This window comes from Vigna unguiculata, chromosome 8 (genome assembly GCF_004118075.2).
Source record: "Vigna unguiculata cultivar IT97K-499-35 chromosome 8, ASM411807v1, whole genome shotgun sequence".
In the NCBI taxonomy this organism is placed as follows: Eukaryota; Viridiplantae; Streptophyta; class Magnoliopsida; order Fabales; family Fabaceae; genus Vigna; species Vigna unguiculata.
The window spans coordinates 29349096-29421184 of record NC_040286.1 but is presented as its reverse complement, the minus strand read 5'-3'; the positions used below and the strand labels follow the sequence as shown (position 1 = coordinate 29421184).

General features: G+C 30.4%; 9 protein-coding genes and 1 non-coding gene across 13 annotated transcripts; 2 read left to right on the top strand and 8 right to left on the bottom strand.

Annotated features, from left to right (window-relative positions):
- Positions 1–5179: 5179 nt before the first annotated feature.
- Positions 5180–6443, bottom strand: LOC114193804 (protein CHLOROPLAST IMPORT APPARATUS 2). Of its 2 annotated transcripts, XM_028083746.1 has the most exons (3): positions 5855–6443; positions 5433–5582; positions 5180–5322 (listed from the first exon to the last, which is right to left on the bottom strand). In XM_028083746.1, exons 1-3 carry the CDS (start codon positions 6332–6334, stop codon positions 5299–5301), a joined length of 654 nt encoding a protein of 217 aa, XP_027939547.1. In that variant the 5' UTR covers positions 6335–6443; the 3' UTR covers positions 5180–5298. The 2 variants fall into 2 exon arrangements, with proteins under 2 accessions (XP_027939547.1, XP_027939546.1); XM_028083745.1 differs by having other exon boundaries at positions 5180–5582.
- A 7710-nt stretch (positions 6444–14153) lies between these two features.
- Positions 14154–14227, top strand: TRNAI-AAU. The gene has a single exon. It is a non-coding gene; the product is annotated as a tRNA-Ile (tRNA).
- A 6855-nt stretch (positions 14228–21082) lies between these two features.
- LOC114193430 (protein FLC EXPRESSOR-like) lies at positions 21083–25661 on the bottom strand. 2 transcript variants are annotated; one of them, XM_028083229.1, is made up of 4 exons: positions 25003–25658; positions 23133–23299; positions 22728–22816; positions 21083–21445 (listed from the first exon to the last, which is right to left on the bottom strand). In XM_028083229.1, exons 1-4 carry the CDS (start codon positions 25503–25505, stop codon positions 21353–21355), a joined length of 852 nt encoding a protein of 283 aa, XP_027939030.1. In that variant the 5' UTR covers positions 25506–25658; the 3' UTR covers positions 21083–21352. The 2 variants fall into 2 exon arrangements, with proteins under 2 accessions (XP_027939030.1, XP_027939029.1); XM_028083228.1 differs by lacking the exon at positions 21083–21445 and adding an exon at positions 21460–21627 and having other exon boundaries at positions 25003–25661.
- A 4762-nt stretch (positions 25662–30423) lies between these two features.
- LOC114195227 (transcription initiation factor TFIID subunit 15b-like) lies at positions 30424–33013 on the bottom strand. Its single transcript, XM_028085623.1, has 6 exons — positions 32840–33013; positions 32669–32747; positions 31842–32508; positions 31365–31515; positions 31190–31271; positions 30424–30887 (listed from the first exon to the last, which is right to left on the bottom strand). Exons 1-6 carry the CDS (start codon positions 33003–33005, stop codon positions 30773–30775), a joined length of 1260 nt encoding a protein of 419 aa, XP_027941424.1. The 5' UTR covers positions 33006–33013; the 3' UTR covers positions 30424–30772.
- Positions 33014–38285: 5272 nt separating this feature from the next.
- On the bottom strand, positions 38286–40785 carry LOC114193789 (cinnamoyl-CoA reductase 1). 2 transcript variants are annotated; one of them, XM_028083724.1, is made up of 6 exons: positions 40534–40785; positions 40280–40452; positions 40018–40203; positions 39787–39949; positions 38981–39167; positions 38286–38564 (listed from the first exon to the last, which is right to left on the bottom strand). In XM_028083724.1, exons 1-6 carry the CDS (start codon positions 40640–40642, stop codon positions 38420–38422), a joined length of 963 nt encoding a protein of 320 aa, XP_027939525.1. In that variant the 5' UTR covers positions 40643–40785; the 3' UTR covers positions 38286–38419. The 2 variants fall into 2 exon arrangements, with proteins under 2 accessions (XP_027939525.1, XP_027939526.1); XM_028083725.1 differs by having other exon boundaries at positions 39787–39928.
- Positions 40786–43659: 2874 nt separating this feature from the next.
- LOC114195072 (acidic repeat-containing protein-like) lies at positions 43660–44559 on the bottom strand. Its single transcript, XM_028085467.1, has 2 exons — positions 44400–44559; positions 43660–44069 (listed from the first exon to the last, which is right to left on the bottom strand). Exons 1-2 carry the CDS (start codon positions 44557–44559, stop codon positions 43660–43662), a joined length of 570 nt encoding a protein of 189 aa, XP_027941268.1.
- Positions 44560–50488: 5929 nt separating this feature from the next.
- LOC114195071 (LOB domain-containing protein 12-like) lies at positions 50489–52326 on the bottom strand. The gene is made up of 2 exons (XM_028085466.1): positions 52158–52326; positions 50489–50707 (listed from the first exon to the last, which is right to left on the bottom strand). Exons 1-2 carry the CDS (start codon positions 52314–52316, stop codon positions 50489–50491), a joined length of 378 nt encoding a protein of 125 aa, XP_027941267.1. The 5' UTR covers positions 52317–52326.
- Positions 52327–60414: 8088 nt separating this feature from the next.
- On the bottom strand, positions 60415–61706 carry LOC114195440 (ferritin-3, chloroplastic-like; the record flags this gene model as incomplete). Its single annotated transcript, XM_028085913.1, has 5 exons — positions 60415–60718; positions 60805–60868; positions 61079–61144; positions 61296–61357; positions 61517–61706. Coding segments are annotated over 5 exons (432 nt in total), but the record flags the coding sequence as incomplete, so codon positions are not given.
- Positions 61707–61838: 132 nt separating this feature from the next.
- On the bottom strand, positions 61839–62343 carry LOC114195070 (ferritin-1, chloroplastic-like). The gene is made up of 2 exons (XM_028085465.1): positions 62026–62343; positions 61839–61926 (listed from the first exon to the last, which is right to left on the bottom strand). The coding sequence occupies exons 1-2, from the start codon at positions 62322–62324 to the stop codon at positions 61839–61841; spliced, it is 387 nt and encodes a 128-aa protein (XP_027941266.1). The 5' UTR covers positions 62325–62343.
- A 2886-nt stretch (positions 62344–65229) lies between these two features.
- Positions 65230–68379, top strand: LOC114193087 (APO protein 3, mitochondrial-like). The gene is made up of 2 exons (XM_028082782.1): positions 65230–65826; positions 66495–68379. Exons 1-2 carry the CDS (start codon positions 65438–65440, stop codon positions 67390–67392), a joined length of 1287 nt encoding a protein of 428 aa, XP_027938583.1. The 5' UTR covers positions 65230–65437; the 3' UTR covers positions 67393–68379.
- Positions 68380–72089: the final 3710 nt, after the last annotated feature.

Genomic DNA, 72089 nt, shown 5'->3' with positions numbered 1-72089 from the left:
AGTTTCTTTCATTTTTCTTCTCTACATGAAACAATGAAGAAAGAGTTGATGTTTGGTGTCACTTCGGGATCGATGCTTTTGTGCTTTTATACCTAATGGTGTTTTTTTCCACCCTTTTGAATCTCTGTAAGAACGCACCTCAGATCTACAATCCGCAAGGAAAAAAAATTATGGGTCGCTTTCATTTCCTTTAATCTACCAAGAAGAGATTTTTTTATTTGGTTATCGCTATGGTGAGAAGCTTCCGTAGATGGGTGTATGGGTGCGAAGGTTTCAATTTCAGAAAAACAACCCTTGCATTTGATGACTGACCTAACAAAAAATAAACAGGACAAACTAATTCTGCAACATAAGTGTGATACAATGAACAAATAAGTAAATAAGTGGGAAGTTAGGTTTTACTTTTTGTACAATTTTGTAAAACTTTTACCCATCAATATTTGTTGGTAGTCTAATGAGATATATTTCCTATGCACCACGAATTTCATTAAAAGTCACAAAAATCAACTCTCATCGCTTGCATTGGGTGACTGGCTTGAAAATAAAAATACGTCAAACCAAATATGCAACGTGAACAAATAAGTAGGGAGCTACATTTTACTTTTTGTATACTTTTTTAAAACTTTTACCAATTAATTTTTTTTTGTCTGTGGTAAAACACTCCCAATTGTGCCATACAACCACGACACAAATCCGCCTAAAGCAAACCAATCCACCATTAACCACGACAAGACCTCCATTTTCATGCACCTGGAGAACTCACCTCTATTACGCACACTATGAGCAAACCCTAACGCAGAACCATTGTCATCACTAGGGATGTTAACGGGGTGGGTAAGGTACGAGTAGTAGCTCCCCCGTACCCTATCTGCTGGATAAATATCCACCCCGTACCCGTACCCATATCCGTCGGGTATCCGTTATGCGGGTACCCGCCTATTTCTTTTATACCCGCCGGTATCCACGTTTAGTTACAAAATTATTTTTAAAAAAATATATTTAATCATAAATTCAAATAAAATAAAATAAAATACATCAATGTTATAAATTTTAAATAAAGTTCAAATAAACTCAAGTTCATACAAGTCCAAATAATTATAAAAGTAAATATAAAATGATGTTCAACACAATGGAAATTCTTTAATTAGTGTTTTAATCAACAAGCCCACTTTCTCCGATTGATTCCTGAAAAATAAACAAATTAACTAAATAATAAACCTCAACTGCCATGTACCAAGTATTCTTATTTTGATTCCATCATTTGACAACAAGCATACCATAAACACCATTGTCTATATAGGGCTTGATGTATATGCTCAATTTCAAAGAAAGGAAAGAGAAGAATGTCAATGGGTGTACCTGGAATAAGACAATGTACCAATACTTGAAGCTAGAAGAATGAAGATAAAAGACAAGACAAGATGTGCAGCTTAGAAAAAATTAGGTCAGAATGTTTTCTACTAATATATATATATATATATATATATATATATATATATAAGGGTATTTTTATGAATTAAAGTTTAGCGGGTACGGGTATCCACGGATATGGATACTATGATACTCGTACCCGCCCCGTTAACATGCGGGTATAAAAAATACTCGTACTTGCAGGTAGTGCATATCCATTTTTAATATTTGTTTCCTACTCGTTGCGGGTTTTATCCGCGGATACCGGCGAGTACAATTTTTTTTGACATCCCTAGTCATCACGAACACAAATCGCACTTGTATCGTTGTGCCACTGTCAACTATCACACAAAATGTATTAACCACCTGTAGTAGTTCGTTTTCCAACATAGCGACGAAGCCTGTGTCCAAGCCAAAACCATCGTGAGCCAACTTAGGACTTCGACACACCTTAGCAATAACCAAATAAAAAAATATCACTTTTTGGTTGATTAAAGAGTTCTTGCAGAGATTCAAAAGGGGATAAAAACACCATTCTGGAGAAAAACACAAAGGGGTTGATCTCAAAGTGAGACAAAACATCAATTACTTCATCGTTGTTTCATGTGGAAGACAAAATGAAGGAAACAAGCTCAGTCACAATTAACCCCATAGCGACGCCGACATACTCCTACCAATGCAAGAACAAACAACGAACCAATGGACCATAAAGGCCAACGAACCAATGCAACACGGAAATGGAAGGCACACACAAGCAAATGGAAGGCATAAATGGAAAGTCATAGCGACTCTATACCAAGTACCTTTGAAAGCCATTGTAGAAAAAATGGAACCATAGTCAATACTTTAAAAAATAAATTAAAAGTTACTTTAAAAAAAACATGTAAGCCCGTGTCAAAAGTGTGTCAAAATATCATTTCCAAAAAAATAATGCTTAAGTGTGTTCCAGGTGACATCAATTGTCCTGTTACAGAGGCCAAGTGGGCAAAGTCACAATCGAATCGTGACATTTAAGTCTTACTCTCTTAAGTAAAAAGAGTTCCCCCTGACTAATGACTATAACTTTTTGCCTAGTGCGCCTAGTAGGAAATGTTGGGCTAATAAAAATAACACGTTTTGAAAAGTCCCACATTGCCTAGGATAACCTAAGGGGTGGGTGTTAGTGACTATATAATGGGCTCTAAGTCTAAGTCTAGGATAACCTTGTGTTTATTTTATTTAGATATATCATGTCAACAGGGCGGGTAAGGTACGGGAAATAGCTTTTTCGTACCCTAGCCACAGAATAAATATCTGCCATGTACTTGTATCCATATCCGTGCAGATATCCATTATACGGGTACCCGCATATTTTTTTAATATCGGATATCCACGGGTACTCGCAGGTATTTACCATAAAAAAATTTAATATTTAACAACATATTTTAACTATAAAATCACATAAAAATACAATGCATAACATTCATAAATTTCATACAAAGTGCAAATAATCCATTTAAATATTATTGAATGACAGTTTACAAAGAAATGAAGATTCTTTAAAACCAATTGATAAAATATAACACATTCAAAATCAATGTGTTAATGTTTCAATCACGTTTTTTTAATTTACATGAGAGTATAGCGGGTACGGGTATCCATAGGTATAGATACTATGATACTCGTACCCGCCCCATTAACATGCAGGTATAAAAATACTCACAAATATTCATTTTTTATCTGTTGCGGACTTTATCTACGGATACCCGTGAGTATGAATTTTTTTTTACATCCCTAGATATATATGTGATTTCCTTTATTATTACTGTTATACTAAATTATGTATTCATTTTTATTATATTAATAATACTAATTAAATATATAAATTTTTTGTGTATTATTTTGACTCCTAAATAAATATTGGTCTAAGATCGGAGAGGTAGAGAAAGGTAAAGGAATGTGATGGAAAGTAAAGAAAGATAGAGAAGAAAAAAACCAAATAATTTCAAGATAAAAATAACTTAAATAACATGTTTATAAAGACATTCATCTCAATTCAACCTAATGAAATCGATTGAGTTTTTTTTTTCTCTAAAAGAAATAATGATTCAATCGAATAAAAATAATACAAAACTCAACTGAAAAAGAAATATAAAACTCAATTAAATTAAAAATTATAAAAGTAAAAAAATCTAAATATAAATACTAAATTACTAATTAAACTTAAACATATCCATTAGATAATTACTTAAAATATAATATTTATGCACGAGATAATTAATTATATTTGTCCCTTACCACTTTTTACTCCAAGCGTTGAGTCATTTACTAACGTTTCTCTCTTTTCAATACCAACCATGTCACTTCCCTTTTTCCTTCTTGCTTTTCATGTAAACCAGTAAAAGATCAAATTTAATATTTTATAATAATTTTTTCAACTTGGAATCATTGACTCTTTTCTTCCTTGATTTTGTATGTGGGTTTGAACAATTGGTTAAAGATATGGTAAAAACTTCCATTTTTTCCATGGTATGGATTTGAATTTATCGAAATCACTTGTACAATATTAAATGGTTCTATCTGGTACGTTGGTATGAAAAACAAAAAAAAAAAAACTTTAATAACTAATTTCTGACATCGAAAAATTAATAAATATTCTGTATCAATATCACACTTATTATAGAATGAGCTATTCTGTATATTTAAAATAAAAAGGAGAAAACATATATATTCCCAAAAAGAGGAAAATATAATTCACTAAAATGAGCTATTCACACATAGTGAAATCCCTACCAATTTCTTTGTCAGTCATAGTTTAACAGAGAAGGAATCTATATTCACTATCACAATTGTACTTTGAACAGGTCAACATTTGGAAAGTAACATGAAAATATCTCCAACTAACATATAATTCAGAAAAAATATACACTTTTTTTGTAGTTCACTTGCGAGATATGTCATGCTTACATGCTTAAGGTACAAACATAACCGAAAAGTTCATCACGCAACTAAATTGGCAAAGATAAAATGCTACTTTTAGTGCTGAACGTTTACTTAAGTAGTTAATTAGTACCCTAAAAGATAGATTTGTAAGGAAATTAATAAAAAAGAAGATTAATTTTAATTAGTAGTATGAAGTTCTTGTGGAATATTATATGATTTGAGAATCGAATCTTTAAACCACTTTTGTACGAAATCAAATCATACCAAATCATAAAACACTTTTCTACAAAAAAAAATGAAAAAGAGAAAGACGGTGGTAGATCCACCATAACTTTTTTTTCGTGGTGTTTTCTATTATTCTCGTTTTGAAAACCGATGGGTATATTCATTTGAAAGTTGGAATCAATATATCAGGATGATCAACGACCATAGACCACACACCTTGGAAATAGGCAAAGGAGAAAGACAAGAACAAGAGATGTTAAGGTTTAATCATTAACCTAATCCTGTTTTATTAATTTGACGGTAACAAAAAACTATAAACTTTAGCGGTTAAACTAGTAAATTTAGTGTAGTTTCATCTCTGTCTTTGTTATCTTCCGAATCTGTTTATAATTAAAATTTGCAGTTTTTTTACACATAACATCAAAATAGTAAAGTACAGATAAAAAAGAGCACCAAATTAAAACAACAAGCGTGGACCTGAAGACACATAAAACTCCAAAATTGTTTTTCTTTTTTATAAATTTGAAACATGGAATGAATTTTATATTGAAATTAGAAGCAGGGTACTTGATTATTATTTTTTTTTTTTTTTGTTTGCTTTGTTTTGAAGTTGTGTAGGATGTGAGAGAGATAATTTGAATGGATAAATACAAGAAACAACGTTTGAAGTTGAAAATAAATGTACAGTGGGCTTAGATATTTTGGGAGATATTTTGGGTTTGAGATCTTTCCGGAGCAACTTCAGTGTCTCTTCACAAAGCGACCCTACAACAAAAATATCGGAAAAAGCTGCTTTCATAACAAAACAAACAAAATGACCATACTGCAAAACCCAATGCCACCAAAAAGAAACACAAAAAATTCAAAAGTGAAACCTTGATTCTTGGTCTTTTATCAGCGTTTAGTTTCCGAACTTGGTATCTTATCTTCTTTGCGAACAATCTGTTCTGACGTTTCTCTTTGTATCTAAGAACACTTGCTTCTCTTCTCGCTCTCTCTTCTTCCAACACCGGCACTTCTCCATTCTAAACAACAATTATACCATTCATGGCTACTCTCTTAATATGTATGTATATTACCAAACACAAAGTGAACAAAAATATCTATTCTAGATAGCAAAACTAACGTTGGACTTATCCAAAAATAAATAGACATACCCTAAAACTTTGTATCTAAGAATTTCAATCACTGCATATCAACCAGTTCATATATATCAAACACTTAAAGAAAGAGTACCATATTTATATGACAGTAAAAGAATTGGAGATATGAATATGAGAGTGTTGTAAATACTAACATAGTAGCCATTGTTGGTTGCCAAGGAAAGAGAACAGTCATCAGCCCATAGAGAGCCTCGGTTAGACCATGCATCCAAAACCTCTTGATAGTTCAAGTTCAAGTTCAAAGCCACCATCTTTTCATCATCCATTTCCCAAAACCCAACAATGTTTTCTCTCTTTATCTGCTGCTCCTCAAAAGGGTACCGGTTCGTGCTCTCTGTTACCTGTTCTTTTCCTTCGTTTTCGTCTTCTCCTTCCTCTTCAATGGGAGCAAATTCCTCCCATTCCATGAAATCCCAATGGAGTTCGCCACTTGAAGAGTCTTGTTGCAGCAACTTTTGTTCCTCTTTGGAGTTGAAGACCCCTTCCAGTTCCTCCAAAATATTGAAATCTTCATAGCTGTAAGATTGGTCAGAATTTGGTAAAACGGAGGTGATGGCTTCTGGTACCTCTTGTTCTTCTTTCTTGGGACTTCTGAGTAGTGAAGTGCATCCCATCTTATCTCAACCAAGTTTCTCTCTCTCTTCCTCTCTCACGCTCTCTCTCTCTCACTTTCTCTCACCTTTGGACTTTGTAATTGCATAATAATAATGCATGTGCTCCTACCGTACGTTATGTAACTATCAATAGGATGAAGTAGGCATGTTATATAGTGGGAACAATCACTATGAAATAATTGACCTTCTATCCCTTCATTTGCTCCAAATTTGTTTAGTCTTTGATTACTTACTTGCATATTCTTTACGTTTAATCCTCTTAATAAACTGTTAATTGCTTAAACTTTTTCATACATTTTCTTAACTCAATTTAATTCATATATATATATATATATATATATTATTTTAATTTTATAGACTAAAGGTGTTTAAATGTGTTTATTATAAGACTAAAACATAAATTGCAAAATAATGTGAGTTATGTTGAGAGTGTGAGGAGTGTGTGTCACACCTCTTCTTTACCTGTAAGATGTGAAATATGTGTGATAGGTGGATCGGGTGTTTTTGGTACATCATAATCAACCTAATGTTAATTTTTAACATTTTTACCTACTTAACCTAAATAGTAACCAAAATTTAATATGAAAAGACATATGGATTGCAATTAATTTTTGAAACATAGGAATGAGGTTATTTTTAGACAAAGAAGAGTGAGCTTTTTGTTTAGCTCAGTTGAGCATGTGATCTTGGATAAAACACAAGATCTCAAAAGTTAATTTCTCTTATAGTGATTGGTGTTTATACCCTTACTTATGCTTAAAATTTCCATGAATTGCTAATTTCTGTGTGTTTATTGTTGTCTTATGTGTTAAAATAGCATTAGATATGTCAAAATAACAAAATGAAGGCTTGGAGCATGGTTACAAGGGGAGATACATAATGATAAATATGCAACCATTTTTTTTATGAAGTGAAGAAAAAACACCAAAAACACCAAGTTTGGCCACTATGAAAGGCATGCTAAAAACACAAGGATTTGTGGCATAGTTCGGTTATCTTTTTTGTTTGTTTTTGCACACTAGGCTCCTTATGTATTGATGTATCTTTGGTGGGTTTTGAATCATGAGCAGGGTTTATTTGTTGAATCATAACCAAACCTATATACTGAACTTCATGTGGGAAGTTTTTTTAAGCAGATGTTCTCTTTGGATCTTTACACATCTTATGTAGATGTCTAACATGTGTAATTTTTGTAAAAGAGTTAGAATACCCATAAATGCTATATATATATATATATATATATATATATATATATATATATATATATATATATATATATATTCATTTATGATAAGTGTGAAAAATAGTTATTATTCATGTTTGATTGAACATCTTAATTGTATTCATTCATGTGTTTTGTGGAAAGATTTAGGATGTTTTTAGGTTTTTTTAAGATAGATATACTTTGTCTTTTTCTGGAGATTATTGTATAGGAAAGTGAAGGATTGCAGAAGAAGGGAGAATTGCTTTGTTAGGACCTTGTCGCCCAACGAGCATGTCTTTTCGCCTAGTGAGATTGTTCGTTCGTCCAAGGAGAATGTCATCTCGCCCAACAAGAATGTTATCTCGCCCAGTGAGAATGTCATCTTGCCTAGTGAGAATATCATCTCGTCCAGCGAGAAGATAGTTTCTAAAGTGGTTAAAGTTTCAGAAGTTACACGAAATATGTGTGTTGGTGTGTGGAAACACAACAGAGCCAGAAAAACACGGGAAAGTTCTTTCTAGGGCAAGAAGAACTCAAATTCCTTCATTCATTCCATCAATTTCATCCAACTTTTGTGCTCTAGATGTTTAGGAGTGACTAAACTCCTCTTTCATTGAGATTGGATGTAATGAACTTGTACTCTTTGTAATTTTCCTATACAATTTAATCTTTATCTTTGTCTTTGTCTTTGATAGAACAACCATGAGATTGGGTTCTAGGAATAGATGTAACCTCTAGGTCATTCCAGACATTGTATCTTAATGTAAGTCTTGCGTTATAATAGTTAAGGAATTAATGTTTTGGCACATTAATTGACTTAGAACTAGCCTATAAGGAATTAGGGCTAGTATGTTTATGATATGGATGTTTGAGCAAGATAAAGATATTGTGTAGGAAATATTGCAATATTATGGTTCATAAAATTCGATCTTAGTGAAGTCTTTCCTAAATTATTTTATAACTTTATTGTTTAGTAATTTTGTATGTATATCTTGTGAATTAAATCAACAATTAATGTTGTCACCATTGCTAAGATTAGTAAATAATTATAATTAGACAAACAAATACAAATCTTTCAAGAAAACTATACTTGAACTTCTATTTTAGTACTTGTAACTAATTGGTACATTTATCAAAAAATTAATAATTTATTCTTTACTAATAAAAAAAAATCTATAGATGTGAAGAAATGATAAGCTATTTGAAAACGAAATAGAAAAATGGTCTACTTGACATCATGAATCATGCATAAATCTAAATCGACACCAAACAAAATGGAATGTGTTCAACCTAGCGTACATTTTATCGACTTTCTTGTTGTTTAATTATTGTCATTAATGTTCCTATTATTATTGCTAAGAAAATTATATCATAATGTATAAGACTGATTTGGCGGTGCAAGTGGAAAAGATGGAGATAAGTTGTGGGTCCGAGTGCTCTCTAGTCATAAAATGGCATATAAATAATTAATATTTTCTGATGAAAAAAAAAAATAACGCTATATTACCTTTAGAAGTTTGGGAAGTTAAAATTGCAATAAGGTTTATAATAATTAGAGAGGACAAATAAATCTGTTCCGTGAATATTGTTAGAATCCGTCTTTGTTTTGATGAAAAATCTCCATATTGATTTGAATATGAGAAATTTCTTACTTTTTCAGTTGGATTTGGGAATGAGTATAAGAATGTACATATCTCTACCATAATACTTGTTCTCACCATATCTCTGTCAACATTTAAATTATTAAATATTCACAATTAATTAAGTTAATATATATATATAGGGTATCCCCATTTAAATTTTTTACTTATTATTATTAATTTTTGTTTCATTTGATGAACTCTTTTCTTTCGCTAAAACAATGTGTTACTTCTCAACCATTGAGTATATATATTGATATTTGAAAAGTTTTCTTAAATCTCTAAAGTATTTTTCATCTTATCATACCCTTAATTATACATTTGTTTCTTTTTGTGCGATTTCTTTCAATAGTCTCTCTAATTGTTTATAAGACACACATTTGTTAATTTTTTAATATTTTTATTTGTTGTTTATATTTTCATCATGTAAAATACTATTTCAATATATTTTATCTAATTATTTTTTATTTTCTAAATCATTATCAATTATACTATAATTTTTTTACTATAATTGTATAAATAATTTTTATTTACTACAATATAAACATTTAATGTAATTGCCATAAATATTTTTTTATCACCATCCAACATATATTGGAGTTCAAAAGATATAAGATCTATGTTAAAATTTTATTATTTATTCTTTGCGTCATTTTAATCAAGTGATGTATTAGTGTATACAAAAGAGATTTATTAGAATTTAAAAAATTGAAGTAAACAAAAATTTAAAATATATTTTAATTTGAATATTTGTTTTCCTTTTATATTTTCTTTAAAAATATTTTTAAATTTTATCAACTAGGTTTCATTAATGTTTGAAAATTCAATAAATGTTTTGGTTTTCATGAAATTTTATTTTGTATTCTAATCTAAAATGTAAGCAATTATATATTTTTTTCAAATTATTTGATAAACATCCTCCTAATATTGAATATTTGATAATATTATGTTTTCTTTACTGTAATTTTTTATTATTTTATAAGAATTAATTAAAATTAACATTGAAGTAGTAAGAAAACAGATACAGGTATAGGTACAAGATTATACCCGTTATTTGGTGGGAATAGGGATGGGACAAAAATTTGATACCTGTTTTTGGGTATAAGAATGAATTTTTTTTTACAGAAATGGATATAGAATAGCGAAACCCGTCCCTGATCCATCTCGTTGTCATTTCTAATATTAACTATATTTGAATCTTTTTATTAAAAAATAAATAAAGAGCCATTTTTACCTTTTTGCGTTCTTAATTATCTTTAATTTAATATGGTTTTTTTTCTTATTTTCTTGTAAAATGAAGAATGGGATATAGCTTTTTCCTTTAAAATATTTTTAAATTTAGTTTTACTTCATGCAAAATCTTAATGCATTTTATTCCTTATATTTTAGCAAACACATATGAACATTAAGCATGCTATGTAGCATTTAGTACATATACATCTTAAAAGTATAACCTTAAATCCGACACCGCCACACTTCAAATCTACTCAACCCCTATCTATTTTAATTCGTCCTCGCCTATGTATTTGTGTATCTTGAATATGACGAATTTGATTTCTTTTTGGTTTGAATTGAATATCTGATATATGACTTGTTATTGATTATACAACTGCACATATATTGGTTAAATTAGTTAACAAATATTTGGAATTAAATTAACATTCAAGTTCCATAAAAATCGAACTGATTTGGAAAAACATTTACATTAAATTGTTATATTAATTTAATTTGTAAAAGTTAAATTACTTTGTATGAAGATTTAGAAAATAATTAAGAATAGATGTAGTATTTATAAATTGCAATTGAATATTTTATTATTAAAATATAAAATTTATAAATAGAAAAATATTTTACTCAAGTTTTATTTTATAAGACAATAATTTTTTTAAAACCATATGTTTTTCTTTTTTTACATTCTCTCGTGGGTTCTGACCAACCTACTCATCCTTTTTTAAAATTAGAGTCCACCATAGAAATTTTGGTGTAGAGTACAACAATTTTATTCGATCACAATTTTTATCAAGATAAGTTCATTTTTTTATCCTTATCCTTAAACCATTTTAATAAGTTTTTCATGTATGTTATATATGGTTCAAAGTGATTCAAGATGAATCTTTATTTGAAGAGGACTGTAAGAATGTGTTCACATTTTAATAAGTTTTTCATGTATGTGTTATATGCTATTAAAAGTAATTCAAGATGAATTTTTATTTGAAGAGGATTGCAAGATGAATCCTAAATTTCTATAACTATATTCCTAGCTAGTCTTGTCTCTCTCACTTTATCTTTTTGCCCCAATCGATGATAGGACACCACTTCAAACATTCGATCCCTGAAATGAAATAAAAAATACTTATAAATTATTCAATTTCAATGTTTATTTTAATAAACTAATTTAATTTCTTAAATAAACTGCTGAATTTTACTTCATTAATAGAGGGATGTTCCAAACCAGTAGTCATAATAGCAAAATGCTCAGGAACATCATCTCTAGAAGCAATGTAGGTAAGCATCATTTTCATTTGGTTTTTGACAACTGTGAGTTCATTTTCCATCTTCACAAACTTGTCCTCCATATTTGTTGATGTTGCACTACATGAAACAAAATTCATACCATTTAACCTTGAGTGGAACACTTAAAAGCAAGAGTAGCATAAGCTCCATGTGACAATCCTCGGACTCTGAATGCTCCTTACCAATTTGATACCAAAGATGTGTCCTAACTGATCAATGCTCACACAATCACACAAATGTCTCAAATATCAAATTTTTATCAACAATTTCAATCACAACTCAAGTATACTAATCCAATCAACATACTAGATTTCTCACAACAAAAACAATGATCATATAATTTCTACTACCATATCATTCAATTAAAGCATTATTAGAAAATAACTAGGCTTCCTTTCCTACTCTTGCTCTCACATATGCCACTTTTTTTCTTTTCCATATCTCTTTATTCATATCTAACACGCCTGAGAAGGCATATTCTATGTGGTTAACCGACATAATGAAGACGAAAGTGAATTAAGACCAAAATACGTGTGAAAAAGGAGCAAAATGAATATTAAGTCCATAAAGGCTTTATACAACGAAGATAAGACATAAAATGAGGAAAAAGTTCGTGGTTACAAGTATTGTCACAGAAGAGAGAAAAGAGCATTCTCATGGTTATGTACCACCATTGGTGAAGGTAAATTCTTGCTCCATTGTTATGCTGAGAATTTCTTCCTCAACTACTGCAAGTTGCATTTCTAACTCGGAAACTTGAGCTTCTAGGTTAGATATGATTCCAACACAACCATAAACAAGGTTTATAATTCTTGCATTTGCTTCATAAACTAAACTCTTCACTGCATCTCCTCTTAGCTCAACGGAACATTCTGCAAGCAAACACATACAAACAAGTTAATCAAAATCCATTGATTATTTCTTGATGAAGTTCTCTTACATTTATATAAAAGAAGAAATAAATGTCTTAAACCGATCAAACCTTTGGGATTTTTGTGATATTGCTGCAGCCAAAGACCTTCTCCCACTACAAGAAAATTTTTAAATATTAATTAATTTTAGTGATCAATAATTATTAGTAATTATAGTGACCAATTTAGATACTAATTTACAAACTAAAAATTATTGGTTACTCTATTATGAATAAAAAATTATAATTGATCAGTAAATTGATCTTTAAAATTAACCACTATAGTTTTACTTACTAAAGAAAATTAACCACCAAAATTAATTACTTAGATTTTGACTATCAAAATAAGTTATTTTCTAAATTATTCTCTAAGTAATTAGCGATTAATTATAATTTTTTATTTATAATAATAACTGTTTAATAATAATAATTTTTTATTTTGTAATTTAATATTTAAAATGGTCGTTACATTGATTAATTATTTTTAATTTTTAAAATTAATTTGTAATGGAAGATATTTTTTTAGTGTGTAGCATGACAAAGTCGTCGGATGGAAAATAAGGAGCAAAGATGCAATCCTGAGAGCAACTGCGCCTCAACAACTTGCAGGAAGCACGAGTTGAAGAATTATTCAAAATCCAAGAATCGATGTTGACCAACCTATAGGAAGCAAGTGCTCTTGGTTTCCTGAATTTGAATTTTATATGCAACCAAGGTAACATATGTAACATGTTTATAATGATGTTGTGATTACAATCTCTTGCCGAACAAAAACAGTTGTACATATTTGACGTGTATTGTGGAAAGTGTTCACTGTCTAGGTCGATGAAAGTACAATGAATCATGATACACATGTATCATACGTGTATCGGATACGACACATATATGATACGTTGATATGTTTATTTTTAAAATAATAAGATACGATACGTGATATATAAATATTAAAAAATGTACAATAATTCCTAAAAAAATATAATAGTTATATGATTGTTATTGTGTGAATTCAAATTTCCTAACTAGAGACCAATTATTTTTGTAGTCTAGTTAATTTAGTGACCAATTTAGAAACTAATTCATAATTGAAACTATTCTAAATATCAATTTAAAGACCAATTATAATTTTTTGAAACTATTTTAGTTGTCAATTTGGTCACTGTATAATGACTATTTTTTTTTGTCAACTAAATTTGGTCATTATTTCAAATATTTTCTTGTAATATACTATGACTTTATAAATTAGATACTTCATTGATAATTATTGATAAAATATCATAAAGTATCGGATACGATATGTGTCAGACACGGATACGTGACCCAAATTGAAATATCGGTGCATCATAGCTTGTCAATAAAAGATAATGGGTAATATAGTAATTTTGCTAATATCTTATTTTCTTAATATATAATAGATTAGTCAATATACAATTATTTGTTTTTTTTTTCCTTTTATAATTAGTCAGTATCCAATTATTTTTCCAATAAAAAAGTTTATCGGGTTATTTTTTTCAATAAACAAGTTTAACCGGTATTTAGAATAAAAATACGTATGGCCTATTAGCTCAGTTGGTTAGAGCATTGTGCTAATAATGCGAAGGTTACAGGTTCGAGACCTGTATAGGCCATTTAATTTTTTGTATCTTTTATTTTTCCAATAAAAACGTTTATGGTGTGATTATTTTTTGTCACTAAAATTGGTCATTATTCAAAGATTTTCTTATAGTGTACTACGACTTTATAAATTAGATACTTCATTTATAAGTATCCTAAAGTATCAAACACATATATGTGTCAAACACAGATATGTGATTCAAATTAAAGTATCGGTGCATCATAAGATAAATACAATCAACTAGTAGAACAATGCATTTTAGGAGATAGAATAAATGAACTAAATCCTATTAGGGTAAATTTTTCTATACCAAGAAGATATAGATAAAGATAAACAAACAAGTAAACTTCTTTAATATATTAAAATTAATTTGCCTGTCTCCTTTTTCTTTTTCTTGAAAATTTAGATAAGGGTTTTGAATTTATAAAAGTTGAAGAATATAGATTAATACATCTTATCATCTTTTTTAACAAAGGTTAATGAAAAACTTATATGAACAAATAAAACCTTAAATGTTATTTTTTAAAATATTTCTATCCTTATTTTGTCAGTTACAAGTGAAATTTTATCATCATAAATATTAATAAGTTACTTAGGTAAAATTTCAATTCTTATTAAAGAATCACATTACAATTTTATTAATTTGTAAACAAGTGAATATATCATTTGTGTCTAAAATATATAAGAATAATCTAATTGGTTCTTAAAAAAAAAAAATTAAGGCGTGCTTATGTTTATAAAGTTTTATTCTATATTTAAGTGATGAGATACCCCTAACCAAGGAATCAACCACCAAAACTATGGTTAGGAGGATAGAAGAATATTGGGTCTCCTTTGAGTAGAGGTGTCAATTTGGCCCAGTCCACAGGGTTTGGCCCTGACCCATGTGGGTTAGGGCTAAAAAAGCCCACATCGAAGAAGCCCATAGGGCCAAAACCCCCCACAAAAGCCTTGTGGGTCAACACCAACCTATGGGCTTTCATCTTCAACATGAAAAATATATTATTTTTAAAATATATTATTATCTATGGGACAGACTTAACGACCCTGACAAGCACGATGACTCAAATAGGCCTAACGACCAGGACCTACCCAACAACCTAGACGGGTCCAACGACCTTAACGGGTTCGACGACCCGAACGAGCCCAACAACTCGAACATGCCCGACGATCTGAACGGGCCCGAGGATCTGGTCAGATATGACTATTCGGTTGCGCCCGACGATCCGAACGAGCCAAACGACCCGAACCTACATGACGTCATGGACAGGCCTGACCTGGACGGGCCCGACGATTTGAACGGCCAAACAAACCAAAGCATGACAACCCGGACGATCCCGACCACTTGGACGGGCCCGACAAACCATAAGGGCCCAACGACCCAGACAAGCGTGATGACCCAAACGGACCTGACAAACCAGACATGCCTGATGACCAAGATGAGTCTGACGACCAGGACGAACCTAACGAATCGGACGGGCCAGAAGATCTGAACAGACCAAATTACCTAGATGGGCTCGAGACGGGCCCAACGAACTTGAAGGGCCAAATGACCTGGACGGGCCCATCCAACACATTGGGCCCATTCGAATAGTTGGGCTCGTTCGAGTTGTTGGGCCTGTCTGGATCATTGGGCCCATCTGAATCGTCGAGCTCGTTCAGGTCATTGGACCCATCTGGATCGGACCCGTTCGGATAGTCGGTCTCATTGGGGTCATTGAGGTCGTCTTGCTCGTCCAGATCGTCGTCATTGTTCGGGTCATCAGGCTCGTCCGGATCATCACGTCCATCCGGGTCGTCGTGCCCGTCCGGATTATCGGACTCGTTCGGGTCGTTAGGTTCGTTTTTGTTTTCGAGCTCATCCTTGTCATTGGGCCCGTCCGGATCGTTGGACTTGTCCGGGTCATCGTGCTTGTCCGGGTCGTCAGGTCCGTCTGGGTCATCAGGCACATCTAGGTCTTCAGATCCGTCTAGTTTGTTGGGTCGGTTTGGGTCTTTGGGCCCGTTCGGGTTTTATGGCATGTATGGGTCGTCGGGCCCGTCTTGGTCTTCAGATTTGTCTGGGGGATCAGACATGTTTGGCTCGTCAGGCTTGTTTGGATCTTCGAATCCGTCCAAGTCGCTCAACTTGATCTTTGACTCTAACTTAATGTAGTATTATTTGGGGGGCCTAACCCACCTCAACCCTAGTCTTAACCCACTAAAGAGAGGGCTTTGGGGGCTAGGGCTTTTTTTTGGCCCCCTCATTTGGGACTCCCCTAAAAAGGGACTTTATGAAGAGTGGATGAAGGCTGGCTCATGGGCTAGGGGCCAAATTGACACCTCTATAAATAGGTAGACACCCAAGATAAAAATGTTAGTTTTTATAGACTCATTATATCCTTCCGAAAATGAACTATTGATTGAAAATTATCTTGTGCATAGGAGTGTCTTTACATATATCTTATCGCCAAAACCTAGATTGAGATAAAATCTGACCTACAAGAACAAAAACAAAAAACGTTAATGATTTTAGGGTTAAATATGTTTTTAGTCCCTCAAGTTTCAGTGAATTTTGGAATTAGCCCCTCATCAAAACTTTATACCAATTTAGTCCTTCATCTTTCAAAATGCATGAATTTAGTCCTTTTAACCAAATTTTGTTAAGTTTATCTGACGTTTCAAGCACATTTCATGATAGTATTTAAGTTAACATTAAAGCAAAAATGTGTCAAACAGTGTAAATAATTTAAATACTATCATGAAATGCGCTTGAAACGTTAGATAAACTTAACAAAATTTGGTTAAAAGGACTAAATTCATGCATTTTGAAAGATGAAGGACTAAATTGGTCAAACATTTTGATGAGGGACTAATTCCAAAATTCACTGAAACTTGAGGGACCAAAAATATATTTAACCCATGATTTAATAAGGTGTATTCGACCTTGTAAACGAACATTTTTTTTTTCATTTTGGTTGATAAATTTTTTTTCTTAAGTAAAAATATCAGAAAATAAAATAACAGTAAAGTTAGTGTTTTTGGTATGTGAAAAATATAGGTGCTGGTACCTAGTTCCTTTAAAGAAATTTTTAAACAAGTGAGCTTTTATGTTTGTCCTTTTTATTCTCTATATATATATAAAAAAAAAAAAAAACTTAGTTAAGCGATAAACATTTTATATTGCTAGTCACGTGTAATTATTTTTTTTAACAAATAATATAAATGTTATTTGAGTTAAGTTATTCATTTATATACGCTGGATTTGTTAAATAGTATGTAAGCGTTTTATTGAAAGAGCATAAGTGAAATTAAACAATACATTCAAGTTGATAATTTTACAACATATTATGAATTATTAGAAAATGTGCTCGGTCAAAATAAATTGAGTAATTTTGACTAACATTTTTCACTAAAATGTGACATTATATTTCACATAATAACCAAAAGTGTTGAACTATAATAAATATAACCATATCAAAATAATTACTTGCATTCTTGTTTGCATGATAATTTATAACAATATATTAAGGAAATTTTTTTTGTCAACTTTTTATTTTTTTAATTTTATCCTTAATTATTATTATTGTGTCCACCGTAAAGGGATTCCAATTTTTGAAACTTACGATTCTCATTTTCATCTTCAAACATCGGCACACAAACTAAGTTTTATTTTTGTGTGTGAGAAATCTTACACCATACAATACTCAAACTATCCACTCATTCAATTCAACACGTTTAACTTAACCTCTTTTTTTTGTTAACATTGCTTTCATACGTGGGGTCTTTTGAAACTTTATTAGTTTCTGTTTCAAAAATTTTAAGAATTTGTTATAATTAAACTGATTTTTTGTAGAATGAAAATATAGAAGAATTTATTGTAAAAATTGTCTTTAAGCAATGAAGTAACTTTAGAAAATGATTCTAACATATTTTTTTCCCAGAGACTAGAAAGTTTTATTTCTTATTTTTCAATCTCTTTTATTAGTGGATGTTTATATATATATATATATATATATATATATATATAAATAAAATTTTTACTTTTGTATTTTTTCTTTTCTTTAATTAATTTTATGGTCCTCTACTTATGTCCACAAATACTCTACATTTATGTTTTAACTGCAATATTTATATAATATTGAAATATTATGTCGTGTTTGGATCCAACCACGGATTTACATCGAACGTGAATTTGTTAAGAAAATTCAAATATCAATGCGTTTATGCACGAAAAACGACATAACTATTTTTTTGAAAACTTTCTTCACAATGATAAGATTAGCGAAGAAATATATATATATATATATATATATATATATATATATATATATATATATATATATATATATATATATATATATATATATATATATAGTAAAAAAGATAAAATATAATAAAATATTTATCTTTTATTCTAATGAAAATAATTAATTTGAACTTAATAAAATATTTATTTTTTATTCTAATATAGTAAACATTTATAATACAACAAATATTTATAATAAATATAAATAATTGTAATTATAATAAATATAAATAATAATAATAATAATCTTTCAATTAAAACATTTTTTAATCTATTAAATATATCACATCATTTACTAACATATTTTCTTCTCAAATCCTTTAATCCAAACAACTTCATCTCCACCTCCCTTACCTCTCAAATCCATTCATTCCCACTCTCTTAAATCTACTATTCAATCCAAATACAACTTTAGTGTCTAGTATTCTATGTGTATGAAATGTAATTAGATGGTCAATATTTGCAATTTGTTGTCCTCTTAACTTATATTTTATTGAGATGTTTAACGGAATTTCCTATTAACATTTGAATTTTTTATATCTTTGACATAGTAGTTAGTATTCCAAAATCTCTCCATTTATTACAATAAAATATTTTTTAATGTCTCTCTATTTATTATTCAACCTTTTATCATCTAAGTATAATCACATTAATGATTATCAATCTTTTACTACCACATTTATTAGCATCGATCTTAAAGATCTAGTCGATTTTAAATCTACTAACCTAATTAGCATTGGGGGTCTATGATGTACCGATACTTCAACTTGAGTCACTTATCTGTATCTGACACGTATTGTGTCCGATATTTTAGGATACTTTAACAATACTTATCAATGAAATATCTAATTTATAAAATAGTAGTACACTACAATAAAATTACTTTTATATATATATATATATATATATATATATATATATATATATATATATATACACACACACACACACACAATTTCTATTTTTTATTTTTTTTAATGGTTTGGTTTGTCATAAAATTCATTTGCATCTCCAATATATTTTTCATCTTATCATAACATTTATGCAATTATGTTCAAATAATGCATGTCAATTAAATATTTTTTATGTCTCACATTTGAATTTTTTTAAAATATTTTTACTTATTGTATATTTTTCTTTCACAAGAGAATATTTAACACTATCAAGTGTTCAATAGCATAAACCTTCAATTTATTAGGTAATATAAAAAATTTATCTTTTTTGCTTTAGTATTATTTATTTTTGTTTCATTTGAAGAACTAATTTGGTTCGCTAAAACAATTTTCATTATTTCTCAATCATTGACTATATTGATATTTGAAAGTTTTCTTAGATCTCTAAAGTATTTTTTATTTTATCATATCCTTCATTATATATTTGTTTATTTTTGTGCGATTTCATTCAATGGTCTCTCAAATTGTTTCTAAGACACACATTAGATAAATTTTTAATATTTCTATTTGGTTTTTATTTTTATAATGTAAAATATTTTTTTGATATATTTTTTTAACTCATTATCATACTGTAATTTTGTCACTATAATTATATAAATAAATTTTATTTATTACAATATAAAATTTTAATGTAATTGTCATGAATTTCTTTTTATCCACATCTAACATATATTGAAGTTCAAAAGATACAATATATATGTTACAATTTTATTATTATTAGTTTAATATTTGTTCTTTACGCTTTTTATTAAGTGATGTATTATAATTTTCATTAATGTATAAAAAAGATATTCATTAAAATTTTAAAAATTGAAGTAAACAAAAATTTAACATATATTTTAATTTGAATATTTATTTTCCTTATATATATATATATATATATATATTTAAAAATAAAATTTTATCAACTAGAATTCATTAATGTTTGCAAATTTAATAGATGTTTTGATTCTCATAAAATTTTATTTGGTATTCTAATTTGAAACGAATACAATTATAATATAATTTTGTTATAAATATTTGATATCAAAAAAATAATCTTCCTCTTAATATTGAATATTTGATAATATTATGTTCTCTTTGCCGTAATTTTTTATTATTTTATGAAAATTATTTTGTTTAAAACAATAAGAAAGCGGGTACGAATTTATACCCGTTATCTGATGAGGATGGAATAAAAGTTTGATATTCGTTAAGTTTGGTTATGAATATGAAAATAAGGATAGATTTTTTGATAAAAATAAATATGTGATAACAAAACTCATCCGCCTCGTTATCATCCCTACTCTTGATTAAGTCTCCTGGTTGAGTAACTTTAACTCAATATCAATTCTATACTTAGTTTTCATGTTTTTTTTTATTCGCTCATTCACGAGCAGATTAAAGTGTCCTATTGGAAATCATATTTAATACTCGTTAGAATCAATGTCTCCATTCAGTTTTAAAGTCATCCAGACCATCATATTTAATACTCAATTCAGTTTCAATTAAAAACAAAACCAAAATTGATTTTGCAAAAGTAGAAACCCATTCAGACTTACAAAACGAAAACTATAATCCAATAATCTAAACAAACACGAAAACTTGCGTTTAAGCAGAGTAAAATCTCAGTGCGGCACTTTTAAGCTTATAAGAAAAACAAATTAGCCTTCTGAAGTTTAACAGGTCTTGCTAAAGGAATATACACAGGAAAATTGAACCTACTGAGCCTACCTGAACTGAATAAGCACGGTGATAAATATATACAAACTTTAAATTTATGAACATTTTCAGATATCAGTAAAGTAAAATTATATGCTCTATTGTTGAATGAGTTTCATTTGGGGGAAAGGAGACATTGCATTGCTACGTTACATTTTTTCAACTTTTCTTCAAAAATGAAAGCATCAACAGAAGCCTACCTAGGTACTTGCGTACGTTGGTGATCATAAGAATGATGTAAGGGTGCTCCGGCTGCATTTTGAGAATGTGAGTCAACCCCAGCTTGCATCTGAAAAGTTAAGCAAATTTGAATTATTTATCCTCCTATATGCATATGAGGTTATGCGGATGTAATGTATTAGGAACACGGTCAAATATGAAAACAAAATATCCATTTGGATACATAATTTCAGCAATATAGAACTCACGTAAGTTAGCGGAGCAAGTTTTTGTTCCCGGAAAATAAGATGACTTCAAAAACGAAAACAAGAAAAAACTGTTGAGTAAGTCAAAGGTAGTGCGTCAAATGACCAATTTGGCAGCAATTTCCTATTTTTTAAAGTTGGATCTTTTTTTTTTCATTATTGTAAAGTTAAATATGTTAATAAACATTATATTCTTTTTTGTTTTTCAAATTAATAAAAACAAATGTTTGCATTCAAGAAACATTTGTATTGTTGACATTTTTAAGCGTGACTAAGTATATTTCAGAATTAGACTGTGGACTCTTACGACCTGCTTGGTTTTGAAGGGGAAAATGCAGATAATTGAAATAGAGAATAAATAGATAACAAATAAAATTGAATGTTTAATTATTTTGTAGAGTAGGAATACAAATAAATTGTTTTGAAAATTGTGTAGATTGATCTATTTAATAAGAAATAAAAAGAGAGAGGAAGAGATGAATAAAAATGGATAAGAAACAATAGAGTGGATCTCCTGATTTTTAAAAATTGTTTCCTTTCTTTTTTCCCCTCAACCTAACACACTGTATTAATTCTCTCCCTCTTCATCTTTCCACCTCCACCCCACTGATCAAGGCAGAGTTCTGCTCATAAATTGATAACTGTTCTTGCTTAATAAAACGTAGGTAAGCAAGAACAATAACATAATCTAATGTAGGGTTTGGCGTTTAGGGAAAGTTTTGACAGGCATTACCAAAACAAATAGGCAGTTACTTTCTGCGTCCCAAAAATTTCTTTTTGCACATATCTGGAATGTTTTTCTACCTTCTCCAGTCCAGAAATCACCAAACCAGTATGCAATTTTACAGTTCGAATTGGTGAATCCCAAATGTAAAACCGACAAAAAACATTTTACATTCTGAATTGGTCAATCTCAAATATGATTTTAGATTCTGAATTGACGAATCTGACTGATGAAAAGACTCACAAAGAAAAAAAATTTAGGTGTAGAAAGAAAATGCCAAACAAAAATAAATTGTTTCTGCAAAGTTTTTATGGATTTGAAGTGAAAAAACACAATGTTCATTCATAAATCAGAACCAGATGCACACTACTAGACTAGCCTGCAAAAGGCAAATCAAACTGGTGAGAGAGTGAGATATATACCTGATGCATGCTATAAGAACCAGGAGGGTATCTGACTCCTCCATATCCCATCTCACGATTGTCATAGTTATCAGGAGGATATCCAGGACCTGTATAGAAAAAAATCCATAGATTTTTAGTATGCATCTACGAAGAACTAAAAAATTTAGTCTCTGAAAAAGTATTAAGAAACGCACTATATCATAAAATCTCCTTTTCCAAAGATTTTATACAAATGGATCAAATTTTCTAAGGTTTTATTTATTATAATAACTTTAAGAATGTCTTTTGTAATTAAAAGTATTTTTCTTCTTTTTAAAAAAATTAAACAGGTCCCTAAAGAACGAAGTTTGACCAAGTTTTCAAGTTATACTTCTGTTGTATCTATAAAGAACTTAAGATGAACGGCCGAGAAAGTTAAATTACTTGGTTTTGCATCTGCAGCCATTGCAGCCCTTGCCCTCTTTTCTGCATTAGCCAACTCAGCACGTAACTTTTCAACCTCACTGGACATTATAATCATATTGTTGTCCATTGCCCGCCTGTGTTCAAGGTTACTAGCATGTGTCTTCTTCTCAAATTCAATAGCATTTCTGTAGCATCAATAAATGAACTTGTAAAGCATGCACATTGCACAATATTTCAGACTTTGTGAATTTTTGTCGCTGATTAGATGAAGGAAATATCACTCTTCCAACAGGAAAAGATAGAGTAGTTGAATAAGGAAGCCTGGAATCAGTAGAGACACAGACAATAACAAAATCTAGTTTGTCAGATTAAACACTATTTTGTTATATAGGCTGACAGGTATTTGAACTGATCACAGGGTTCAATATTTGAAATCAAAATAAACAAGGAATGAGATATATTAGTTTTTTCCTCTTTTGCGAGCTCCATGGTGGCATCATTATTCAAAGTTCAAAGGAAAGGAAATTAATATATTAATAAAAATACGATGTTATCCTTCTCTGATTTTTACACATTTGGGGGAATAATTGACGACTATAAAAGACTGTGTAATCAATTATATGTTGACATATATCAACATATAATTGACAATACAGTTTACAGAATTCATTATATGATCTTGTCCATCCTTATCTCTATTTGTGTGTCAATGTTGCGTTATGGTGAGTGCAAGCTTGCAGTGCAGAGGCAGAAAGATGAAAGAGTGTATTTGTAGCAGATATCATATAAGTTTCTCACTGTTCACATGCACACGCACGGACAGCTTAAGAAATAGAAAAAATCCCCTTTTTGGTTCCTGTTAATTGGCTGTTTAGAGATTTTGATTAATGTATTATGCTATATATCGTGTTTATCTAATACTGTCCATAAGGTTTCACAAGGATATAGCCATAAAAAGAATGTGAATGTCTAATGATACGAGTTCAACCCATAAGGTTCCAACAAAAAACTTTAAAATAATGAGTTTGACTATTATTCTATATATATTGTTCAACATTCACATTTCTACTTAATATTGAGACTTAGACTTATATTTGGATCCCAAAAATGTCTTTGCATTTCTTCTTATATTTGTGTGGATCCTACATGTTTTCCAAATATTTCTTTGCCATTTCTAACCAGAGAACCCCATTTCCTTCTTCGCCACTCAACCCCACCAAACAGAGCATAAAGGAAATAACATCAATATTGTCAATAGCTCGAATCAGATGCCAGGCATTTGCAGAAAGCTAAAAAGAAAACCAGGGCACGTGGTGTGTTAGCTGCCTTATTGACATGATACCCATTTGGGAGAACAAAAATTAAAAAATACAACAATGAAAGGAGTAGTGAGTGACAAACACGAAGAACAAATAAAATTACTTTACCCCCATGATTCAATGATCGAAACACGTGTTTCTATGCTACAGTTCATTCTAGTTCTGAAAGCCTTCCACAACATGCTCAGAGAAGGGAAACCTAACAACTAACGTGGTCCTTGGGACAGTACCTACAACCATTTAGTGAAAGATTCTGCACAAACTACCCTTACAAGAAAATCACATAAAAATATTGGTGCTTAATCAGAAGCACACCGTTATTTTAAACCATTGCATTCACCCAATAACATTCAGCAACCGATATCTGAAAGGCTTTCAAGTTGCGCCTTCCTTTCTCTACTTTTTTCACGCCCAAGCCAAAAACGAAGACCATTCACCAAAATGCAAAATGAAAACCAAACAGTCCAAGCCATCTCACTGGAAGCCATAAACAAATAAATGACTGTCCTAAAAAATTCATGGCCTCAAATAATCGACGATTCGCATGAGTAAATAAATAAACAATTTACCTTCCTCGTTGAATCTCATGGAGCATGGCCTCTATATCGGCTTTGATCGCCGGCACAAACTTCCCCTCGGCGCGCGCCCTCTCGAGGTCACTCTCCACTGTCTGCAGCTGCGCCGCAAGCCCCTTCTGCGCCGCCGCGAGCTCCTGCACGTCTGCCCGCACCCGATTTAGCTCGGCGCTCATTGCGGCAACGGCGCGTACCTCCGCGTCCACCTTCAGCGACTTCTCGTAGATCTCGCGCACCTCCTCGTCGCGCTCGGCCTTGACCTCGGCAGCCGTGGCGGAGAGGCGACGGAGCTCCTCCTGAGTGGCGGCGAGGTCCTGCTTTAGGGCCACGTGGATGCCAGCGAGGCGCTGGTTGTCGGCGATGAGGTTCTGGATCTCGCGATGGCGCTTGTCGACGCGGTCTTCGAGGGCGCGGACCGCCGCAGCGGATGAGGAATGTGCGAGGCGCGTTTCGTCGAGGCGCGTGAAGGAGGAGGGCGCGTGTTTGCGCCCCGCCATTTTGCGGTTTTGAGAGAGTCTGGTTTTAATTTGAGGTACAATAGAGAGGATTGAGCGGCAGTTGAGTGAGCGAGTGTGGATGTGGATGCTCTGCAACTGCTTTCTTCTGTCTCTCCCTGTTTTTATTTTACACCTTCTTAACTTTCAAATTTTACGTAAATGTCGCTCCAAATTTGATTTAACTATCATCATACTTAAGCGTTTTAAAGCTTTTAAAAGGACATTTAAAAGCTTAACATATCTTTAGAAAATTAATATGGTCTTAAGCTTATTTATAAATAAGAACGTTTAAAACTTGAAGAATTTGCTGAGCGAATAGAAAAATGCAAAAGAAGTTCATGAGATGAAATCGTTCAATTAATTAATCTCTGTAAACAAATTCTAGATAGAGAGTAAGTGGGCAAATTTTAATAAGCAAAATTTAAACATGTAAAGAATTTCAAATTCATTTAGTTTCCACTTTTACAAAATTTTCGCTTGAGTCCTATTTAAAAAAAAAAATATGAACGTGACATCTTCTATTAGATCTTAGTTAATCTCGATTGAAATTCACACGTTAAAATTTGAGTATGTTATATGTTAAAATCCAGATCATCTTCTATTTAAAAGTGTCACATATCATAATTAGATGAGTTCTAGAATAAAAAAATTATCCAAATTTTGACACGTGACAAATCTATATTTTGGCATATACCACTTTCAAATTGTGTTACCATTAATTTAACAAAATGGGTCACATTGAGTTTTCTTACAAAAATAAAAACTCAATTAAGTAAAAAAAAAATATATATATATATATATATATATATATATATATGTACTAACATAACATGTATAAAAAGCCTAAATATAGGGCTAAATTATTAGTTAAGCCGTCATCTATTTGATGAATTTGAAATTCTTTAGAACAAAATGACATGTTTGAATGAGAAAATTAGAAGGGAATTAAAATCTAAGAATTTTAAAAAAGTATTTCAAATAACTATAACAATAAAATTTGAAATTCACTCAAAAAATAAGGAAATTAAAATTCCATAACTAGTCCCTCTCTCTTTATTAGATGTGTTAATTTGACTCATGGCCAATAAGTCAGCCTTCTTAACTAACTCTTAAATAAGTCCCCATTTTATTGGCCCACCAATTCAATTTGGGTCAACCTTTAACTTTAACCAGCTCGCTTCAACCTTTGGCCCTATCTGGCTTGGCTTATCCTTCTACTTAGATTGCTTAGTTTGATCCAACTTGACTTGATCTTCCGCCTAGGTCGACTCGACTAGATTATTTAGTTCAACCAACTTGATTCGACCTTTGGCTTAGATTGACTCAGGTCAATAATCGGTCCAAGCCAGCTTGCCTTAACCTTAGGTCCTAGCTGATTTGATTCAGTTCTTCGGGTCAACCGACTTGAGTCAACCTTTAGACCCCAACTGACTTAGGTTGACCTTCGTTTAAGCCAACTCAAGTCAACCTTCAGCTCATGTTAACTTGCCTTAAATTTTGGCCTTAATTGACTCGCCTTGACCTTCGACTCTAGCTGACTCAACTTGATTCTTTGGGTTGGCTAACTTGGTTTGACTTCTATCTTAGGCTAACTCAACTTGACCTTCACCCTTGACTGACTCGACTCAACCTTCGACTCGATCTGACATGGCTTGATCTTTTGACCTAACTGACTTGGGTCGACCTTTGGCTCGAGTCATCTCGGCTCCATCTTTGACCTCAATCGACCTAGTTCGACCATCAATTTGGGTCGACTTGAGTTGATTCTTCGGCCAGGTCGAGTCTGCTCGACCTTGATCCCTTTAGCCTAATCTAGCTCAACTCGACCTTCAACCCGGATCGGCTCAGCTTGACCTTCAAGATAGGCCAAATTGGCTCAACCTTTGGCTTAGTTCGGCTCAACTTGACTTTCGACTCAGTCTAAGTTGATTAAATTCTTTGATTCAACCTTCAACTCAGGTTATCCCAACTTAATTTTCAACTCGAACTAACTTAACTTGACCTTCGACTATTTTGGCTTTTGTTACTTTTTTTGTCTTATAGACTTTTTTAGCCTCAATTCATGAAAATAAAGCCAAATCTTGTAGATTGAGCTAAAATGACAACTCTGACACATCATGTATACACATATTGAAAAAATTAAATTGCTAAATATTCTTTTAATATTTAAATTTAACTAATATTTTTTTAAAATTTTAATTTCAAAATATATACTTTTAAAACGAAAGTTTATTTTAGAAGAGAAATTTGACTATTTTATCAAAACAAAATATTTATGAAAAGAATTTGATTACAAATAATTTAAATATAATATTCCAAACAAAGCATGTAAATTTCTACACTCTTTTTTATAATTTTGTCTTATATATAAAAGGATAATTTGTCATTAATAGATATTTTTGGACATTATACAAAAGGACAAAACTATTCCCATTGATAACTCCTCCCATCTCCGTTCCATTCTCTTCAATATTTTCATGTATTTCGGTATTATAAATATTTTTTTTTCATGCTTTTTTTATGTTAACATAATCAAATAGTCAAATATGTAAAATTTATATTAATCCGAAATTATTTGATACCTTATTATATTATATAAATTAAAATTGGTATATCTCTCAAATATTTTTAAATATAAATTTTTTAATATTGTATTATTTATTTTTAGCAATATATAACATGGTTAAATATATGATATTAATTTTTTAACTTTTAATAAAAATTGAAATTAATTCTTTTTCGAAACTATCTTTTTGACACAATTTAATCTACAAATTAAAAAAATGCATGAATTCAATTATTTTAACAAAATTTTAAACTTAATATAAATTTATTTAACATTTCAAATATATTTTATGAATTGTTTATAACATTTAACGCATTCTCACTTCAATTTTAATTAAGAAATATAAATATATTTAAAACATCAAATCAAATAAATTTAATAAAATTAATTGAAAAGATTAAATTTACACAATTTAAAAATAAAAAACTAAATTAGTTCAAAATTTTAAAAAAAAATTAATTATAATTTTCACTTAAAATTAAAAAAATCAAAAACATATTTCACTAAATAATTAAAATATACTAACGTAACTCAAACATATTCACCAAATACATATATGTTACTTATATTTCATTGCAATCAATTCATTTTAATCAATCACTTGATTTCATTTAATTGTGACTCTTATGTATATAAGCTACCACATTTGTTCTAGAGCATGTTAATCTATAGTTATATACATCATATCAAATCAAATAAATCATAATTGGTGGTGACTAAACAATTTAATGTTATATGATGAATAATTTGTAAATAAACAGTCTACTGCATAGAATTACCCGTTCAAGTCGCATAATCAATGTATGATGATCTTCAAATACTCATACAGTAAACTTCATTTAAAGTTTGATCATGTCAAAAAAACAACTCAAAATATCATTGTATAAATGGTAGTTATTAACTAGTTACTAATTATGAATAAAAGATTACCAATTTTTATAAACGTGTTTATGCACTAAATCAATCCTGTATTGAGCCATTACAAATATTAAAAACACATTCCCGAATCAAATTTTCCGAAACGAAAAAGTATTTGTGGCCTATCAAATTCTCATCCAACCATAGCATATAAAAATCTTCGGCCGTTATTACATAAATGTTTTTAACAATCAATAGATTTTATATCTACCTACAAGACGGTCTAGTGGACTAAGAGAGAGACAAAAGCTTAAATATAATCTAATCTATCTGCACTTCTGGGATGGAGAACAAATCTTAAAACACAATTATGTCAACAATCTATGCAATAGCTCAGCCACAAGGAAAACATAACATATTTTGGCACAGCCAAACGACAAAATTCCAGACAGCTACTTGCAAGATAATCAAAGCCAAGAGAGTCCAACACACGGCAGAGTTTTAATCCAATCAGAACTCTGATGGAAGACTATGAATCCTCGAGCACAAACAACCATATACCAGGCACCTATTACAAAAAATCAATCGGAACCAAAGGGTCGAAATGGCATATTCTTTACCATTCAGAATAATAGGTGAAAACCTATGGAAACCTTACAAAGACAAGAAGCAAAACGAAAGTATTTGCTTGATGATAACAGATAAGAAAAACCACCGAGGATTGCTCATGTGCGAACCTAAAGTCTAGCAACTCTTCCCAGCACAACTATCCTCGGTCAAAATTAAACAATTGAAAGAATCATGCAGCCAACCAGACAACTGCTATGATCACCCATAGCTATAGGCTCACCATGCAGTAGCCATAACCAACACAAATTTTAATAGATAATAAAAAAACTATTTACTAACTGGCAACAGTCATAAAGGTTCCAACCAGATGCAATTTGACAAAACAATAAAAAGGAATCTTCAAAACCTCTCGGATGGGTAGTAGTTATTTCAAAAAGAAAACTTGATGCAAACAAAAAAAAAAAATAACATGAATCTTCTAAGTGCAACAAAATAGACAACACGAAAAAATTCTACGAACTTTAAAAATAAAGGAATTTCATTAGTTCGAGAACTCGCACTCTTTTATTAGGTCATTATAGGTACAATTAACACTATTGGCTTCAAGTAACTTAATATTGATGAACTTTTTAGTAGCTAATTTAAGGTTTAAACAGTTCAAACCAATATACTCATCATGTAACCTAAATTAAGCATGAATTCAACATTCAGTTTATAAAGGTTACGAGTATATAGCTCTAACTTATTGTATAGATTTTAAAGTTAAATGCAACATGCAGTCAGGAAAAACCTTTTTTTCCCTAGGAAAAAAGCAATTAGATTACAATTCCAATATTCTCCACTTGGGATTACTTGATCCGTAGAACTAGGACTTAACATAAAACATACAACCTGGCTGTTTTTGAAACATATAACACATGGATGAGCTAAAGATGCAATAATTTATCCAGAAAATAACACAGTTTCCAACCAAGACTAGAACATGTTTTCATGAAAGCAGTAGTCACTCGAAATAAAAATAAAACCTACTTTGGTAGCAGATTGTGCACTTGCCCCTTTAAAGGCATTCAGATGATCAAATTAATTCCTTAATTCCTGCCTAGAATTTAAAATCCCACCAGCAAGTGACAAAACAAAAAAGGAGCAAAGAGGTGATGTAAAAGTAAGTGAACAACCTACCTCTTTGCTATCATCTCAAGCTACCCGCCAATAGAATACAACAAATCCCTCAGACCATACATCACAGTACATAAAATGTTCTCTCTTGAAGCCCTCAGTATGGCCGTGAACGGTTCCCACCATAATTGTCACGCCTATCTGGACCAGAACCACCTGCATCTCTATAATTGTCTCTGCGTCTATCTCCACCATAGCCACCCCTGTTGCCCCTGTGGAATTTAAAAACATATAACAAAAGTTACCACATTGATTTAAAAATACAAACATTTATTACCGAGAATTAGGAAGTCATTTGTATAGTTAATAATACATTTAAAACTATTATAGCACAAAATACATCCCACTCTAATCAACTCAAACCCCTAGAATAAAAATCAATAGCAGCCTTTCATCAATTAATTATTATATTCTGAGTAACTCGTTCACACATTTCAAGAGCAGTCATTTTCAATGGCAAAATAAACGGTCAGCAACATTGTGAAAAATGATAAACAATTGAAATATGGAATACCCATGGTTATATGCAGGTGGAGCTTTTGGTGCAGACTTTTCTGCCATTGTAACAGCGATTTTGTAGCCCCTCAAATCATAATCTGAGATGAAAGATTAATGTTAAGTGTCTCTTTATGATAGAAGATAAACTGTGGTATCACAAAAGTAGGAGTAGGAGCAGTTAGATCAAATACTGTTGTAAAAACCGCCAGCAGAATGAGCTGCGGAGGGGTCTTCATACACAAGACAACCATCACCCTTGTTATTTCCTTTCTCATCAGTGTATAGCTTTATGTTCCAAGGCCACTGATCTTTGTACCCCCTCTTTTGTTTTATTCTTCCAACCTAAACAGTTACGAAGACATGAGAGAGTGAAGCTCAACACATCAGCAAAATCAGAGATATGCTAATAAATACAGAAAACAAAATCTATAGCATGTTCTGTCAGTTCACAAGAAAAATCAACAAATGTGCTCAGGGAGAAACGAGGGGGTTAACTATTTCCAGTGTAAATAATGCAGAATTCACTGACATACACATGCATGTTGGATAAGAAGATGGATAATATGTTAATTTACTTTGAAAAAGCCAATTTCATTCAAACCATTGCTCATAGAACAAATAACTCTCTTTATAGAGCTCGCACAAAAGTCAACAGATCAGAATATTACTTGTCCAATGCCTCCAAAAAGTTCTCTCAATTCTTCAATAGTCACATCCGGAGGTAAGTTTGATATGTAGATTCTAGAGTTGTCACAGGAATCCCCACAATTCTCATCGCATTGCTTCACCTTAGCAGGGGGCTCAGCAGGAGCTCCACCAAATCCACCTTGACTACCGGCACCATAGCCACTATCATATCCAACCGGTTGCCCAGACCTACCACCATTATGTGCATCTCCGCCACCATAACCACCAGTATTACTCCCATATGGTGGAGGATAAGATGCAGGTCCACCAGTATAGCTAGCAGGTGGAGGAACTGCATCAGTTTCATAATTTGAACTCCCACCGGAAGAATTGTATGCAGGTGGATAGTTTCCACCAGCCCCACCATAAGATTGGGCTGCAGGTGCAGGAACTTGACCATAGCCACCATCTTCTCTGCCTTGACTACCTCTATGGCCTCCCCCACTTCTACCAACACTATTATTCCCCCTACTACCATTATAGCCATTACCTCTTCCTCCATCATAGTTACCAGATCTACCCCCACGACTGTTGCCATATCCCCCTCTATTATAACCACCACCACCACCACGATCATTAGCACCAGCAGGAGAAGGAGCACCACATTTGTTACATTCAACCCTTCTCGCAAAGTTCAAATTCCCACAACTATATAATAATACCAATTTTCCAATCAAATATAGAAACGTAAGAATCATTAGGTGTATTACATATCCACAGTTCCGTTCCAACTACTGAAAACACAAAACATCCTCCAGAAAAAAAGGGGCAAAATAAGAAAAGCAAATCGGAGGATAAAATCTCAAACCTTGAGTTAGGGCAACGCCAGTCACCGTCTCTACCACTTCCGCCGCCGCGGCCACCACCTCTCCCACCACGATCCCCGCCTTGATACCCACCAGTAGCGATTAACACACAATTAAGACATTTTACGATTCAAAAAAGATAAGGATGAAAAAATAGAGAGAATATTCGAAACCTCGTCCGCCAAATCCTCCGCCTCCCCTACCACCGTAACCGCCGCCGTCGTGACGCCCATATCCGCCACCATCTTGGTCGTAATTCCCAGACATGATTGGAATCCGATAAGGAATTGTGGAGACGGGAAAGAGAGGAAGAGAAGTTGTACAAGTACAACGGAGCATACAGGGACTGTTACTCTGAAGTGTTCTTATACATACTAGAAACACTTCTTTTCTCATCATAAAAAAAATAATTATTATAATAATTAATAAAATTAAAACATATTATTAAATTATAAATAATTTTCATGAAAATTAATTATAAAAATAATTTTTATTATAAGTAATTAACTAATTTTTTAATGTGTATAATAATTTTAATTTAAATGCTTAAATATGTTTTTTATTTTTCAATGTAAATTGGAATTAGTCCTCAATTAGAAACTTGAATCAATTTAGTCCTCTAATTATAGAAATACGCGGACTTAATCCTTTCAACCAAATTTTATTAAGTTTATTAGACGTTTTAAACACATTTCATCATAGTATTTAGTATTGTAGTTTGTTTACACCGTTTGACATATTTTAATTTCCATGTTAACTAAGAAACAGCGTTTGAAACGTCAACTAAACTCAAAAAATGGGTTTAAAGAACTAAATTCATGTATTTCTAAAAATGAATAACTAAATTGGTTTAAGATTTCTATCGGAACCTAATTTCAATTTTTGCTAAAAGTTGAAGGACCAAAACATATTTAACCTTAATTTAAAAAGATAATAATTTAAAAAATAAAATTATAAAAAAATTATAATTAAAAGTTGTTAAAGGAAATTCCTTCATTAATGTTATTATAAATAATAAAATAAGAACTTAATTTAAATGTGAGAATACCTTTTTAAAATATTTCTTTTATAGTTAAGCTTGTTTTACTTATTTAATTTAAATTTATGAAATAAATTTTTTTTTCATTTTAATATTTTTAGAATTCCTTATTTATAATAATTTTGTCATGTTTAAATTTTTTATACTAGATGTTGTTAATTGTTGAAGTGATAAATATGGAGAGATGAAAATAAAAATGAAGGATATTATACATGTAAGGAGTTAGAAAATAGTTAAAAGTAGTAGTAGTTTTAAAAGGAGAAACTCAATTATTTTATTATTAGAAGTCATAATATAAATATAATTGTCTATTAATCGAGTTTCATTTTATCAAAATAATTTGTTTAAGACTTTTTTCTAAACTTTTTCTTTATATCTTATTTAACTTTTTAAGCTCGTCTCTCATATGTCTAGAGACTACAAGTGGATTCACGATAGAGAGATCTACACTTCTGATCAAACAACAGAGTAAGTTCATTCTTTACTCTATTTTTGAGTTAGTTTAGCATTTTGAGACACATGAAGTTCTAGGGTCCATGCATGTGACTCAAAATAGCTCATGGTGAATCTATGTGTAATTATAATTATAATTATATGCTCTGATATGTGATCTAATATAGGAAGTTAAAGTATCGTGTGAGAATTAGAGATCTAAGAACAACCTTGATTCAAGGGTGTTTTCTACACCAAGTAAAGGAAGTTAATCTTAATCTTTGTACATTTGATTTATACTGATTAAATTTATTATTCATACCCTGTGATTTGATTGTGAATTCGTAACGTTGCACTTGTTGATTTGTTTGATGTGTGTGTGAATTGGTTGAATGAGTAATATGTGTTTGCATGTTATTGGATGTTCTATGAATTATAGTATGAATATCTGGGGTGGTATCTTTGACTTCTAATGAGTCATTTTAAATGAATTGGTTTTGTTTTTAACTTGAATAGAGGATGAAAAAACTTATTATAGCCAAAGGTACCACTACTTGTTGGTCGAGTGTTAAATTTGGGTTTGGCAGAGTGTTAGGGGAGGCTTGCTCGTTGGACGAGTATAATCTTGCTAAGTGAAAGCCAAACTCGAGTTTGGTAGAGAATCAGGGGAGGATGGGTAATCAGCGAGTCTGGTCTTAGTTGGGCACATTCGTTATGCATTTTATTCGTGTGCTTAACTCGATGGGTGAGTCATTTAGTCGTCGAGTGAGTGTCCTTCCAAAAGTAACTCGTTGAGCGAATCTGTCATATGTGGTATGTGATAGGTGTTTTGAAAATGAAAATGATCTTTGAGAAATTATTTCATTTGGAGTGATTGGGAATTTTAAGAGAATGAAAACATGATATATTGATTAAAGATTTTAGTTATGATTGTGTATATATATAAATATGATGTGGAATGAGAAACTAGTAATTTCTAAGGGGAATTACTACTATGTTATGATGATGTGTAAAGTGTATTGATGTTAATAGTTTGTAGTTAGTTTACCCTAACTTTACTAAGTATTGGACTTAGGGACCCATGTAGAGGAAAATACTGAAGGTGAGAGTTGAAGGAGGTCGTCATCGATAGATTTTGTGTTGATAAAAAGAAGAAGATGGACATCTAACTTTAATAGAGTGTTGATGACGATGATGACTTATGAAAAAGTATGGAAGACTTAATGATGATTCATGAAAAAATGTTGAAGACTTAAAAAATGTTTGGATTCAAGAGATACATTGAAGACTTAAGAGTTTAGTTATTAAAGTATTGTAATTTATATATCTTATTTATGGTAGCTAAATTAGTAGGTCAAGAGTCAAAGGCAGAACCCAAGCAACATAGCACCGAGAGAGTTTTAATTTTTACAAAACTCACTGAAATAATTGATTATCTTTTGTGATAATCAATTATCTTAGTAAAAATTGATTTTTAGGAAAGTTTCTGTAATAATCGATTAATGAAGTTAAAAGATTTTTGAGAAAAGCCTCTGTGATAATTGATTATTACTTATGATAATCAATTATCTTTGATAGTTGTAACTTGACTTTTCATATTCTTAATCTAATTTGGAAAATGACTTCTATAAATGAATGTGAGAGTTCATTTTACAAAACACAAAAGTTACAAAAGTTTGAGTATTTGAGAACTTTTTGTGTGGAAGGCTTTGAAAAACTTAGTATGGGTAGAGCGATAACTTTTACCAAGTGGGTTCTTGCGTGATTGAATGTTGTTGATGTTGTTAGGAGATGATGTTCATCCTCTTTCTGTGACAAAGGAGATGTTCATTTTTTGTGTGTGATTCAAGGAAGGTGTTTCTGCATCTCTCATGTGATTCAAGAGAGGTGTCTTCGTCCTTTGTGTGATTCAAATGATTCAAAGGAGGTGTTCATCATTGGATTTCAAGGAAGGTGTCTTTATCTTTTGTGGATTCAAGAGAGGTGTTTTTTTATCCTAAATTGCTCTTACTCGTATTTGTAATCTTAGTTTATTTTTAGCATTTAGTTAATCCCTCTTTAGAAAGATTAACACAACTGAACGTATGATCTTTTCATCTGAACCACTATAAATACCTTATGCAATTTTCTCTTCCCTACTCTCTTTATTTTATTGTGGTTATTAAAATAAAGAAAATAATTTTAATTGAACTTTGATATTATAAGGGGAAAAATTTAAAAGCACAATTTTTATTAAGAACCCAATTCACCCTCCCTCTGATTTTTGTCCACACGCGAATATTCCACTACACAATTCTAACATTTGGCATCAAGGATTAAATCTACTACCGATCATATTACTTGGTAGGGGAGGTGACCCTATCATGAGATGGATATAGTCCTTAAAAGGCAAAGGGGGTATGATGGTGCATGGTCTCAAATTCTAATCAATATACTAAGTCTTTAAGAGATCGAGATTGAGGTATGATGAGTATGAAAAAGTCATAAGTACCTTTATGATTATATTATTCTATGGTTTGTACAAAGTGTTTTGGTGCATGATTTTTAATTGTATGTATCATCTTTTATTATTACCATAATCTATAAATGTTAGTATAATCTTAAATAACTCTAGCTTACTCTTGTATTTGTATTTGTTTGTGATTTATTCACTAGCATGATTATATTATTATACGTGATCACAAGATAATGCAGGTAAGAGGTTGAGAAGTAGTGAAACAGTTAATGATCAGTTAGAACATAATTATTGTATATGTATATATCTTTTGAAATTTATAAATCTTTGTTGAAAAATTTTATACATTTTGAGAACTTGTATCTTAATTTTCGATGAGTACTATAAATATATATATATATATATATATATATATATATGTGGTTGATTATTGTCTAATATCCAAATTGTAATATTTCGGTTAGTTAGCCGTGTAAATCTATTAGATTGGGATGCTATATTAAGTAACAAAATTAAAAATTGCATAAAGGCTACGTTTAATAATATTTCTAAATTATATTTTATTTTTTATTAACTGAAACTTTATGTAATTTTGTTGCCAATATTCGATGAGTACTATAAATATATATATATATATATATATATATATATATATATATATATATATATATATATATATATATGTTTATGTGGTTGATTATTGTCTAATATCCAAATTGTAATATTTCGGTTAGTTAGCCGTGTAAATCTATTAGATTGGGATGCTATATTAAGTAACAAAATTAAAAATTGCATAAAGGCTACGTTTAATAATATTTCTAAATTATATTTTATTTTTTATTAACTGAAACTTTATGTAATTTTGTTGCCAATATTTGATAAATAACATTTTTAACAAAAACTAATATTTTAAGACACTTTTAAATAATATTATCAAAACACTATTTTTTATTTTTTGAATGATTACAATATTTGCCATATTTTTTTACTTCTTACATAACCTAATAATTTCATTAACTTTCTACGTCGTTCTGCAATTGTGTTACTCAATCATAGATTGTATTGTATTTTTATTACAAAATTATATTTTGTAGAATTTTATTTTAATTTCAGAGTGAATTAGTTCAGTTATGTCATATAAAAATTTAATATAAATCGGGTCAAATAATTCAAATATTAATTTAGTTTATCGATTAGATTATAACTGAATTAGATTTATAACCATTAATTAATCCCTTTAATACCATTTTGTGTATGGAATAAGCCATGCTTAGAGTATTCACATTTAAGTATAGAAAGTAGCCACCTTACGGAGTAAGGAATACTTTTGTCAATAAACTTAAAGTTCCATAAAAAATTAAATTATATAAAAAAATCATAAATATATTTATTTACACATTCTTATATATTTTTTCAGTAATCGAGCAAATAATTTTAAATATTTGGTTTATTGAATATATAACCTACAATATATCCATAATAAAATTATATATATATATATATATATATATATATATATATATATACACACACGTAATTTCCTTCTAAATCCTCTTACTGGCAGAAAGTTTAACGTAATTGTTTTTTCGTTTTCCATGTTTTCTATACATTTCTTTGTGCACAATACGTTTACGCATTTCCATCTTCATTATCAGAAAAGAAACAAACAGGATTCTTAATCACGTCATGCCACTGATATGCAATTTCCTTTTTCTTATTAATGGAAAAGAGTCAGATTAACGATACATATTGAATCAGTCAATTTGCAGAGGCATTGAGGTAACATATTCTGCAGAAACATGGGCCATAAGGACTCATATTGCAGCATTATGAAATGAACCCTTTTCTCTTCAAATCCTCTACAGCATCCTTTATAATCTTCTCCATTGGAATGAATTGCAAACCCAAATCCATAAGTTTCTTTGATCCATCCTTCACTCTCAACAATCCTGGTTGGGTATCTCGTTGCATCCTTCAAAGGGAAATTACAAAGTACATCATGTTCAAGTTATGTATTAAGGTATCACTATAAGAACTATATGAACCTTCTATTTTTGATTATGAAGACAATATACAAACAAGTCTATAAGAACGAATTGCAAAGTGCACACTACCTACAACATACACTATCCATTGCAGCACAAGGGTACATAATAGTTCATAACCATAAGAAACCACAGCCTGAAGATGAATAGCATGCAAGATAGATAGATTAGTAAGCGCATGAATGAAAAGTGAAAACCAACGTTGCACTACACATGAACCAAATTGTGTTCAAATAAGAGTAAGAAGTTTCTTCAAGAATCAAGCAATATATCTAATTCCTGAATTACCGACCAAAAGATTATTGCATTATATTGTGTATACAGAATCAGGTGTGTGGCTTACTTAGGCACATTGTACTCTGGATAAAGTTCAGCAACTTTTGCTACAAAATCACCATAGTGAGAGATAGCTTCAACACACAAATGCCTACCAACTGCAGATTTGTTCTCATACACCAAAATATGTGCCAATGCTACATCCTTGAAGTGGACTGGTCCCATAAAAAAATTCTCATATGTATCATCACAACCTGCAACACAACAAATACTCAGTAAACTCCTAAAAAATTATAAATAGGGTAGCTTGATAATGGTGTCAGCAATGATTAACACTTTGTAGATTGCAAAAGCTAATGAAAGGAGTACTACTACTTAATCAAACAAGTCTAATACTTTTCACGAAGGTATCAACTTCTAAATATCTACACAGCTATACAATCAACTATGCAGTAATAGGTCTTATAAAATGAGTCTAATAACTTGGTAACAACGACTGTAGCTGTATTTACATGTTAAAAAGTTATACATTATCCATCACAGGATCCCAAACAAGGTGTTAAATAGTGCTAGCACATAATCAAGATTTTTGGGTATCCACGGCTCTGCAAAAGTGGCCGCCTTTATTTGCCATTTCAAAACCTTGTTCCCTTTTAAAAATTTCCTTTATCCTTCTAAGTATATCTCAAACCCCTTTTCGCACAATTCAATACTATGCAATCTACTTTTCTCGTGGCTCAAAAATACTTTGGTAACATTGCCACAATATTTTAGCACTTCTCCAGTATACATTCCCAATATTCAAGGAAATTCCTACAACAAAATTATCAAGAAATATCTGCAAAATCAACCTGATTAACCAGCAGTCTCTACCTTGTAGTAGGCGAACAAACATGACCATGCTTGCATTAAGCCTCGGTGCAATAACAGGACCCACAACAGTGCCAGGATTCACCACAACAACATCTAACCCAGTCTCCTTTGCAAAATCCCAAGCTGCTTTCTCGGCCAAAGTCTTTGACAATGGATACCACAACTGTTACACACACACACACACACAAGAATAAGAAGCCGAAAATGACAAAAATGAAAACACTTTCTTACCCCCTTTTGCTTGCAAAATTCAATATCAGTCCAGCAGTTCTCCCTCTTGGGAACGTCACCAGGCCAATTGGGGCTCGGAACAATGGCGGAGATGGAGGACGTGACCACCACGCGACGCACCCCTGCTTCTTTCGCCGCCGTTAGCACGTTCAAGGTGCCCTTTATCGCCGGGTCCAGAAGCTCCTTCTGCATTAAGACCCAAATGGGGTCATGCAAAAACCAAAAAGATTGAAAATTTTCCAGGAGCTCGACGGAACAAGACCTGAGGGTCCTGGACTTGTTCAATAGTGCAGGGAGAGGCCACGTGGAACACGCCGGCGCAGCCGCACACGGTGGCGAGGACGGAATCGTAGTCGAGGAGATCCATCTGGAAGAGGCGGAGGCGTGCCGGTGCTCCATCCAAGGCTTCTAGATGCTTCGTCTCGGCCTCATCGTCTGTTAGAAAAGTTGTCCCCATACTGTGTAAGTTTTGTGATGAAATGAATGTATAAGTGAGAGAGTAAGGAATGTATTAACTGAGAATTTGAACGGTGGCGTGGACGGTGTAGCCGCGGTCCAAAAGGAGGTGGACGAGCCATGAACCGATGGCGCCGCTGCCGCCGGTGACACACACCACCTTCTCCATTCTGCAACTGTATTTTATCAACCTCCCTCCAGTTTTGTTCTGTAATAATTATATGTATTGCCTCACTGAAATTTATTTTCTTTATCGTATCATATTGCAATTATCAATAAATGTCAGTCTAATGGGTAAAAGTTAGACTATATTTCTAGCTGTTAATATGAAAATTTTATTTGTTAGAGGTCTATAATTATATCTATAATTTCTTTATTCATAATATATGTCTACGTGCCAGATCTTGGAGAGTTCTCACGGAAAAAGTAATCAATATATCTACTATCAACGCGATGGAAAGACTTAGGTCTTTGTTTTAAATGACGGATTTGAAATCATTTACCATAAACATAGAAAGCGAAAAGAAAAAGATTAAAAAAACACAGAAGTTAATACAAATTTGTTAGTATATACTTTTTTCATATAAGAGAAGAGATTTGCAATTAAATTTGAGAAAATTAAACGTACTTTATTATATTATATTATATATATATATAATAATAATTTATTTTAACTTAATAAATATTCTGTAAATAATAATAATATAAATAATAAATAATATAATATAATAATATAAATAATAAATTATATAATATAATAATATAAATTTGGTGGTCGAGTAGAGTTTCATACTAATTTTTTATTTATTTAAAATAAAATATCATTCACAAATGTTTTGTAATATTTTTTTCAATACTATGAAAAATATTAATTAATTTTATTAATTTTTTTAATTTATTTCTTTAAAGTGTAGTATTAAATAAAAATTTAAAAAATAATTATAACTCATACAGACATTAATTTATACTACTTATTATTTAAAGAGCAAAATGGTAATCTCTCTTTTATATATATTAAAATATATTTTTTATCTATCACATCAATCAAATCACTCACAAACTCTCACAAACTTTACTTCCAAAGTCACTCACAATCACCTCTAAATCCCTTAAAAAAAACAACACACATTTCCCTTTCAAATTCACTCAAATCCATCTTCTTCCTCTCCCACAAAACCATCTATCCAAGTGAACAAAGCCTTAAGGAGGTATGCAGGGGAAGGAGAAAAATGGAGATAGTTTGACCAAAATGTAGAATGAAAAGTAGGGTTAGGCTCCATTATAAATTTTTGAAAAAAATACATGGATTGGATTAAATTCCTTAAAGCTTAGATTTCCTAGGCTATATGGAAATTCCATATTTAAGGATAAAGTTATAAAGGAGTTTGGGAAATGGGAAAACAACAAGTGGAAATGGAGAGTAAAATGGAGAAGGAAATGGTTTTAATGGAAGTTGCCTCAAGTAGATGAATTTGAGAACCTAATACAACAAGTAACAGTAAATAAGGAGAGTGTGTATTCTTGGTTTTGGAAAGATGAGAAAGGTAAATATACTGTTAAATCTGGATATTCAAAAATACAAAACTTTTCTAATGGGAAAACTCTTATTTGTACAATATGTTATGGATTGTAAAAGTAGCTCCCTTTGCACAATTTTTAGCTTGGAGGGTAATCATGAATAAGGTGCTTACAAGGATAAATATGAGGAGGAGAAGAGTAAAATTAACTGATGTTTCCTGTATATTTTGTGGGCTAGAAGAAGAGACTAATACACATTTATTCCTCACTTGCAATGTAACAATAAAGATTTGGAACATGTGTAACAGGTGGGTGGAAGTGAGTGCGGTGCATCATAATCAACTTAAAGCTCATTTCCAACAATTTGAAGTATTGACCCTTAATAGTAAGGGAAATAAGTTATGAAAGGGTGTATGGGTTTCAATTATAAGGAACATATGGGATCACAGGAACAAAATTGTGTTTAGACAAGAGAAAGTAGATGTAGAAGAAATATTTACTTTGGCACAATTAAATGCTTGGGCTTGGATGAAGTATAAAATTGGTAAGGTTAATTTCTCTTATTCAGACCTGGATTCTTTGTCCAATTCAGTGCCTTCATTCTATTACTTAGAAACATAATCATAATCACAAATAGGGGACTAGGTAGGGACCCCAGATGCCTATCAAGAAGTAAGAAATGTGATTCAGGTGCTTTGTCCCTTCTCAAGACATCCTAACCATGTCAGGCTTTTAGTTTTGTACTTGTTTTGTTTGCGCAGGAAATCAGGAAAGATTTGTCTCATGCAACCCTTATCATATTTAGAGGCAACTTGGAAATACCAAGATCAGATGCAAAACAAAGGTGTATCAGTAAATGGATATCAAGGAATACAAACCCAAACTTTGGACCTGATGTAGCTTTGTAATCACTCTATATAAATGTCTAGAGGGAGAGTTAGCTGAATTTTGTTAAATTTAAATGTATGATGTTTACAATAGATAAATGCTTTTATAATAAGAAAGCACAATAAAAAAAACTTTGTAATTTTTTATATTAATTTATATATATATATATATATATATATATATATATATATATATATATATATATATATATATATATATATAATGTTGTTTCATATTACTCATCTTTGATTGCTAGAGAAGATCACAACCGAGGAGATACAACACCAATGAGCATGAGCCAAATTCACATATAAGGGATTGACACCACTCTTAACCCAAAACCTTACCTTGTGTTTGGATGGAACATTTCAATAATACTTAGAAATTGAAACGCTTTGTATTTGAATTGTTTGTAATTAAATTTCATTCATTTTTTAAATAACTTATTTGGATAAGGAAATTAAAATACCTTACATTTCAATTTCTTGTTTGAAAAAAAAATTGAATTTATTGTGAGATAAAATTTAATTTTAACAATATTTCTTTTACGCTTAATTATGTTTTGCGTTCATGATAAATTTGGAAACATGCTCGATAACCCAGATGGGTCGGGCAGACCCAACTACGCAATTGGATTGGTTAGACCCGACGACCCACCCGAGCTGGACCGACTGGGAAGCCCAGACAAGCTGGGTGGCCCGATGATCTAGAGCCTGATGGCTCATACTACACGATTGTGCCGTCAAGTTCGTCAATATGGCCCAGTTCAACCCGTCTAGGTCATTGGCCCAATGCTCCAGACGGGTCTGACGACCTAAACGGACCTAAGTTGGGCCCGTCCGGATAGTCTGGCTCGTACGAATCATCAGGGCTGTCTGGATCGTCGAGATCGTCCGAGTCATCGGGCCCATCCGGGTCATCATTCCCGTCAGGGTTGTTAGGCCCGTCCGGGTAGTCGGGCTCATCCGAGTCGTCGGGCCTGTCCGCGTCGTCCAGCACTTCCGGGTCGTCACGCACGTCCGAGTCGTCGGGCTCGTCCGGGTCGTCGGGCTCATTTGGGCCGTCGGGCTCGTTCGGGTTGTCTAGCTCGTCTAGGTCGTCAGACATGTTTGGATCGTCCCGCCCGTCCGGGTCGTCCGACCCATCCGAGTCGTCGGCCACGTTCAGGTCGTCGGGCTCGTCCAAATCGTCTAGAGTGTATTTTAATGAAGCAGTTCATTTTTTTGAAGAATTTACATTTCTTTGTAATGAAATGCTTTGTTTGGATAGAGAAATTAAAAATCATTTCATATGCAAGAATTTTTTTGAAGGATTTCAATTAGCTAAATTAGTAGAAATTCAAATACCCTCAAAATAAGTGGAATTTAAAATTCTTCTTACTCAACCTCACATTCTAGACGATCTGGACGGACACGACGACTCGGACATACGCGACGACCCAGACAGGCCCGACGACCAGAACATGCCCGATGACCCGGACGGGCCCGATGACCCAGACGGGCCCGACGACCCGGACATACCCGATAACCCGGACATGCCCGACGACCCAGACATGCCCGATAACCCGGACATGCCCGACGACCCGAACATGCACGACGACTCGGACGTACCCGACGACCCGAACGGGCCCGACGACCAGAACATGCCCAATGACCCGGACGGGCCCGACGACCCAGACATGCTCGACAACCCGGACATGCCCGACGACCCGGACTGGCCTGACGACCCAAAAGAGCCCAACGACCCGGATGGGTCCGACGACCCAAACAGGCTCAACGACCCAAACGTGCCCGACGACCCGGACGGGCCCGACGACCCAAACGAGCACAACGACCCAGACGGGCCCGTACGAGTCGTCAGGCCTGTCTAGGTCGTCGGGTCTGTCCAGGTCGTCGAATGTGTCCAAGTCGTTGGTCCCATCCGAGTTGTCGAGCTTGTCCGGGTCCTCGGGCCCATCCTAGTCGTCGGACCTGTCCAGGTCTTCGGGTCCGTCTGGGTGTACGGGCCCGTCTGGGTTGTCAAACTTTTCTAGGTATTCAGCCCCGTTCGGATTTTGGGCTCGTCCAGGTCGTTGGGCCCGTCCAGGTCGTCGGACTCGTCTTGATCGTCGGGCCCGTTCGTGTTGTCGAACCTGTCTAGAGCATTGGGCCAATGACCTAGACGGGTTGGATCGTGCCATATTGACGAACTTGACGACACAATCGTCAGTATGGGCCATCGGGCCTCTAGAACATCGATCCACCCAGCTTGTATGGGCTTCTCAGTCAGTCCAACTCGGGTGGATCGTCGGGTCTAACCAATCTGGTTGCGTAGTTGGGTCTGCCCGACCCATCTGGGTTGTCGAGCATGTTTCCAAATTTATCGTGAACTCAAAATATAATTAAGCGTAAAATAAATATTGTTAAATTAAATTTTATCTCACAATAAATTCAATTTATTTTTTCCAAACAAGAAATTGAAATGTCAAGTATTTTAATGTCCTTATCCAAACAAGTTATTTAAAAAATGAATGGAATTTAATTACAAGCAATTCAAATACAAAGTATTTCAATTTCTAAGCATTGTTGAAATGCTCCATCCAAACACAAGGTTAGAGTATTTGAATTTCTACTAATTTAGCTAACTAAAATCCTTCAAAAAAATGTTTGTATTTGAAATGTTTTTTAATTTCTCTATCCAAACAAAGTATTTCATTACAAAGAAATCTAAATTCTTAAAAAAATGAATTACTTCATTAAAATACTCTATCCAAACACACTCTTACCTTGTCTTTGGATGAGGTAATTTAACAATTCTAAGAAATTGAAATGTATAGCATTTGAAATTCTTGTAATTGAATTTCCATCATTTTCTAAATAACTTGTTTGGATAGGGTAATTAGAATACCATACATTTGAATTTCTTGTTTGGATAAGACAATTGAATTTCTTATAAAATAAAATTGTGACTTGAACATTTCATCGAATATGTAGTAGGCAAATGGGAAAAAAATGATAAACACAAAATATTAAACTAACATTGAAACCTAAATCCCAAATGCAACAACCAAAAAAGGAAGAACAATGAAAATAAAACAAAAAATAGAGAAGAAAAGGGAAAGAACAAGTTGTGATGGTGTGAAGGAAATAAAAATGTGGTGGAAGAGGAAGAATCCAGTGTACCTGCAGAGGAGTAGAATGGGTTGAGCCTGAGAGAGGAACAATGACGGAGCAGAGCCTGAGAGAGGAACAATGACGGGGCACACTAGAATAGTGAGAGAGGAACAGTGACGGGGCACACCAGAATATTCCCATGAGCAGAGTGTACAAAGTGTGAGGTGAAGAATTTGAAATTCTAACTATTTTGAAGGCATTTCAATTACTACTCTTTTAGTTAATTAAAATTCTTTAAAAAAATACATGCATTTCAAATACCTTTTAATTTCTCTGTCCAAACAACACATTTTACCACAAAAAAATTTAAATTCTTTAAAAAAATGAATTGACTCATTAAATTATCCCATCCAAACACAATCTTAAGGTAATAAGTTTATGGGCCTTGATATTCTATGGTGCTCAACTTTCTCATTTTTAATTTTACTCAATATGAAACTTAGACTCACACTTGAATTCCCAACGATTATATACTAATATCAAAATAATAACTCCATGGAACATGATTTTTAATCTCATTATTAATGGCTGTGAAATATATAATAGTGAGGGGGTGTGGGTGTATAGTAATAATATGAGCATTTCTTTCTTCAATAATGTTAGTTTTGTTGTTGTTATTCTTGAAAACGGAAGGTATTCTACATTGAGCTTGGATTTAAAAAGATATTTTAATGGAGTTTATATTAGTTTTAGTTCAACTAGAAAGATATTATATATTAATAAATAGAATATTTAATTTTAGATTTTATATATAAATCGGAAGGTATTGTACATTGAGCTTGGATTTAAGAAAATATTTTAGTGCCAATAGAGTTTCATATTAGTTTTAGTTCAATTAGAAAGATATTATATATTAATAAATAGAATATTTAATTTTAGATTTTATATATAAATAATTAATTAAACTTATGTATGTTTAAATTATGGTGTTATTTTATATATAAATAGTTAATTTATTTAAGAAATTTTTAAATTATTTTATGTTTTCATAAATTATTTAATTAATTTGTTAATAATATATTCAACATATAAAATATTTCCGGACATTGCTTTTTCCATTTGTTTATTTTAAGTACTATTTTTCATAATTTAATTTTTCAAGTCTTAATATTAGTAAAATGAATAAATTATTTATAAATTGTTTTGTAATTTAAAAAAAATTAAAAAAATTATATATTTTTAAAATTTTATTGTGATAAATTAGCTACAAATTTATGAGAGTAAAATTGTGAGAAAAAAAAAGTATGGATTAGCTATGGATTAGTAAGAGAAAAGTTGCGACAAATTACCTACGAATTAGCAAGAGAAAAGTTGCGATAAATTAGTTACAAATTTGCGAAGGAAAAGTTGCGACAGATTAGTTACGGATTAGCGAGAGAAAAATTGTGACAAATTAGCTACAAATTTGTTATAAATTCTAAAACTTTCTAACTTCATTTTAGCAAGGGATTAAAGATGAACTAGCTACGAAATAGTGAGAGATTATATTCTTTTCTAATTAGCTACCTGAATTTAGTTACGGAAGATTCACTAACAATTTCATAGTTAATCTGTAACAAAAGTTGTTAGTGAGAGATTAGTTATGGATTAACTATGAGATTTTTCTTAGCTAATATGCAACTTTTTTGTGATGATCCTTATAAGAGAATAAAGTATATTTGTTTTGGAAAAGATGTATGCTAGTCGTGCTTCTTGCTAACTTGCTACCTTGAGACCAAAAGATTGTGCCAAATTTTCAAGGGTTTTTATTTTGAAAACTTCGTTAAGAAAATTGGTCATGTGTTGAGTGAGAATTATCATCAAGTATGAAAGACTTCAAGATTAGTAATGTCACAAGATTTTTCATTAAGGACTAATTCAATTTTGTTCTTCACACCAAGAGTCACTCATCATAAATCTACTCAAAAAATGATAGTTGTTAGCTTCAAGAATGGGAGACACAAGATTGGTCGCATGGTTTTTACTTGAGTGCTTCTTGCTACCTTGAAACCAAAAGAATGTGCCAAATTTTCAAGGCTTTTTATTTTGAAAACTTTGTTAAGAAGATTGGTCATGTGTTGAGTGAGAATAATATCATTACATACTAAAGACTTCAAGATTAGTAATGTCACAAAATTTTTCATCAAGGATAAATTCAATTTTGTTCTTCACATTAAAAGTACTCATCATGACCTTACTCCAAAAAATGATAGTTTTTAAGAATGAAATACACAAGATTCATTGCATGGTTTTTACTTGAGTGAAGATTCAATAAATTATAAATAGAAACAATTTCATTTGTTATTCATATAAGGTTACAAACAAAAGCAACATCGACAAAAAAAAAATGATGTGAACATGTAATAATTACTTTGGAAAAAAAGAGAACTTTGATACCATATAACATAAGAAAGGTTCTCTACTTCATCATAATTTTCTTGAGGAAAACTCAATGTTAAATAATGAATGAATGAAAGACAAATAGAATAAGAATAAAAAACAAAAACAAAATAATATTTATGAAAAATTAATGTACAAACAGTACAATCAAAAGCTAAATATATATACAAAAGAAAAGAAAAACTAAAGCAATTGTTAGATGAGAGTTTATTAAAAGTTTTTTTATAACATTATAATTTAGCTACTAAATTTTTGTATTATCTATTAACTATATTATTAATGAATAATTTAACTTAATTTTTCAAATGTTCAATGTCATCTTATCTAAAAATAGTTTAGGTTATCAATCCCTAATAACTCTAAGTTACCTACATTTAGGACAATATGTGAATATGTGGTAGTTAATACACCTTTTTCTTCTCTCTCTCTCTATATATATATATATAGTTTTGGTATATTATATTTCTAGACTATAAATTGTGCATTTTCAAACTAGAAGAACGAAAAATAGGGTATCTTTTTTAGATAAACTCAATTTAAACTTCAAAATGAAGAGAAATAATATCTTTTAATGTTGTTACTTTTTTAAAATTATTTATTGTATGGACCAGTTGCCTCTTTCTCATTTTTGCATGTACCTAAATCTATCCATAAATTATTTACATGAAAAAAGTCACTGTAAAATAAAATTTGACCTCACTTTTATCTTGTGTTGATACAACTATTCAAAAAAAATTTGAGGGTACGGATAATTATATAAAATCATGTTTATTTCAAAAGATCAACTATGAAAAACGCAGACGAATTTGCAAAACAATCAGATAATTCAATCTAGTCTAAAATAAAAAGATTTGCGTTGATTCATTCACGTTTTACCATTTTATCCTCCAATTTTGTTGCACATATTAATACAGATTATATATATATATATATATATATATATATATTATATTATTTATTATATATTATATATATATATATATTATTTAATATTATAATTTATTATTTATATATATAATAATATTAATAATATATGATAATTAAAATATTATTAAAAATATAATAATTAATATATTAAATTATAATAATTAACGATGCATGTAAAATAAATATTATTAATAATTAATATGTTTATAATAATTAATAATAACTGAAATATGTTAAAAAATAATATATATATATATATATATATATATATATATAATAATTATTAATATATAATAATTAATAATAATAAAGATATATAAATATGTATAATAATTAAAATATTGTTAAATTTTAATGTTTTTATCTCATTTAATAATTATTTTATTTTATTTTTATCATCAAAGGTATTTTAGTAATTTTCAAATTTTATCTATTAAAACAATTTTTTTAATATATCATTCCATCCAAATCACTCACTAACTTCATAAAATTTATCTTCAAATCCACTCACTTTATTCTCTAAATTCACTAAAAAAACAAACATATTCATCCACTCAAGCTCACATAAATCCATCTTTTCATATTCTCCCAAATCCATCTTATGAAGTGAACAAATCCTTAATGTTCTTTTAAGTTAGTTTTAATAATTCTTAAAACAAAATAGGTAACTCACTGTGCATTATTTAGATAAGATGAAATAACATTAACAGTATAACTTACATAAATGATTATATCATTGTGTAAACTGAAATATGATTTTTCAAAATTTAGAGTTGAACTAAAATTTTCTTTCACACACACCATAAAGTTTAAAAATTTATACCAACCTAAAACTAATTATTTGGTATTTCAACTTCTTAAGTTAAAATTGATTTTATTTATATATTTTGTAAAATATATATGAAAATATGAACAATTTAATATTTATTCTTATCTTTTATAAAATTTGAGATAAACTCATTATATATAATTTAAGTGTTAGATACATTTAAGCACAAATACATCCAACCAACATATTGATTGCATTATTCAAAGCCCATGTGGGACAGGAACAAACTCTCATGACCATGCTCTAAACTGTGCAACTAAATTTATTTTAGATATATTACTACATAACTCTATTGTCATGGAAGAGAGAAAGGGGAGAGTAGTCATGGTGATATACCACCATTGATGAACATAAATTCTTGCTGCATTTTCATGGTACGAATCTCTGCATGAGCTATTGCAAGCTGCTTTTGTAACTCAGAAACTTGAATTTCTAAGTTAGATATTATTCCAACACAGCCATACACAGGATTTCTCACTCTTGCATTTGCCTCGTAAACTAAACTCTTCACTGCATCTCCTCTTTGCTCAACGGGAACATCCTGCATGCATAAATATATAAAAGTAATCAAACAAATTAAATATATATATATATATATATATATATATATATATATATATATATATATATATATATAAAGAATTAATAGGATTACAAGACCTATTTGCATTGAGCTTGTTATTTAGGGTTGGACTCCATAAATTGCTTACAAAATTTATATAACAAATTTATAGATACAGCAAAATAATGAATTGATAATAATTTTCTTATAATTGTCATACACGAATCATCATCACTAATGTTTTTGAAATTTTCTTCAACTATATGATGATATAATTTATATTTGTGGGAAGAGATAACCAAAGAACATGAAATTCTTTGCATTACTATGCATCATATCGGTCCACTGTGGCTTAAATTATCTCAATATTTCAAGATTCTCATTCAGGTCATATCGAGTTCGGAAGCTAATATACTATATGTATCTAAAACCATATCGATCTATACATCTTGAATCTTCTCGACCTATGTTGGTCGAATAAATTTCAACATCTATGTCGGCTTGATACATTTTAGTTTATGTTGACTTCATACATCTCAACCTATATTTACTTGATATGTCTCGATTTATATTTGTCTGATACATCTCAACTTATATTGGTCTGATACATGCTTTTAAATAATAGTTATTCTCACAGCAACAAATACTTTTAAAATATTGTATCCATTCTACAACAACAATTTTGTATAAAATTATATTCGTAAAGCAGATAGAACGATGATTTAAAAGCAACCCTTGTTAATTATATCTCCTTTTATATAATAGTTTTTCAATGTTTTATTTTGTACACTATTACTTCTACTGTCCGCATATTCTTCTTATCTTCTTTTCTTTACATGTTTGTTCATCTTCACCTTTTGTAACTTTTCTCAATATCATATGTCCTCTATAACGATAATTATAAACTATAGTTGAAAGAATCTATGAGAATGCATTAAAAAATGTCATTAGAAATGTCTTTCTCAGTAATAAGGAAAATTTTAGTAAAGAAGAAAATGATATAAAATATAGGGTTAAATATGTTTTTTTCCTCAAGTTTCAGCGAAATTTAGAATTAGTTTTTCTTCGAAATTTTTGATTAATTTAGTCCTTCATCTTTAGAAAGCGTGGATTTAGTCATTTTAACCTAATTTTATTGTGTCAAATGGTGTAAACAATTCAAATACTATCATGAAATGTATTTGAAATGTCAGATAAATTTAATAAAATTTAGTTAAAATGACTAAATTCACGCATTTTTAAATATGAAAGACTAAATTTCTCAAAAGTTTCGAAAAGAGACTAATTCTAAATTTTATCGAAACTTGAGGGACCAAAAACATATTTAACGGTGAAATATAAAATGATGAGTTTATTTATACATGGATATATAAAATCTCATCTATTATATTTTTTCTAAAATTAATGTTTATATATTATACATAAATACCTTTAGCATTTTTGTAAGATTGCTGCATCCAAAGACCCTGTGCACCATGGCAAAGTTGTGAAGATCATTGGAAGGAAAATAAGGAGCAAAGAGGCAATTCTGGGAACAACGGCGTCTCAGGAGCTTGCAGGAAGCACAGGGTGAACAATTAACACTCATCAAATCTAAGATTTTTTACAAACCAAGGAAACAAACTATTTTCGCTCTCATTAATGTGAATATATAGGAGGAAAACACGCAACACATTAAACAATTTTATAATGGTGAGATTTAGAATCTATCTAACTGGAATAACAGTTCAATATGTAGAAAAAAAGACTACTTAGACTATTACAAAAGTTATACTGATTTGACTTAATTTATTATATTTTAAATAGGTTAAAACAATTAGTCTAAGAATCATGGTTGTTTTCGACATTCGTTCTTTTTTATTTAAATAAAGAAACAGAAAATTTAAGAGAATTGATACTATGTTAGAAATGAACTTTAAACTTAATTTAACATTATAAAATTAACTTATAAAATGAGATTTGGACTTCAATTATATATTAATATTATGAAATTGTTTTATCTCTAGTCGACGAGAGATTTCCAACTGAAATATTCTAACTTGATTTAAAATTAAATTAAAAAGCTAACTAAAAAATACAAAATATTTCCAAAATTTAGAATTTGAAAATTTTTATTTTAAATTTGTAACCTTTTGAAAAATAATATAGCATAAAGTATTATATTATTATTTAATTGCATGTTGAAATCTATACATAAGATAGTTTATTTTCCCAAATTTATATCTATCTATTGAGTTCTATGTAAGACTCGTATCGAAACCTTTTCGATTTGCCGAAGAAAAGTTAGGAAACTAACGAATAAAAAAAAGTTATCCAATCCGTAGTTCAGATTGGAGTAAGATATTCTTACGTTGTGTTGATTCAGAGTATTCTCCACTGACCTATTAGTCACAAAGTTCGAACATAGAAGTTGTGTTTTTTTTGAGATGTTTTTTATCCTTCGATTATAACAAAAAAAATTGTAAATGATCTTGTTAGAAATTTTAATTTTGCTTGCTCTCCTTATTTTCAAAAATAATGATTTTATTTCTCGTTTGTCACGGCCTTAAATTTTATCTTTATGTGAATTATTATTTTTTTTATAAAATTCAACGCTCATTTTTTAAACATGTAAAAAAATCAAAACGTTTTTTTTAAGAGGGTTGATTGGGTTCTTTTGCATATGTTGAACAGAGGTCAACTATGAACACCAAAGGCCACCCATGGACGAATATACCTATTATTTGTTTATATTTATGTAATGATATTACCGGTGAATTATTATTTTCAATAGTTAGCTTCTCTTACAGAGGCGGAACTACCTTATGACAAAGGATCATGGCCCCATTTTTTTATAATTATATAATTTATTATATAATTTTAAATATATATTTTAAAAATTTAATGTTTTTAATATTATATATATATATATATGATATTCTAATTTTTTTATATATTTATATTAATATATAAGAATTTTTTTTATTATCCACAATTATTTTTTAATTTTTTAAATAAAAATAATTATTTTCTTAATATTATTTTTAAGAGATCATTTATCTAATTTAACCATCTTTTTATTTATTTTTTTTAACTTAAAATTAATTAAAGTAAAATTATAAAATTATTTATATTTAATTTTAATAATTATAATAATAACAATAATTATAATTTTATTATTTTTTATTGTCTTAAAAAAGTAAATATATTACTTTTTCTAGTTTATATAAAAGATTTAGATTACTCTTTTGATTTTTATTTTAGTTTAAAAATATCAAGTTGGTCTTCTAGTTTTTTTTAGTTTCAATTTGATCTCAATTTTTGAAAAAAATGATGCAACTTGATCTTTTTCTTTTTTGTTAAATTTCTTCAATTGGATCATGATTTTTTCATAAAAGTTAAAATTATGAGTAATGATGGTTTTCTTTGTTGATGTAATTGACATAAATCTAGTATCAATTTTGATGAAATATCTTTGCTTCGTTTCAAAAAATTATGCAACTTGGTCTTTTTTTTGTTAAATTTCTTGAATTGGATCATGATTTTTTCATAAAAGTTAAAGTTGTGAATAATGATGGTTTTTTTTTGTTAATGTAATTGATATAAACATAGTGGCAATTTTGATGAAATATCCTTGTTTCGTTTCAAAAAATTATGCAACTTGGTTTTTTTTTGTTAAATTTCTGTAAATGGATCATGAATTTTTCATAAAAGTTTAATGGTTTTGTTTGTTGATGTAATTGACATAAACCTAGTATCAATTTTGATGAAATATCCTTGTTTCGTTTCAAAAAAATTAACAAAACTTATCAAATTACATTAATTTTAAAAAAATCAAAACCAATTTGAAACTAAAACACTAGATAATCAATATGATATTTTTGGATGAAAAAATTGACAAAAAAAGTAATTCAACCAAAATTTTGACACTCTCAAAATATTGGTCGAAGATCGATCACCATTCTCTTATATTTATCAATTTGTTTGACATACGTGCTATGACCATATTATGTTGCACGCGTTGTTATTTTGCAATTGTTGTGTTTACCGATTTGTTTGACCTAGTATAATTGTGTTATAGCATGTGAACACATATTTTGACGTCTAAGATTAGGTAGTATTTATGAAATTTAGAAACAGACTAAGAGATAAATTATTATTGTATTATATATATATATATATATATATATATATATTATGTAAATTGATATCACTGAATGTTATTTAATGTGATAATAATAATAACATGTTTTGGGTCCTAATAAAATTAAAGTGATATAAGTAAAATTAATTTCAACTATGAATATAATGATTTAAAGAATAAGTTATCATAGATTTAAAATAATTTTATTTCAAAAATAAATAATCTGTTTGAATCAGAAATTAAAATCGTTCCGATTTAATTTAAATAATTATTTTTCGTTAAAGTTCATTCCATTTTAGAGTATTTGAGACAAATCTATGTTCAAGGTCTAACTGTAGGCACGTGTAAAGTTATGATATGATGGTGAGTATTGGTTGGTTCCTTTTAAGAGCTAGAATCAATGGACAATGTGTGAAACAGGTTATTTCAGTAAGTAATGATGACTCTCTGTAATAATTTTCTGATATAATGTTCTTCACACGCTTTGTCGTTGAAATTCTAATTGAAACTCAATAAATAATAATAATAACTCCACCCTATTTTTTTTTATTTCTGTTAATTTATACTATCGTTATTTTTATATTTTATTACATTATTAATAACATCTTAAACCATTTCTTTCTTCTTCTTTTATTGTATAAATAATATTTCACTTTTTTCTAATACATTATTTATTATTTAATTTTCTTACCAACAACAAAACTTCAAATTTATGCGAACCGAGCCAAATTTATAATTTAAAATATAATTGAGTTAATAATAATATATTAAAAACATTATTTGTATTTCTCGTGTAATATATTACAAATTTTTCATATATATCTAACCTAAATTTGTAATACATCCCTAATTAGTTTACATTACTTTATTATATTTCATTTCTATATTAATAAAGCTTGTTATTCTCTCTTTTCAATCACTCGTACTATTTAATATATTTCAAAGGAATTAAAAATGTATATTATATTTTTTAAAAGATAATTGTTATAAAATAAATAAAATTAGTATATATATATATATATATATATATATATATATATATATATATATATATATATATATATATATATATATATTCAATCCTCTTATTTTTTGTAGTTGTATGTTCCCATCAACTTCTTTCATTATTTTGTTCTAAATAAACTATCATAGTCCCTTGCATGTATATGTACTTTTCAATTATCGTACAGAATCCTTGAGGTTTTCTCCTTTTGATTTTAATATCGTCACTAATCATAGATAATATAAACATATTTACTGTTACATATGTTCGAAAGTGATTAAAGATAACAGTAAAAGACATAATTATATACACGTGACCTGTTTTGTTCATTTTACACCTACTTATTATAATTTGAATATATATATATATATACACACAGTAACTCAGAAATATATACGTATACATCAACTATATAAATGTGTTTGTTTGTGCTAAAATAAATAATGGTCAAAAATTAATTTATTTCTATATAAATACAAATTAATGTGTTTGTTGTGAAGAAAGATGTGTTTTCTTCTATTGGATTTGTTTTTTTCACGAAAAACAAAATTAAGGTTGTTTTAAATAAAATTGCTTCTTTAAAAAGTGGACCTGTTTTTATTAAAAAAAAATACTTTTCTATAAAAGTTAAAAAAATGTTTTTTTCTTAAAACAGTTTAAACAAATAGATAAACAGGGATGGACAAAAAAAAAAAAAAACCGTAAAATTGGATTATATAACTTATTCAATCTATTATTATTTCAGTCTAATTACATTTTCAGTTTCCTACTCGTTTTTAGTTTAGTGGCCACTTTTCTATTTCTCAATCCATTTTCTCTGGCAACTATTTTGGAAGTCGTGATGCACATTTTCCTTGTCCATGCTTTTTCCCAATTTCCACCTTAGCATACAACCATTTGAATTAGATTTTATGCTAATTCCTTTTAGGTTCTTATGTATTATATAAAATATAATATTTTATTTATTTTTTTATCTAATGATTAATTTTATATAAAAATCCTTGTTTATTATAAGAATATAAAATAATATTTTTTCTTTTAATTTTGAGACTTTTTCTCCAAGATTTTTTTTTTCTTTAAGTTGTAGATATTAAATTTTGTATTAATGGAAAAAACGATAAAAATGATATCTTTATGCAAGATATCAAATAAATATCTTTATTAATGATTTTTTCTTTGGTCTTCAAATTATTATATTTAACTTAAACATAATTTTCATATAAAATATTATAGTCTATTTTCACACATTTTAAGATAGTGAAGACATTTTTTTTTTCTTTCGCACACGATGAATTATATCACTTTTCCCGTGAAAAAAAAAAAATATATATATATATATATATATATATATAATAAATATTTTGATCATCAACTATGACTATGTCCATGCTTTTAAAGAAAAAAAAGCATCATAAATAGCAGGTGGATTTACAATATAATTTGGGTTTAAACTCTCTATCACAAAATTGTTAGGTTTATAAAGGGAGTTTCATTAAAAAGAACATTGAACTTAATCATATAAGATAATGATATCATTCTCAACCCAAAACCTTAAGATAATAGGTTTATGAGTTTTTATTGTTATATAATACTCTAATTTCTCTCATTTTTAATCAATATAAGACTTAAACTCACACTAATTTATAACAAAAAATGTTATAACGATCTTTGTTTAGTAACCAACCTTTCGTATTTATACCTTAATAGTTATAACTTCTAGTACACCAACATGTATATGATCTATCTGTAAGAGCTTCCCTCACTATAATATTGGTTTATTACTAAATCAAAATTTAGACTGTTAAAGTTAATTAAAATTTATGATTTTAATTAATATCAGTTATTAAGCTTTCATTTTATGCCCAAATTAAAAATACAACTTTTTATAGCACAACATTAACAATATTTAAGCCGGCAAAGTCTTATTTTTTATCATTTTACATCTTCGTCAAATTATCTGAATAAATTAAATTAGGTCTTTCCGTGGATTTGGTACAACAAAATTAAATATGATTTCATGACGTGCCTTTTACAGACAATATTTAATTACCCTTGTATATTATTTTTTTTTACATGGGTGGTTTTTTTTACTTTATTTATAAATTGATTCAGTTATCAATCAAGCATAAAGTTCCATAGTATGTTTTAATATTGGAAAATTGAAACATGAAATCATAAATAAACAATAAAAAATAAAATTAAAAGTGATTAAGCTTCCATTCTTTTAGTAAACGAAGTATAAAATTATAAATAAATAACAAAAATAAAAAAATTCTACTTAGATTTTCTTATTAACTAAAGTCTAATTCTTTTATAATCAAAAAAAATAATTTAAAAGTATTAAATTTCAGTTATTACCAAACCGAAGTTTAATATCCTTAAAGTTAAATAATATTTTAAATATATAAAAATATTAGGCTTCAGTTTTTATCAAAATTTAAAACCTAGTACCCATAAAATTAAATAATTAAATAATATTTTAAATCAGAAAAGTCATTATAACCGAAGTCTAATAACTTATTTATGCTTCGATTTTTGTTATATTTGAAGTTTAATGTTGGTGTCTTTTTTCAATATTTTTTTTTTGCTTTTGCTTCTTCCTAGATATTAAACCTGCACATAATCATATAAAACCAGCAGAAAATTTACACATCATATTTATCACATTAAGAATCAACCAGAATCTAAATTTAATAATTTGTTATCCTTCCAAGAAGTAAATATGCTAAATATTATTGTATATTTATATAATATATTTTGTATAATCTATCGTATTATACTTTATGGACTTCTAAAAAATTGGTGTAAGGTTTTTTAAAGATAATAATAGGAATCTGGTTCGTGAAACACAAACAATAATGGAGGATGATGCAATCCAAAACACAATTTGGAAAGCTACACAATCTCACCACAATGCAATAATACCTAGACATGAATGGCAACCAAAAAATTCAAAATTTACCAATAATGAACAAGAACCCGAGGAAAACACAACCTCAACCAAAAACGCAAAAAAAAAAAAGAAAAGAAAAGAAAGAGAAAGGATTGTTACATTTTCTCAAATGCTAACAGCAAGATGCCAATGTGTGGGAACATGTAGAACTCAACCAAAAACGCTAAAAAAAAGAAAACAAAAAAATAATCACTCACATGCGACGTTGAGCGGTGGTGAGAATCAAGATGCTCAACAAGTGGACTTCAGCAGAGGAAATGGATGTCCCCTCTCACTCCTTCCACGACATAGACAAACCATAGAAACATCTTCAACGAAGCACTAATGGAGGCAAAGGAAGCTACAACGAAGCCTATGACGTTCGCGAAAGGAAATGTAAAGGATTTCATGAGATAAAGGGTGTTTAGTGGTGAAATTCATTTCACCATTGTGGAGGAATGATGGAGAAAACTGCACAGATAAAGTTGACACCTCTACAACTTTTGCGAAAATTAACCCTATTCAGACCTTTAGGTTTTGATTTTTCTAATAACCAAAGCTTAAAGGTTTGTGCTCATTTGCAATTTTGAAATTTTAGGGAACCTTTAAGCCTTGGTGACTTAGCAACCAAAACAAGACTATATAGACTTCGGTTCTAAATATGATTCTGTTGCTATAAAATTGAAGCATATAAAACAATTTCAAAAGTTAAATCTGCACCGGTGATTCTGACTAATAATAATAAAATATTTTTGAAATTACACTCATATTTCACAATTGAAATAGATAGTAATTTTTAGTGTCATTACCACAAGAAGCATTACCTATATTATAAAGATGTGTGAATATTAGTATGGATTTTATAACAATACTCAAATACATCATTATATATAATATGTAAAATATATGGGTGTTACTGCGGTTCCTTTTTACGTGGATCAATAAAAACATGTCATATAAATGATGTGCCATTGTTTTAGTTAACACTCAAATTTTACATCTAACCGACACCTATGTCTTTATGATCACGATATTGTTGCAACACTCCAAACAACACCTCTATCTACTTCGGAACTCTCCTTTGCCACCGTTGCCATGTACTTCGCCATCACAACCATGGACACAAACTCAAATCAACTACTGCCCTAACGCCTATCACAAATACCTAGCATCCGAAGACACTTGAGCTTGTCAAAAATTCTTCAACATCGAAACCCACAACGGTAAATGGAGGTTGCTAAAGATCCATCGTCTCTGATATACATTTCGCTGAACCTAACTAGGGTGTGTTGCGAGTGAAGATAGGGCACGATCAATTTACCAAAAAAATAAAATAAATTAGAAGCGATGCTTTCAAACGAGGTCTGATAGTCAACTAGTGTCACATCATTTTAAATTATTAAACTTAAAATGTTTTCATTAAATCCATCTAGAAGGAAACTAAAATTCTTATTTTTAAAGGGACACCGTATAAACAATCAAAATATAATGAATTTCTTTTTTGATTTGTCGTAATTTATATATCCTAAGTGAACCCATTCAAAATGCATTGTGAAACGTGAGTAATCATCTTAGATTTAAGATTGGAGTAACATACATCATCATCTTTTCTTTTATCATGACATCTTTATTCAAATAATTAAACACAATTATGCACACCCAGATTCAAGGTTCACTCAAGTCGGAAACTAACCTCAACCCCACTATTTTAACTAGACTAATAACATTTCCAACAAAAACATTAAAAAGAAACATGGACAAATCAGAAAGAAGCATGGGAGAAGAGAGAGAATCGGGATTGATGAAAGTATGTATCTGAGTGAATGGGCATAATGTTTTCTGCTTAGTTGATTGCAAGAAATAGCAACATTGCAGATAGCTATCATGCAGCTCCACCTCCATTTTGGAGCATCTGATCAAAGTGCCACACACCTGCAAGTCCAACCACAATACTTCAATTTCACCAAACATATCAAATATGAATCAACCCTTTGGTTTATAATAAAGCAACAAATTACCATGTCCTGTGCCCACCCTTCTTAACTGAGCCACATATTCTGAGATCTTCTTAATATCTTCCACCTTAAGCAAAAAAACAGAAACTAATGAGAACATTTTTTCTTCATACTACTCAAAACAGATGACAAAATTTAGATCCTCTATCATAAATATTGGTAATTAGAATTGGAATTTCATGCTGGTAATGTATCCAATAAAGAATTTTACTATTTTACAGTTCAAACGGCATATAATTGGAGTCAAATTTTACTGCATCTAATTTCTGTTCTTTACCTGATTGACCAAAAACTGGCTTTCCAGAAAGTCAACAAACTGAGCATCGTTGTTTTCGCTTGCTAACTGCATAGTGATAAAAACTAGTTATTCGCATAATAACATTGTCATACAGAATAAATACAGCAAAATGAGAAGATACATAGAAAATTCCATTGGGAGAGTGGGACTAAAACGGGTTTGAGTTGAATTGACAGAAAAATATAAGAAGTTGTACCCTGTGTAAATTTAGAAGCTTCTCATTGTTCATCTTTTCCAAAGACAACGCAAGTTCCATTGCTGCGAAATTGGAGGAGACAGATATCATAAGTACAATTAGAGAAACTCAGAAACCATTCAAGGGTACAGATAATAGAACAAAAAACACTCATCAAGGATGAGCAAAGCAAGGTAAAAAGAAAAAAATGTTTATCAATTACGTATATATGAAAAACTTACCATATAATGCATCACCCTTTTCTGCATGATCAAACTCTGAAAATGGCATTATCATTGACTGCAGCTGAACCTTGCCTCCTCTTTTATTCTGGTAATATCGCCAGGAATAAAAATAATTTACAAAAGGAATGCTAGAAAAATTACTGCAATGAAATATATGAATCAATGATATAGAAAAATGCCTGATATTCCATCATCAACTCAGCATGTTGCCTTTCCTCCACACTTGCATCCTTGAAAAATCTGAAAAGTTGTGTAATTTAGCAGGAATTATGTGATAGTAAAATTCAAACCACAGAAGAACCTGAGATTTTGGAGTCTATTACTTGGCCAATCCTTTCAGAGCAACATTATCTCTGTCGAAATAGGCGTACATGGCATGATACACGTAAGAGACATTGTATTCCACGCTGAATCAAAAACAAAACAAAGCTAGCGTAAGATATATTTGCATAAACATCATACTTTTTAGAAAATCGCTATAGTCTCAAAGAAACTATGAAGCTGACTTGATCTGTGCATTGAGTGCAGCCTCAGACTGATCGGTGTACTTCTGGCGAGCCAGTGATGCATGGAGCTCTGTGGGGATGACAAGAAGCTCTTTTTTCACTTCCTCAAATGGTTCAAACACTGTATTCAAAATGGGTTGGTTCATAGCCTTAGCCACAACCCCACAACCCCCATTTTTCTTGGAGAATCTCACACCATTCACAGGGTTGAAAAAGGGTCCTGAAGAAGACAGAGAAGGGCCAAGCTTCACTCTTTCAGAGAGCGAGACGCAGACGGATGAAGAACTTCCCAATATCATGGTCAAAAGATTTCAGACCCACTCTGAAATCAGAAAAAGATAGGGGGAAACACAAGAATCATTTGGGTACGTGAGAAGTGATGATGATGACGATGATGATACTAACAGTAATAGTAATTAGAGTTAGAGAATAATTAACCTTTCACACTAGCTTCACTCTGAGAACTGGTTCATCGATTTTTTTTTGAACGATTCTTTTATAGTAACAATAATTCTGTAACGATAAGATTCTTTAGTTATAAATCCACCTTTTCCTCTCTTTCCAATAACCAACCCTCTTCTTCTCTGAACAATATTTGATTGATGGATCACAAGTTATGCATTCATTCTTTAATGAATTTTTTATTTTTAGTTTATTTTGCTATGTAATGAATTATTTACGTAGAATAAACCGACATGGTCACACTTTTGTTGTGCAGAGAGTAATTATTGTATCATTTTCTATATACAACATTAAATTTAACAAAAATAAAAGAAAAAGAAAAGTTATTATTTTATTCCTTTGGTCCCCCTCTCTCTAACTGTAAGAAGTGCCTAAAATGTAAGGTAACAAAATGTAGTTAAACGTATCGATAAATGCGGAAACAATATTTCATAATTTGTAGCAACTAAATGAAGCAATATTTTATCTCTTTTGTTTATTATATTTATATTTTTTCTCTCTTTTGTCTATCTTTCACTAAATAAATTTTGCATGTCCAAAAATAGTTTTTGATGTATTAGAAGAAAAACTCTACTTAATCCTCTCTTGTTACCGAAACTTGTTAACATGTGAGTAAAGTAAAACCTTCCATTTAGATAAGTTAAATGCAGTTAGTACTTGGTGAGAATTAATTTAGTTCTTGTTCAACACTTTAATTAACCTACTCGTAAAATCTCAGTTATTGTTTAAAAAAAAAGTCTAAATCCGTATGAAGATAACATGTTGACAATTTCTTTACTGGCACCACCATAAAACATGATAATCCGAAATTATACCTCATTAAAAGTGATTATTTCTATATTGTGTAATCCGAAATCCATTTAAGAGAATCACATTATATTTAAGTTATTCTTAATAATATTAAAATTTATTGGCAAATACAATGAATATATACAATAAATAAGAAATACTGATATGAGAATAATCTCTAAACGTTAGCTGAAATTATTTTGATGGATGTCGTTAGTGTACATGTATTGTGATTAAGATATTTAAATTATTCTTAATAATATTAAAGGGAATACAATCAATTTAAACAATAAACTTGAAATATTTAAATTTTATTATTATTATTATAAGTAATATTAATAATACTATTAATAAAAATAATAATACCAAATTACACAATCAGAAATATATTTTTAAATTCAAAAATATATTTTAAATAAAAATATATTTTGAATTATACAATTTGAAATATAATAAAAAAAAATATTATAAATTACACAATCCCTAATTTATTTTTTATTTATTATATTTCGTATTATGTAATTCAAAATACAATAAAAACTTGCAAACAACCTCCTCCACTAATGGTAGAACACCCGACCCATCCCTCAATAGATGAAATGAAGACAAATTAGGGTGTTATGCTTTGTGAAAGTGTGAAGGGAATGAGAAAGCTTGAATACGGAAAGGGGGAAGGGTTTAAGGGTTTAAACCTAATTTTAGCAAAGGGTATTTTGGAAATTAAGGATTTTATCGGGGCGCAGGAAGAAATGTCCCACACCATTGTTTTCTATTTGGTTCCAAAACTTTGTTTGAACACTTCTTTTTTTGCACCCTCACACTTTCCTTCTCCACTCTCATAAATATGAAAATTTCCACTTTTGTCCTTTTAGTTTATGAAAAAAATTATTTATAAATTATGTAATTTGGAAATAACTTTTTTGTGTAAAAAAAAATTTAATTGTGCAATTCGAAAGTCAAATTTAAAATACCTTTAACTTATTGATTGAGCAATCTATACACCTAAAATAAAGTTTTTTTGCATAAAAAACTTTCTACAAACTAAAAGTAATTTTGTGGTAAAGAAAAACTTTTGATTTGAGTAATCCAAAGGTGTTTTTTGGATTGCACAGTCTAAAAGGCTTTTCAATTGCACAGAAGTCATTATTAAAGATCGATCGGAAAAACTTCCATTAAAATGTATTGTAATGTGTTGACATTTTTCAAGTGAATGAAATTTAAGAAGTAGAAAATGTAGGACCAGAAGAAGACCGGAGGGGTGCGAATCAAGTAGTCGAGGAAGGATTGTAGAAGATGATATATTTTTGTATTTTGCACACTCATGTAGAGGTGCAGGAAGAAACTATAGGGGTGCATAAAGAAATAGCCTTTGTTTGGGTCAAGTAAAGACTATATATATATCACTTGAGCCTAAATTCATTTTCATCCAACCGAAAGAAAGGAGTATTTTTTCCTTCATCTCCACATTTTCTTCTTACATCCCCTTAATTTTAATGAAGTGACTTAGTTACCTTGTATTAAAAAATTTGCATCCCCTTGTTCTCTTTCCAAATTAGCATTACTGATTCTAAATGTAGAATGGATTTTTCATTATGGATTCTCTTATAAATTTTTATTAGGGATCGTACAATTTCTGAAATATAATTTTTATTATTATGAATTATCTTATAAATTTACATTATAGTTTATGTAATCTAAAATATAATTTTTTATTACGAATTAAATAATCTAAAATGTTATTTGCATTTCAAATTATCTTTCAAGTTTGCATTATGAATTTTTAAATTCAAAATATAATATGAATTATATAATTTATTGTATTATTAATTATACGATCTAGAATATCCACGGTACAATCTGAAAGTATAATTAAAGCAAGAAAAAAAGTTCATACACTATCCTTTTACTATTAATTTCAGCTGGGATACAATTAGAATTTTAGAAAGCATGGGAGTGCAGGAAGAAAGAAATTCCCCGAAAAAAGTCATTCATGGACTGAAAAACCCAAAGTTGGGTAGGCTCATTAGTTCGGGTTTAAGCTTCTTTATGGACCCCATCGTTTCACTAAAACTCAGCGTTCCCCAAAATGACACCGTGGCTGAGCCACGTCAATTTTCACTCCGCTTAGAACACCATTTCCTGGTCCGGCGGCGACGTCGACATGCGTGCCACCGTCATTTTCTTGAAGGTTTCACTCCTGAAGCGACTATCTCACCGCTTAAATCTAACCCTCTCCTTTGCGTCGGAGACTTGGCCAGCGTCGACGGAGTTCATCGAAGATGGATTCCCGTACACCGACGTGCCGAAGCGTCGGCGGAGAAATTCTGAGAGGAAGGCGTACGTGACGCCGATGAAGGTTCTGATCGAGAGGGCGAAGGCGGAGAGAGAATCGCGAAAAGCGCAGCCATGTAGGGTTTTGGAGGAACCACCGGCGAACGGGTTGTTGGTGCCGGAACTGGTAGAGGTAGCCCATCGCGTTTATCAAGCTCGTGGCTCGCTCCTATTCGGACTGAGTCAACTGGTTCGAGTCATTCCCGTTTTGCGCTGCCGGTACATTAGTTCGTATTTTCGTTTCTTGTTTAGCCGTTTGACTTTTCGGTTTTAGTCTCTTGCTTCTAGGACTGCATTTCTGACCAAGAAATTGTTTCTACTAAGAAATCATGTTGTAAGTAACTATAGAAGAAAAGAGTCAATTGAGGTTCTACAGTAAACTAATATTGACACATACAAAGTCTATGGAGAAGTTACATAAGTACTAAAAGATGAAAACAATCAAATTAATGTTTGTAAAAATAGAAGCTAATTCCTAGTGAAAATGTTGTAAGAAAAATGCTCATGATTATTCATGTCTGTGAGAATACAAGTAAATCAACTCACTGTAATTGTTAACTGGTCTTACACAATGGCATTTCCATTTCGCACAGAAAAAGTGAAATGTTGTAAGAAAGTTTGATGTTTAAATTTCATTTTAGGCTTCTCTTGTATGATTTTTAAATTTTAAATATCTATATCAGGGTCTGCTTATGTGTTAATTTTGAGTATTCATGGTTGGATGTTGTTGATTGTATGTGATCTCCTTTTGGTTCTTCCTTTCTTTGTTAGTTTATTCGTATCAATCTATAATCATTTAGAGTTGTAAGACTTGTGGACTGAACAAATTACAGGGTTCGATTTAAATGATGCTGTGTTCATGTTTAATGGTTGTTTCATCATATCAGGCTTTGTAATGAGGTCCACATTGGTTATCTTGGTCATGAAATTCGAACATGTACTGGACCAGACAGTTTTTCCCGGAATGCGACACATATCTGGACAAGGGGAGGTGTTCGAGATGTGGTTGGCTTCCCTAAATGCTTTCATCTTTATGATCGTGTTGGTAAGCCAAGAGTTGGGCATGATGAAAGGTCCAGCATTCCTCGTATACCTGCCATTGTTGAACTCTGTATACAAGCAGGGCTAGACCTTGAGAAATATCCTACTAAAAGAAGAACAAAGCCTGTATATTGTATTGAAGGAAGAATTGTAGATTTTGAATCAGTTGTTAAAGAGGATGAAACTGCAGGAAGATGTTCTTTTGTAAATGACAAACCTTCTTCTGTGAATTCATCTACTTTGCTGAACCAACCTGTAGAGAAGGTCCAGAATTTATTGGAGAACAATATAAACCGTCTGGATCAGCTAAGTGATGAAGAAAGATGCAAGTTAAGGGATTTAAGTAATCATACACTGAACTCATGGATTGAGATGTCATCAGGTGCAAAGAAGATCATGGAGAAGTATGCTGTGAACACTTGTGGCTATTGTCCTGAGATCCAGGTTGGTCCGAAAGGACATAAGTTGAGAATGTGCAAGGCTTCAAAGCATCAGTCTCGAAATGGTTTACATGCATGGCAAGAGGCAACATTAGATGATCTTGTAGATCCAAATTATGTCTGGCATGTGGAGGATCTGAATGGACCTGCTCTGAATAACAATCTTAAGAGATATTATGGGAAGGCTCCAGCTGTGGTGGAACTCTGTGTGCATGGTGGAGCTCCTGTTCCTGATCAATATAAGAGCATGATGAGATTAGACGTAGTTTCCCCTGATCGAGATGAAGTCGATCTTGTGGCTTAAAATGCCATCCCTTTTGAAAATATACATTTTATCCTCAATTAACCTTTGGACTTCATATAATCTTGGACTCTTGACTTTTGTGTCTCAAGCTAGTTTTCTTTTCTCCGACAATATAGGTTTCACAGCCTATGCTCTAACATATTACCTTCAGAATAGAAACAAAGTATCAGAATTTGAAGAAGTCCAAAAGGTATTTTGTTATCATGTTCCCAAATTTAGTTGGTTTAGCACAATTTGTGCAGAATTTTTTATTTGGAGGTGGTGTTGACACTGGAGTTGCTACTATGAAATGGCGTATGGCACCTAGTCCAAACTTCAATGCGGATTCAACACAACTTGTGCAGAATTTGTTATTTTGAGGTTGTGTTGACACTGGCTACTATGAATGGCGTATAGCACCGAGTCCAAACTTAAATGCTTTTAGACAAAGATTCTCTTTACCGGCATCAAAGTAAACCTGATCTCCAAGGCAGGACACCAAAGTAAACTCGATCTCTAATTTGTTGCAGTTCAACATATTATTGGTATAATCCTTGTAAGTTTAGTTTACTTCAAGCAGTGGTATGAAGGGTAACAACTGAAATGTCTCAGAAATTTTCGCACCATCATTGTTGAATTTAAAGATGAGTGATGGAATTCGAAAGGATGTTCAATAAGACTTCTTGCAACTACAGGTAAAATTGTTGTACGATCCAATCTAATTCTTGGAAGACTATCAAAAGTCTTCTCTCTCAGCAGTGGAGCTTCTCTAGATTTTTTGCTTCTGCTTTATTTTGTATATTTAAATATATTTTACTTAATTATTTCTTCTTTTGGATTGTATTTAGTGAATATTCTTCCTCTGTGTGCTCTCATTTCCTTTTTATTAGCAGAAATGAAGAGAAAACACACTGATCTCATCTACTGGGTGGGAGTTATAACATTACCTTTGGTTGTCAAATAGGAAACAAAATGGAAAAAAAAAGAAAATTTTGTTTATAAAGTCAATTTTTATTTTTCATCAAATAAAGAGGAATCATTATTTGCGTTGTTTTTTCTCTGCTTTTTTTTTTTCTTTTCCAAATGGACCAATAGATTTTTATGACTAACTTCTGAGTTGCTCTCCATAAGATATGTTTTAGCCTTTTGTGTTCATTTCTAAAGGTGCGGTTCTCGAGATTATCAGACAAATTATATGCAGTGACTGTTTTGAAATTTCAAATAGAATGTTAATACAAAAAATAATTCCATAGAAACTTCTAATTTTAATCGAACTTAGGAAGCAACATTATTGAGTTAGTTGTGCATTATTAAAGCACCATTTCTTCAATTGGCTCATCAGTACTGCTTCTTTTTTTTTTCTTGTGAACAAACCAAGAACTGTTAGAATATCAGTATCAAACTTAAATGAGTTAAGGACCAAAGGCCCAAGGAAGATAATGGACTCAATGTACATCATGGAGATCACTTTCAAATTCACGTGATTTCTGTAGTCTCTTTCAAACTTGAAATGAAATTTCTTAAACGAGGCATGGAATAAATTAGTCATTCAGAGTCACAGAATTCCCTCCTAGATTAATAGGTGCAGTGGCAGAAACACTTTAGGAGTAGTAGCTTTGAAATTAATTAATTACGAAAATTCACCTGAAGGAGACACACTAACAAGAAAACTGTGATACTACTTTATTGTATATGTCAAAATGTATGAGTTGGTGTGTAGAGTGTGTTCCCTTCATGAACGTACTACCCAAAATTACACTATGCATCATGAACGAGGGACCCTCCAATTGTACACTTCAAAATTTTGAACTCTTTCAGTGTCACAGTCGCAATAAAAGAGAACAAATTCACACTCACATGAACATCATCAATTAATTAATCAAAATATTCAATATTGAATTCCAGACATACCCATTACCTATCATAGGATTCCTGTGCTCAAAATTTTCCACACCTTCCTTTTCACTTTTTCATGTATTCAATCCAAACAAAACAATGACATCAGAATTTACAACTTCAATTTTTTTTATCACTGAGTTGACCCTAGTGGATTTCCTTTCTTTTATCCAAGAGCACTTACTTATATCTCAATTATTGTTTAATCAAGTGATTACTTGTAAGTTGTAATTATGAACAATGTCATTATTAGTTCTATGTTTCTAGTCTACATAATTGCTAGCTTTGTTCTTGAGATTTTACCATGTTCCTTTTTTAAAAGGTGTACCTACTATGCATGGAAGTGTAAATTTTATGATATTTTATTCTTGTTTAATTTTGTTTGTCCTTATTGTTTGTTTTGTTACTCGAATCACTTTTGGAATTTGCATGTTTCTCTTCTCTTTCCCCACAACATATTTAAATTTTGCATATGTTTTTAGCTTTTCTAACAAAAATTGGTCACCATAAATAAAATATAAGAACAGGTACAATGCATTGACTGCAGATCTGTGATATAAAACAAACCACACTTGGTATTCAGTACGTAAGAGCAATTTATGTCAAATTCAAGACATGCCCTTACCTATGCTCTCAAATAAAAAAATTCTTCTGAACTTCTTATTCAGATCATAATGAATAAGAAAAAACTCTAACTTATTACAAGTTTTCACATTGAACTAGCTAATGTGAGAGCAGTGGAGACATAGCTTTAGAATGAGAGGCCAAAAATAAAATATTTTAATTTTAATTGTTTTCCATTCAATGAAATAGATGATCACAACTAATATTATACTGCCATTAATAAAATTTAACTTTTTTGAGGTGTCATAGCCCTGAGGTTCCCTTACTGTGAGAATCAATAGTTTATAGATAACTCAAAAAGGTAAACCATTATCACATTAGTATCTATAAAATTAAAAATATTAGGTAACTTTGTGCGTGGTCATTTTAACTTTGAAAAATATATTAAAATTATTATTTAAAATAAACTGTGTTTTTAGTTAGTTTAAAATATTTTGAGTTAATTTTAAGTTATTTTTTAAAAAAACTATGTTATTCGTTCGAAATAAATAAGTTTTGATTTCTCAAACGATTGTGAATGGTTTTTAAGGTGCTAGCTAAAGTGATCTATTTCAAAATAGAAAAAAATCACCATATGTCATTGATTGAGTCACGCATGCCGACAAAATATGTGGACTAAAGATACTAAAATTAAAAGATCGTGAGAATTAAACGGATAATTTACGTTGTAATCCATGAGATACAAATTTTTAAATTTTGACCTAAAATTTATAAATTATATTTTATTTAATTTTAAAAGTTTAAAACTTATAATAAAGAAGTGACTCACACTTTTGAATGTCAAATTTAAATATTGAGCAACGAAATTAAAGTAACCATCATGGTAGACAAAAGATATAATGGATTATTCTTTGAGTGCCCTTTTATATTGACGAATAATTAATATCAAGTCTTGTCTTGGTGTCATGTCACATAATGAGCTTTACTTTAAAATTTTCAAATTATTCTTATCCTAAGAAGTAGTCCTAACTCTAACAGTCCTTTTTTTGAAAGATTTTTTTTTTATATATTTTAAAAAAAGAGTAATATAAACATAGTTTAATTTAGTTAATAGTTGATTTAACATTATGAGTACATCCAATGACTTTGCGCAAAACTTAAACGTTAAAAATACTTAGTATATTTAGCTGATAAAAAGAAAAAAAAAAGAAAATTTAGTATATTACTAAATGAAATATGACTCCATATGATATTTGAGTATATAATAACTAAATTTGAAATATATTAGTTTGATGTGTTTAATAACAACATTTTTGTTTGTTTGAGCTTATAGAAAGATGAATTAAAAATCTTTTGAAGTCACTTCGTATTTTACTCTTTAAATATAATTATTTATTAAATTTTTTAAAATTGACCGTTATTTTTATTTTCTCTTTTGTGTTCACATTTAAAAATTCTAACTTTTCCTTTAAAATATAATTATTTATTCAGTTTTTTAAAATTGACTATTATTTTTACAAACTTTTTATAAAATCGTTTAATCTCTTTCTTCTCTTTTTTCCATTTATCAACCGTTTTTCTCTCATCTTTTCTGATATATTCCATTTTATTTTTAATAAATATAATTTTATTTTATATTAATTTAATAATAATACAATATCATCACCTACTAATATAATATCATACATACGTAAAAAATGCGTACACACAGGCGCAATAGCGCTTGTGTTTACGCTAGTAGTAGTTAATATTAATTACTAGTGTAGAGATCAATTCATGATAGAAACTGTTTTAGTTACTAATTTTGAGATTAATTATAATTTTTTAAATTATTTTAGTTACCAATAATTTTTATTTTATAAATTGATATTTAAATTGGTTATTACAGTGACCAATTATTTTTTGGTTTAATTATGTTTTGAGTCTCCGACAAAGTTAGAAACTCTCAATTGAGTTCCTATTGAATTTTTGTGACCTATTATTAGATCATCTAAATTGTAAAACTTCTCCATTGACTCCCTATAATTAGATGTTTATGTTAAATATGTGACATGATAATTACTATACACTATCAACCTAGTTAAATGTGGTAAAAGAATATTTTATTATAAGAGACCATTTTTATCAAAGATTTATGGTATTTAATAAAAATTATTTTAAATTTGATTAACATTATAAAATTATAAATTATAAAATATAAAATACGTAATTATAAAATGATCGTGACAACGCTCGTTCTATCCTAACATTTTGGGATG

Bases quoted from the DNA above. Each gene is read 5' to 3' on its own strand.
- LOC114195071 (XM_028085466.1), bottom strand. From the start codon at position 52,316: ATGAGTGTTAATTGTTCACCCTGTGCTTCCTGCAAGCTCCTGAGACGC. The intron at 50,708-52,157 runs GTATTTATGTAT...TTATGCATGCAG, and splicing joins ATCTTACAAAAATGCTAAAG to GATGTTCCCGTTGAGCAAAG.
- LOC114193804 (XM_028083745.1), bottom strand. From the start codon at position 6,334: ATGGGATGCACTTCACTACTCAGAAGTCCCAAGAAAGAAGAACAAGAG. The intron at 5,583-5,854 runs GTTAGTATTTAC...ATTGTTGTTTAG, and splicing joins CAACCAACAATGGCTACTAT to AATGGAGAAGTGCCGGTGTT.
- LOC114195070 (XM_028085465.1), bottom strand. From the start codon at position 62,324: ATGATATTGGGAAGTTCTTCATCCGTCTGCGTCTCGCTCTCTGAAAGA. The intron at 61,927-62,025 runs GTCAGCTTCATA...TTTTTGATTCAG, and splicing joins GCACTCAATGCACAGATCAA to CGTGGAATACAATGTCTCTT.
- LOC114195227 (XM_028085623.1), bottom strand. From the start codon at position 33,005: ATGCTCCGTTGTACTTGTACAACTTCTCTTCCTCTCTTTCCCGTCTCC. The intron at 32,509-32,668 runs GTTTGAGATTTT...ATTATTATATAG, and splicing joins TGGCGTTGCCCTAACTCAAG to TTGTGGGAATTTGAACTTTG. The intron at 31,272-31,364 runs GTATTTGATCTA...CTTTCATCTCAG, and splicing joins TGCTGGCGGTTTTTACAACA to ATTATGATTTGAGGGGCTAC.
- LOC114193430 (XM_028083228.1), bottom strand. From the start codon at position 25,505: ATGGCGGGGCGCAAACACGCGCCCTCCTCCTTCACGCGCCTCGACGAA. The intron at 23,300-25,002 runs GTAAATTGTTTA...TTGATGCTACAG, and splicing joins CATGAGATTCAACGAGGAAG to AAATGCTATTGAATTTGAGA. The intron at 21,628-22,727 runs GTATATATCTCA...TCGTTTTTGAAG, and splicing joins GTTCTTATAGCATGCATCAG to TCATCTTATTTTCCGGGAAC.
- LOC114195072 (XM_028085467.1), bottom strand. From the start codon at position 44,559: ATGTCTGGGTCGTCGGGCCCGTCCGGGTCATTGGGCATGTTCTGGTCG. The intron at 44,070-44,399 runs GTATGTCCGGGT...AATACACTCTAG, and splicing joins GGGCATGTCCGGGTTATCGG to ACGATTTGGACGAGCCCGAC.
- LOC114193087 (XM_028082782.1), top strand. From the start codon at position 65,438: ATGCGTGCCACCGTCATTTTCTTGAAGGTTTCACTCCTGAAGCGACTA. The intron at 65,827-66,494 runs GTACATTAGTTC...TCATCATATCAG, and splicing joins ATTCCCGTTTTGCGCTGCCG to GCTTTGTAATGAGGTCCACA.
- LOC114193789 (XM_028083724.1), bottom strand. From the start codon at position 40,642: ATGGAGAAGGTGGTGTGTGTCACCGGCGGCAGCGGCGCCATCGGTTCA. The intron at 39,950-40,017 runs GTAAGAAAGTGT...TGTGTGTAACAG, and splicing joins AATTTTGCAAGCAAAAGGGG to TTGTGGTATCCATTGTCAAA. The intron at 38,565-38,980 runs GTAAGCCACACA...TTCCCTTTGAAG, and splicing joins CCAGAGTACAATGTGCCTAA to GATGCAACGAGATACCCAAC.